At 45.3% G+C, this 72089-nt stretch overlaps 1 long non-coding RNA gene across 1 annotated transcript; it reads right to left on the minus strand.

Annotated features, from left to right (window-relative positions):
• Window positions 1–9653: 9653 nt before the first annotated feature.
• LOC130272581 (uncharacterized) lies at window positions 9654–36025 on the minus strand. The gene is made up of 3 exons (XR_008843626.1): window positions 35822–36025; window positions 10437–10623; window positions 9654–9859 (listed from the first exon to the last, which is right to left on the minus strand). It is a non-coding gene; the product is annotated as an uncharacterized LOC130272581 (long non-coding RNA).
• Window positions 36026–72089: the final 36064 nt, after the last annotated feature.

The following is a 72089-nucleotide window of genomic DNA, read 5'->3' on the forward strand; positions in this document are numbered from 1 at the left end:
ATTTGAAGGGCTTTCATATTAGAAATACCCCATAAATGACCCCATTATAAAAACTGTGCCCCTCAAAGTATTCAAAATGACATTCAAAAGATTTGTTAACCCTTTAGGTGTTTCACAGGAATAGCAGCAAATTGAAGGAGAAAATTCCAAATCTTCATTTTTTACACTGGCATGTTCTTGTAGACCCAGTTATTGAATTTTTACAAGGGGTAAAAGGAGAGAAATCTTCCTAAAATGTGTAACCCAATTTCTCTCGAGTGAGGAAATACCTCATATGTATATGTCAAGTGTTCGGTTGGGTGCAGTAGAGGGCACAGAAGGGAAGGAGCGACAGTGGGATTTTGGAGAGTGAGTTTTTCTGATGGTTTTTGGGGGGCATGTGACATTTAGGAAGCTCCTATGGTGCTAGAACAGCAAAAAAAAAAAAAAAAAACATGGCATACTATTTTGGAAACTGCACCCCTCAAGGCACGTAACAAGGGGTCCAGTAAGCCTTAACACCCCACAGGTGTTTGAGGACTTTTTGTTAAAGTTGGATGTGTAAATGATTTTTTTTTTCACTAAAATGTTAATTTTCCCTCAAATTTAAAATTTTACAAGGGATAATAGGACAAAATTCCCCCCAAAATTTGTAACCCCATCTCTTCTGAGCATGGAAATACCCCATGTGTGGACGTCAAGTGCTCTGTTGGCGTACTTCAATGCTCACAAGAGGAGTCACATTTGGCTTTTTAACTTAAGTACCACCTCACCAGGACGTACATTTACGTCCTTCGTCGTTAAGGGGTTAACGCACCAGGACGTACATTTACGTCCTAAGCATAACCGCGAGCATCGGAGCGATGCCCGGATCATGCGCGGCAGGTCCTGGCTGCTGACCCGACTGTAATGGCGGACATCCGCGATCCAGCGGATGTCCGCCATTAACCCCTCAGATGCCATGATCAATACAAATTACGGCATCTGCAGCATCGCGGTCACTAAAATGGATGATCGGATCGCCCGCAGCGCTGCCGTGGCGATCCGATCATCCAGCACGGCAGACAGAGGTCCCCTCACCTGGCTCCGCTGCCTTCCCGGCGTCTTCTGCTCTTATCTGCCTTCCCGCAGACCAGAGCAGAAGATGACCAATAACCCTGATCAGTGCTATGTCCTATACATAGCACTGAACAGTATTAGCAATCGAGTGATTGCTATAAATAGTCCCCTATGGGGACTTTTAAAGTGTAAAAATAAAAGTAAAAAAAGAAAGTAAAAAAGTGAATAACCCTGGGGACTTTTAAAGTGTAAAAATAAAAGTAAAAAAAAAATTAAGTAAAAAAGAAAGTGAAAAACCCCCTCCCCCAATAAAAACGTAAATTGTCCCATTTTCCCTATTTCACCCCCAAAAAGTGTTAAAAAAAATATTTTACATACATATTTGGTGTCGCCGCATGCGTAAATATCTGAACTATTAAAATAAAACATTAATGATACCGCACGGTGAACGGCGTGAACGTAAAAATAAAAAAAAGGCCAAAATAGATGATTTTTTATAACATTTTATTCCCAAAAAAATTTATTAAAAATGGATTAAAAGTTCTATATAAGCAAATATAGTATCAATAAAAAGTACAGATCACAGCGCAAAAAATTAACCTCCATACCGCCGCTTATACGGAAAAATGAAAAAGTTATAGGTCTTCAAAATAGGGGGATTTTAAACGTACTAATTTGGTTAAAAAGTTTGCGATTTTTTTTAAGCACAACAGTAATAGAAAAGTATGTTATCATGGGTATCATTTTAATCGTATTGACCCAAAGAATAAAGAACACGTCATTTTTACCGTAAATTGTACGGTGTGAAAACAAAACATTCCAAAATTAGCAAAATTGTGGTTTTCTTTTTAATTTCACCACACAAATAGTATTTCATCATGCTGTGTTACCGCTGAATAAATATTTTTCGTATTGCTTGGAACCTGCGCTGGATGTCTCTTCATTTCTACATTTTTTTTGGGTTGCGCCATACATTTTATAATAAAGTGAGTGATGGCATTACAACGGACAACTGGTTGCGCAAAAAACAAGCCCTCCTACTAGTCTTCGGATCAAAATATAAAAGAGTTATGATTTTTTGAAGGCGAGGAGGAAAAAACAAAAACGTAAAAATGTAATTGTCTGCGTCCTTAAGGCCCAAATGGGCTGCGTCCTTAAGGGGCTACACTAGCCTGTTAGTGTAAAAAAATTAAAAAATTTACACTAACATGCTGGTGTTGCCCCATACTTTTAATTTTCACAAGTTTTAAAAAGACCCCCAAAATTTGTAGCGCAATTTCTCTTGAGTACGGAAATACCCCATGTGTGGGCGTAAAATGCTCTGCGGGCACACAAGGCTCAGGAGTGAGAGCGCACTATGTAAATTTTAGGCCTAAATTGGTGATTTGCACAGGGGTGGCTGATTTTACAGCGGTTCTAACATAAACGGAAAAAAAGAAATACCCACATGTCACCCCATTTTGGAAACTACACCCCTCACAGAACAAAACAAGGGGTATAGTGAGCCTTAACACCCTACAGGTGTTTAATGAAAATTCTTTAAAGTTGGATGGAAAAAAAAAATCGCTAAAATGCTGGTGTTTCCCTAAATTTTTCATTTTCACAAGGGAAAATGGGAAAAAAGCCCCCCAAAATTTGTAACCCCCATATGTGGATGTAAAGTGCTCTGCTGATGCACTACAATGCTCAAAAGAGAAGGAGCACCATTGGGATTTTGAAAAGAAAATTTGTCCAGAATTGAAGGCCACGTGTGTTTACAAAGCCTCCCTAGTGCCAGAACAATGGATCCACATGTGACCCCATTTTGGAAACTACACCCCTCATGTAATGTAATAATGGGGACAGTGAGCATTTACGCCCCACAGGTGTCTGACAGATTTTTGGAACAGTGGTCCGTGAAAATGAAAAATGTACCGTATTTATCGGGGTATACCACGCACCGGCCTATAACACGCACCCTCATTTTACCAAGGATATTTGGGTAAAAAAAGTTTTTTACCCAAATATCCATGGTAAAATGAGGGTGCGTGTGTGCGCGTGTATACCCCGATATACCCCCAGGAAAGGCAGGGGGAGAGAGGCCGTCACTGCCCGCTTCTCTCCCCCTGCCTTTCTTGGGGTCTAGAGCCATGCTGCCGGCCCTTCTCTCCCCCTGGCTATCGGCGCCGCTGCCCGTTCTGTCCCCCTGACTATCGGTGCCGGTGCCCCATTGCCGGCACCGATAGCCAGGGGGAGAGAAGGGGCAGCGGCACCGATTGCCGGCGCCGCTGCCCCGTTGCCTCCCCCCATCCCCGGTGGCATAATTACCTGGTTCGGGTCCGCGCTGCTGCAGGCCTCCGGCGTGCGTCCCCGGCGTCGTTGCTATGCGCTGCGCGGCGCATGACGTCAGTGCGCCGCGCCGTGCATAGCAACGACGCAGGGGACGCACGCCGGAGGCCTGCAGCAGCACGGATCCGACCCAGGTAATTATGCCACCGGGGATGGGGGGAGGCAACGGGGCAGCGGCGCCGGCAATGGGTGCCGCTGCCCCTTCTGTCCCCCTGGCTGTCGGCGCCGCTTCTCTCCCCCTGGCTATCGGTGCCGGCCAGGGGGAGAGAAGGGCCGGCAGCAGCGCTCTAGACCCCAGGAAAGGCAGGGGGAGAGAAGCGGGCAGCGACGGCCTCTCTCCCCCTGCCTTTCCTGGGAGTGTATCGGCGTATAACACGCACACAGACTTTAGGCTAAAAATTTTAGCCTAAAAAGTGCGTGTCATACGCCGATAAATACGGTAATTTTTCAATTGCACAGCCCACTGTTCCAAAGATCTGTCAAACGCCAGTGGGGTGTAAATACTCATTGCACCCCTTATTACATTTTGTGAGGCGTGTAGTTTCCAAAATGGGGTCACATGGGGTCCACTGTTCTGGTACCACGAGGGGCTTTGTAAACAAAGCCCCCCGTGTCTCCAAAAGCTCAATGGCGCTCCTCCTCTTCTGAGCATTGTAGTTCGCCCGTAGAGCACTTGACATCCGCACATTAGGTATTTCCGTACTCAGAAGAAATGGGGTTACAAATTTTGGGGTCATTTTCTCCTATTACCCCTTGTAAAAATGTAACATTTAGGGAAAAAACTGCATTTAACACTGATGGGGGCAGTAATATTCGCAACTATACGCAGAAAAAACTCTGTATTTATGTAAAACACCAGCCGGTGAATACTATTGTTTGGACTTTGACAGTATGTAGCCACTTGACAGATTAACAGGTAAAAAATGGTACAATACTTGAATGTACCTATGCGGTATGCACTGATGAGGGCAATAATATGCGCAACTAAACACAGAAAAACGCTGTATTTTTGTAAAACACCAGCCGGTGAATACTATTGTTTGGACTTTGACAGTATGTAGCCACTTGACAGATTAACAGGTAAAAAATGGTACAATACTTGGATGTACCTATGCGGTATGCACTGATGAGGGCAATAATGTGCACAACAATACGCAGAAAAAATAAGTATTTTTTTAAAACACTAGCAGCTGATTACTTTTGCCAGGAGTCAGGATTTCCCCTGTATCTACACTTGTTACAGATACAGAATAGTAGACTGCTTTGATGTAGGCATATGTTATGCATGTAAGAGGGCAGACAAATGCACTACAGTCCGCTGAAAAAGAACGTATTTGTGAACAACAGCAGTACCCAACAGTGCAGCACCACAATAAAAAAAATACAGGGATTAAACCCTAAATTGCACTCTGTCACACAATTCTGAGCAGCAGATGATTTGTGGAGCAAATAAAATACTGAATTGCGCTGAAAAATGAGGTGGTAAGATGGTTGATAAAGTTCAGGCAGCTTGTTGATCTGTATGAGGCAGCTAACAGCTATCTGCCCCTCTCTGTTGCAATGCTCAAAAACGTAAATAGGAGGTTTAGCTATCAATGATCCTTCTCAGTGTGAACAGCAAAGCACTCTGCACTCCTGTCTTTCCTCAATGCTGATGTGACTAGCAGTTGCAGTGTAACGCTGTGGTATAAGCTAGTCAGACACACGCAGTCCAGTTCTCTCTATCTCTGAGTGCATAGACGAAAAGAAGAGAGTAAAGATGGCTGCCGATTATATAGGGCTTTGACATCACAGGGGTCAATGAATGCTGATAGGCTGCATCTCACATGTGATTCAGGGTCATCCCACCTACCTTCATTCCCGCCGCTGTTTCCCGCCTTCCCATATTCCCCTGCCCCATGTACTCACACGTGGATACGCCATTTTAGGTCTCCAATAGCCTGGAATGCTGTAAAATGAAGTTTAATGAAGCGATTTTCGCATTCGTTGCGAATCGAATTTTTCATGAAATTCGTAACTAATTCGGGTTCGTCAACTTCGATTCGCTCATCTCTAGTTACTATGAGGCGTTCCTCTGGTGAGATGCTCCATCTGTGGTGGGTGTCTTGCCGGCGGATCTTGTTTTGGATGCGTTGCAGGAGGTCATCAAAGGTTTCAACCGTAATCCGTAGGTAGCTGGAAAACTTGTCTGTGTGCTGGCAAAGCTCCAAGTACAAAGTGCTGTGCACCCCATGGGTCATCCGAGTGATGGGATGGATTCAATATCTCTGGTGGCGGCGGCAGCATCTCTCATCTTCGGATCTTCTTCTTTGGGCACGCCACTGCAGCACATCAAAACTGTATGAAAGGTGGGTAGGAAACATCGAACGTTAAAATACATTCACCCATTATCACCCGTTATTAAACATACGTTAAAGAATACATAACGTGTGTATATAACGGGTGAACCTCTATAGTGTGAAAGGAGCCTGACATGTGCTACAATACGCCTAAAAACTCTGTATTTTGGTAAAACACCAGCAGAAGATTACTTTTGTCTGTCCTTTCACAGTATGTAGGCCCTTGACAGATTAACAGGTACAAAATAGTACACTACTTAGATGTACGTTTGGGGTATGCACTGATGAGGGCACAAAAATGCGCTACAATGCGCCTAAAAACTCTGTAATTTTTTAAAACACCAGCCGGGAATTACCTTTGGCTGTCCTTTCACACTATGTAGGCCCTTGACAGATTAACAGGTACAAAATTGTACACTGCTTAGATGTACATATGCGGTATGCACTGATGAGGGCAGAAAAATGTGCTACAGTACGCAAAAAAACTGTATTTTTGTGAAACACCAGCCGGTGATTACTTTTGTCTGTCCTTTCACAGTATGTAGGCTCTTGACAGATTAACAGGTACAAAATAGTCCACCACTTAGATGTACGTATGCGGTATGCACTGATGAGGGCAGAAAAATGTGCTACAATACACCTAAAAACTCAGTATTTTTGTAAAACGCCAGCAGGAGATTACTTTTGTCTGTCCTTTCACAGTATGTAGCCCCTTGACAGATTAACAGGTACAAAATAGTACACTAGTTAGATGTACGTCTGCGGTATGCACTTATGAGGGCAGAAAAATGTGCTACAATGTGCCTAAAAACTCTGTAATATTTTTTAAAATACCAGCGGCCGATTACTTTTGGCTGTCCTTTCACAGTATATAGGCCCTTAACAAAGAAAAAATGTGTTTAATAGATCAATTTTTTTTTTACTTTATTAAAGAATTGAAACACATAATTCAAAGACATGGAACATGATAAGAACAATTATAATCATACATATTGTCTATATAGAGAAAATTACATGTATATAATATTTATGTCAAGTGGATTTCCTGAGTAAAAAACACATACACTTGAGGATGTTTTGCTTCTGCATATGGTATGCAGAAGCCAAAAGCTATAAACATAGAACACAATATATAAGGTGCACAGGTCAACAATGGACCTGATAAGATATGGAGATGCTAAAGTGCTATAGTGACTAATACTGTGCAACACTGGGCCTAATCTGAGTTACCGTATATACTCGAGTATAGGCCGAGTTTTTCAGCACGATTTTTCGTGCTGAAAACACCCCCCTCGGCTTATACTCGAGTGAACTCCCCCACCCGCAGTGGTCTTCAACCTGCGGACCTCCAGAGGTTTCAAAACTACAACTCCCAGCAAGCCCGGGCAGCCATCGGCTGTCCGGGCTTGCTGGGAGTTGTAGTTTTGAAACCTCCGGAGGTCCGCAGGTTGAAGACCACTGCGGCCTTCAACATCATCCAGCCCCCTCTCACCCCCTTTAGTTCTGAGTACTCACCTCCGCTCGGCGCTGGTCCGGTCCTGCAGGGCTGTCCGGTAAGGAGGTGGTCCGGTGAGGAGGTGGTCCGGGCTGCTATCTTCACCGGGGAGGCCTCTTCTAAGCGCTTCGGGCCCGGCCTCAGAATAGTCACGTTGCCTTGACAACGACGCAGATACGTCGTTGTTAAGGCAACGGCTCTATTCCGGGCCGGAAGCGCGGAGAAGAGGCGCCCCCGGTGAAGATAGCAGCCCGGACCACCTCCTCACCGGACCACCTCCTTACCGGACAGCCCTGCAGGACCGGACCAGCGCCGAGCGGAGGTGAGTACTCAGAACTAAAGGGGGTGAGAGGGGGCTGGATGATGTTGAAGGCCGCAGTGGTCTTCAACCTGCGGACCTCCGGAGGTTTCAAAACTACAACTCCCAGCAAGCCCGGACAGCCGATGGCTGCCCGGGCTTGCTGGGAGTTGTAGTTTTGAAACCTCTGGAGGTCCGCATGTTGAAGGCCGCAGTGGTCTTCAACCTGCGGACCTCCGGAGGTTTCAAAACTACAACTCCCAGCAAGCCCGGACAGCCGATGGCTGCCCGGGCTTGCTGGGAGTTGTAGTTTTGAAACCTCTGGAGGTCCGCAGGTTGAAGGCCGCAGTGGTCTTCAACCTGCGGACCTCCGGAGGTTTCAAAACTACAACTCCCAGCAAGCCCGGACAGACGATGGCTGCCCGGGCTTGCTGGGAGTTGTAGTTTTGAAACCTCTGGAGGTCCGCAGGTTGAAGACCACTGAGGGCGAATGATGAGAAGAGGATGATGAAGGGGGGGGGGGGTGTGGGGATGATGAAGGGGGGTGGGGATGATGAAGGGGGGGGTGTGGGATGATTACAAGGGGATGATAAGGGGATGTGTGGGATGATGACAAGGGGATGATGAAGGGGGGATGTGTGGGATGATGACAAGGGGATGATGAAGGGGGGATGTGTGGGATAAGGGGATGTGTGGGATGATGACAAGGGGATGATGAAGGGGGGATGTGTGGGATGATGACAAGGGGATGATGAAGGGGGGATGTGTGGGATGATGACAAGGGGATGATGAAGGGGGGATGTGTGGGATGATAAGGGGATGTGTGGGATGATGACAAGGGGATGATGAAGGGGGGATGTGTGGGATGATGACAAGGGGATGATGAGGATGTTAATGACGGGTCTGGATGATGACAGGGGGGGATGAGGTATTTCCCACCCTAGGCTTATACTCGAGTCAATAACTTTTCCTGGGATTTTGGGTTGAAATTAGGGGTCTCGGCTTATACTCGGGTCGGCTTATACTCGAGTATATACGGTACCAACGGTTGTACCAAGGAAAACATAGACCTGCATAAAGAAATGAAAAGGCAACATAAACAAACATATATCGGCATAGGAACTAAAATACAACCTGGTGTGTACAGCCTGGCCAGCCACCGGACCCAATGTTTTGCAATAAGCTTTGATGGGGGTGTGGCCAATGGAACAGACTGCTTTTTATTTATGGGGCATTTGAGCCAATCATATAGGGCTCCAAAAGTCAGCTGATAGCGGAATACAGATAAGGTGTACAGAAACGTCATTGTTATGCGCCAAATTGGCGCCTCGGCAAGCAGAGACACCTACAAAATACGTAATTTACTTGAAACAGTAGTCACATGACCAATGTTGGGGCGGAGTGAACAAGGGCCCTGTATTGTGCGTCTCAGCGCATGTCAAGCGTGATGACGCACCAGGAAGTGCTTGCGGTCACGTGATCAACTGCGGTGATGGAGGTAATGATTTGCATAAAGTGGAGTCTGTCAAAAGAATGGACCAATGTTGTTTCAAAATATCAGTTACCTGTGAGCTTCGGGAGTTGAAATCAAAGATGCATCGGACCTGATCCGTAGATCTTGATGGTTTATTCTTAGAGCATAACAAGGCAGTACAGTTCTGGGCTCTGGCTCGTCTGTAAGCATAATTGATGCAGCTATTACTGTAGCCCCTTTCCTTAAAGGAGAACTCCAGAATATAAAAATTGTTGCCCATACTGCCGGCAGTAAAAAAATTAAGATGTACATACCTTCCTCCGTTCCCCCCGGGGCCGGCTCCGGTCTCCACCGCGATCCACTTCCTGGTTGCCGGTGGTCGGAGAATCATACTGCGCTCAGCCAATTACCAGCCACAGCGAAGTCCGACTCGGCCGGGGATAGGCAGAGCGGCAGTGTGAGAACGCTTCAGGACACAAAATTCTTCACTATCGCTGGCCGAGTCGGGACTTTGCTGCGGCTGGTGATTGGCTGATTGCAGTAAGACTCTCTGACCACCGGCAACCAGGAAGAGGATCACGGCGGAGACCGGAGCCGGTTACCGGAGGCCCCGGGGCAGTGGAGGAAGGTATGTACATCTTAATTTTTTTACTGTTGGCAGTATGGGGAACAATTTTTATATTCTGGAGTTCTCCTTTAAGTCTCTGCTTCAGCTCTTGTGCTTCAAATCGTGTATCATCTGAACAAAGTCTTCTGGCTCGAAGAAACTGGCCATAAGTAATGTTTTTAATAAGGTGCAGTGGATGTGCAGAAGTTGCATGCAGGATGATGTTTGCTGCGGTACTTTTACGATACAAGTCGGTCTGAATATAGCCTCGGTCATCCACCTGAATTTGGATAAAGAAAATCGATTACTGTAGTGCTCACTTTGTATGTCAATTTTATGTTTAGCTCATTTTCATTAAGATGGTACATGAATGTGTCTAATTCCTCTCGGGTTCCCTGCCAGATGATTAAGATATTGTCGATGTAGCGCCCCCAGGACACAGGTTTGTCAAGGTGGGGCACTACATCAGACGAAAAGAGGGTCCTCTCCCACATACCTAAAAAGAGGTTGGCATATGAGGGCGCACAAGCCGCCCCCATAGCCGTATCTCGAAGCTGTAAGTAGGGAACTTCTTTGAAAATGAAGAAGTTGTGAGTGAGCACAAACGTTAATAGATCCAATAGAAATTAAATTAAATCAACATCCATGTTGCTGATTTCTAGAAAAAATCTTGTGGCCACTATCCCCTGTGTGTGGTGAATGGATGTATACAGAGACTCCACATCACAGGTAACCAGCAACATGTTGGGCTCCAAATGTATGCCTTTCAATTTATGGAGAACATCGTTAGAATCCTTGATGAAGGATGGCAACACTTCAACGAGAGGTTGTAGGTGGAAGTTGATGAATTTACATACCGGTTTTGTAAGAGAGTTGGACACAGACACAATTGGTCGTCCTGGTGGTGTCTTGCTGTTCTTGTGGATTTTAGGTAGCAAATATATAGTAGGTACAGTCGGATGTAGAATCATTAGGCCTTCAAGTTGTTTCTGAGTCAGCAAGCGCTTGTCTTTTGCAGAATCCAAGAGAGATAGTAATTCAGATCTGAAAGACATGAGGGGATTAAACGTTATACGTTTATAGCAGGTGTTGTCATGAAGTTGTCTCATCATCTCTTTTTCGTACATAACTGTGGGCCATAGCACAACATTCCCGCCTTTGTCTGCCGGTGTGAGGTGAGATTTCCGAACCCATACAAAAACCGAACCGCTCCTCCTATCTGCTCTTTTGCTCCTCCCCCTCGCTCTCCGAAGTTTTCCGAAGCTATAGCGGGGAGGAGCAAGGGCAGAGGCCGAGATCGCAGGTCTGCAGGAGATAATTAAGCCACGCCTCTTAGGTTCAGAAATCTCACTTCACACCCCCCGCTCTACATTACACAAGAAGACACAGCAGGGGGAATTAAGCCACGCCCCTTAAGTTCGGAAATCTCACTTCACACCCCACACTTCATTACACAAGAAGCAGGGGGAGAGTGAGGACGTCCACAGCTCGGTACACAGCTCCTCCCCTCCCCCGCACACAGCTCCATCCCCTCACCCTGCTCTGTCTGCACAGGACCTCATCTACCACGGGGAGGTTGCAAGTTTGCACTGGGAAAACACAGAGCAGGGAGGGGAGAGAGGACGTCCATGCACAGCTCCTCACCTCCATAATGACTGCTATGTATGAAGAAGGACAGACTGTACTGCACGGGCTGGGGAGGATTTCTGTGTGTGAAGGAGACATAGACTGCAGGGGAATAAATATACTGGGGGTGATTTCTATGTGCGAAGGAGACATAGACTGCAGGGGAATAAATATCATACTGGGGGTGAATTGTATGTGTGAGGGGGGGGGGGACTCCTGAATGACACATGAACTACAACCCCCAGGAGACTACTTAGATACAATAGAGGTGTTGGTGAACTACAACTCCCAGGAGACTAGAGAGATACAATAGAGGTGTTGGTGAACTACAACCCCCAGGAGACTACTGAGATACAATATAGGTGTTGGTGAACTACAACTCCCAGGAGACTACAGAGATACAATAGAGGTGTTGGTGAACTACAACCCCCAGGAGACTACTGAGATACAATAGAGGTGTTGGTGAACTACAACTCCCAGAAGACTACTGAGATACCATAGAGGTGTTGGTGAACTACAACCCCCAGGAGACTACTGAGATACAATAGATGTGTTGGTGAACTACAACCCCAGGAGACTACTAAGATACAATAGAGCTCTTTCTGAGTGTTGCTGTGTAAGAGTGGGCTTGAAAGAGGAGTTTCAAAAACAGGAGTTTGAAAGCAGGAGGGTGAGATCGCTGAGAGTGTTAATTTCTGAACCCACAAGGTCTACAAAAAATTTGAAGTGTAATTTTGACTGTCTGTTTTTGCCTATACATTTGTGAAATCCCCATAACTAGATGGCCTCTATGTTGGAAAATGCAGTCCGGTGTACATCCTGAGCGATGTATGCAATCCTTGAGCAGCAGTTCGAGGGTGCATACTGCTGTGTGAGATGTGAGCGAGTTGTTCATTTGGAAGCCCAGATCCTGGATCTAGAGGAACAGCTTGCAACATTGAGACACATTGACAACCCGGAGAGGAGTCTCCTGCTCACTGAGCAGGTACTCTCTGGGGTAGAGGTGGGGGAGAATAGTGGGATGGAGGTGCAGGACAGTCAGGCAGTTAGCTGGGTTACAGTTAGAAAGCGGGGTAGGGGAAAAAGTGTCAGGGAGGCTAGTCCCGAACTGGCACACCCCAACAAGTTTGCCCACTTGGCAGATGAGGGGGATGGCATTACAGAACTGAAGCAGGATACTGCCTCTGACCACCAGGGGGGTGTCTGCTCCATTAAGGAGGGAGGGAGGCATGCAGGGAAGGCCAGAAAGTTATTAGTGGTGGGGGATTCAATTATTAGGGGGACAGACAGGGCGATCTGTCACAAAGACCGGGATCGCCGAACAGTGTGTTGTCTGCCTGGTGCTCGAGTTTGGCACATAGCGGATCGGGTTGACAGGTTGCTGAGCGGGGCTGGAGAGGACCCAGCAGTCATGGTACATATTAGCACCAATGACAAAGTAAGAGGTAGGTGGAGTGTCCTTAAAAATGATTTCAGGGTCTTAGGCCGCAAGCTTAAGGCAAGGACCTCCAAGGTAGTATTTTCTGAAATAATGCCAGTACCACGAGCCACACCAGAGAGGCAGCAGGAGATTAGGGAGGTAAACAAGTGGCTCAGAAGCTGGTGTAGGAAGGAGGGGTTTGGGTACATGGAGAACTGGGCCGACTTCACTGTCGGCTACTGGCTCTACCGGCTCTCTCTTCTCTTTTTCCTTCTTCTTTCTTCTTTTTTCTTTTTTCTCTACCATAGGGATGGGCTGCACCTCAATGGGGAGGGTGCAGCTGTGCTTGGAGCAAAGATGGCTAGAAGGATGGAGGAGTGTTTAAACTAGGGACTTTGGGGGGAGGGAACCTACAGCAAAGAGGGGGAAGATAGTGTCGATGGAGAGGGGGAACTAAATAATGTACCTGGGGGTGGAGCGGAGGGAGGGGTTAGAATAGTTAATAGGAATAGGCTTCATAGGAAAATAAAACTTACACTCTTGAATCCTATTAGCCCCAATAACATAAAGGATGGAAATGTAAAGTGTATGTTCACAAATGCCAGAAGCCTAGCAAATAAAATTGGGGAGCTTGAGGCCTTGATACTGGAGGAACATATTGATATAGTTGGGGTCACTGAGACATGGCTGGACTCCTCGCATGACTGGGCTGTGAATCTGCATCGTTCACATTGTTTCGCAAAGATAGAATGACCAGAAAAGGTGGTGGAGTCTGCCTGTATGTTAGAAGTGGTATGAAAGTCAGTGTGAACGATGCCATAGTGTGTGATGATTCTGAGGATGTGGAATCACTCTGGGTAGAATTACAAAAGAAGGGAAATACTGAAAAAATAATATTTGGTGTAATCTACAGACCCCCTAATATCACTGAAGAGATAGAAGGTCAGCTGCATAAACAAATAGAGAGGGCCGCCCGGGCAGGTACAGTGGTAATAATGGGAGATTTTAACTATCCAGATATAGATTGGGGTCCGGGGTTGGCTAAAACTACAAAGGGGCGACAATTCCTTAATTTATTGCAGGATTTGTGGAGGACCCAACAAGAAGTGATGCCTTGTTGGATCTGATCATTTCCAACAATGCAGAGCTGGTTGTTAATGTAACTCTGCGGGAAAACCTTGGTAATAGCGACCACAATATAGTTACTTTTGACTTAAAATGTAGAAAACAAAGACAGGCGGGGAAGGCAAAAACATATAACTTTAAAAAGGCAAACTTCCCTGGGCTGAGAGCTGCACTACAGGACATAGACTGGGGGAGGTGTTCTTAAATACTGATACAGAAGGTAAATGGGACATCTTTAAATCAACTCTAAATAACTATACAGCTAAATATATACCAAAGGGGAACAAATATAAACAATTAAAACTAAAACCTACATGGCTGACAAATGATGTTAAAAGAGCAATAAACAACAACAAAAATAGCTTTCAAAAAATACAAATCTGACGGGTCACCTATAACATTTAAACAGTACAAGGAGCTTAATAAAATCTGTAAAAATTTAATAAAAACAGCAAAAATTCTAAATGAGAGACAGGTGGCCAAAGAAAGCAAAACTAATTCTAAATAATTTTTTTAGATATATAAATGCAAAAAAAAAATAAGGACAGAGCATGTTAATAATGATAATGGGGAGGTTGTCACAGGCGATATAGAGAAAGCAGAGCTACTGAATGGGTTCTTTAGTTCTGTATATACTAAGGAAGAAGGAGCTGACATTGGACAGGTCAGTGCTGGTAACACATCATGTAATGTACTGAACTGGCTTAATGTAGAAATGGTACAAGGTAAGTGTTACGCCTAGCGCTCCGGGTCCCCGCTCCTCCCCGGAGCGCTTACGGCGTCTCTCTCTCCGCAGCGCCCCGGACGGTCCCGCTGACCGGGAGCGCTGCACTGTCATGGCCATCGGGGATGCGATTCGCACAGCGGGACGCGCCCGCTCGCGAATCGCATCCCAGGTCACTTACCCGTTCCCATCCCCTGCTGTCATGTGCTGGCGCGCGCGGCTCCGCTCTCTAGGACGCGCGCGCGCCAGCTCCCTGAGACTTAAAGGGCCAGTGCACCAATGATTGGTGCCTGGCCCAATTAGCTTAATTGGCTTCCACCTGCTCCCAGACTATATCTGATCTCTGCCCCTGCACTCCCCTGCCGGATCTTGTTGCCTTAGAGCCTAGTGAAAGCGTTACTGTGTTTGTCCATACTGTGTACTTGACCTCTTGCTATTACCTTATTGACTACGATCCTTGCTGCCTGCCCCGACCTTCTGCTACGTCCGACCTTGCTTCTGTCTACTCCCTTGTACCGTGCCTATCTTCAGCAGTCAGAGAGGTTTAGCCGTTGCTAGTGGATACGACCTGGTCACTACCGCCGCAGCAAGACCATCCCGCTTTGCGGCGGGCTCTGGTGAACACCAGTAGTGACTTAGAACCGGTCCACTAGCACGGTCCACGCCTATCCCTCTCTGGCACAGAGGATCCACCTCCTGCCAGCCGGCACCGTGACAGTAGATCCGGCCATGGATCCCGCTGAGGTTCCCCTGCCTTATATCTCTGATCTCACCACGGTGGTCGCCCAGCAATCCCGACAGATCGCCCATCTAAACCACCAGCTGTCGGAAGTGTCCACCATGGTGCAGCAACTTCAGTCGCAACTTCTGCCTCTGCTACAGCAGCAACCATCTCCTCCGCCAGCTCCTGCACCCCTTCCGCAGCGAGTGGCCACTCCTAGCCTCCGCTTGTCCTTGCCGGACAAATTTAATGGGGACTCTAAGTTTTGCCGTGGCTTTCTTTCGCAATGTTCCCTGCACTTGGAGATGATGTCGGACCAGTTTCCTACTGAAAGGTCTAAGGTGGCTTTCGTAGTCAGCCTTCTGTCTGGAAAAGCCCTGTCATGGGCCACACCGCTCTGGGACCGCAATGACCCCGTCACTGCCTCTGTACAATCCTTCTTCTCGGAAATTCGAAGTGTCTTTGAGGAACCTGCCCGAGCCTCTTCTGCTGAGACTGCCCTGCTGAACCTGGTCCAGGGTAATTCTTCCGTTGGCGAGTACGCCATACAATTCCGTACTCTTGCTTCTGAACTATCCTGGAATAATGAGGCCCTCTGCGCGACCTTTAAAAAAGGCCTATCCAGCAACATTAAAGATGTTCTGGCCGCACGAGAAACTCCTGCTAACCTGCATGAACTCATTCATCTAGCCACTCGCATTGACATGCGTTTTTCTGAGAGGCATCAAGAGCTCCGCCAGGAAAAAGACTTAGATCTCTGCACACCTCTCCCACAGTCTCCATTGCAATCTGCGCCTAGGCCTCCCGCCGAGGAGGCCATGCAAGTGGATCGGTCTCGCCTGACCCTGGAAGAGAGGAATCGCCGTAGGGAAGAGAATCTTTGTCTGTACTGTGCCAGTACCGAACATTTTTTGGTGGATTGCCCTATCCGTCCTCCACGTCTGGGAAACGCACGCTCGCACCCAGCTCTCGTGGGTGTGGCGTCTCTTGATGCTAAGTCGGCTTCTCCACGTCTCACGGTGCCTGTACGGATTTCTCCTTCAGCCAACTCTTCCCTCTCAGCCGTGGCCTGCCTGGACTCTGGTGCCTCTGGGAATTTTATTCGGGAGTCCTTGGTGAATAAATTCCGCATCCCGGTGACCCGTCTCGTCAAGCCACTCCACATTTCCGCGGTCAACGGAGTCAGGTTGGATTGCACCGTGCGTTACCGCACCGGGCCCCTCCTAATGTGCATCGGACCTCATCACGAAAAAATTGAGTTTTTGGTCCTCTCCAATTGCACTTCCGAAATTCTCCTTGGACTACCCTGGCTTCAACACCATTCCCCAACCCTGGATTGGTCCACAGGGGAGATCAAGAGCTGGGGTACCTCTTGTTTCAAGGACTGCCTTAAACCGGTTCCCAGTACTCCCTGCCGTGACCCTGTGTGTTCCCCTGTATCCGGTCTCCCTAAAGTCTTTATGGACTCTGCCTGTCATAAGAAGTGCCTCTCCCCCCCTCCCAGTCCAGTCAGGCAAGCCTCGGTGCCTCCTCATGGCCCCCGTCCTGGTGTCACACTGCCCCGTGCCAGGCCTCGCCCTCTGCCCTCCCTCCCCATTCCCACTCCTGCTGTACTGCCTGCCGTTGAGGAATCCCTCCATTCTTTCCCGGTGTCCTCATCCCAGGGGAGGCAGTTACCGGACAAAGAGAAGGGGAGACCTAAGGGGGGGGGTACTGTTACGCCTAGCGCTCCGGGTCCCCGCTCCTCCCCGGAGCGCTTACGGCGTCTCTCTCTCCGCAGCGCCCCGGACGGTCCCGCTGACCGGGAGCGCTGCACTGTCATGGCCGTCGGGGATGCGATTCGCACAGCGGGACGCGCCCGCTCGCGAATCGCATCCCAGGTCACTTACCCGTTCCCATCCCCTGCTGTCATGTGCTGGCGCGCGCGGCTCCGCTCTCTAGGACGCGCGCGCGCCAGCTCCCTGAGACTTAAAGGGCCAGTGCACCAATGATTGGTGCCTGGCCCAATTAGCTTAATTGGCTTCCACCTGCTCCCAGACTATATCTGATCTCTGCCCCTGCACTCCCCTGCCGGATCTTGTTGCCTTAGAGCCTAGTGAAAGCGTTACTGTGTTTGTCCATACTGTGTACTTGACCTCCTGCTATTACCTTATTGACTACGATCCTTGCTGCCTGCCCCGACCTTCTGCTACGTCCGACCTTGCTTCTGTCTACTCCCTTGTACCGTGCCTATCTTCAGCAGTCAGAGAGGTTTAGCCGTTGCTAGTGGATACGACCTGGTCACTACCGCCGCAGCAAGACCATCCCGCTTTGCGGCGGGCTCTGGTGAACACCAGTAGTGACTTAGAACCGGTCCACTAGCACGGTCCACGCCTATCCCTCTCTGGCACAGAGGATCCACCTCCTGCCAGCCGGCACCGTGACAGTAAGTTAAGTAATATTAAATGTAAGCAAATCTCCAGGGCCAGATGGATTGCTCCCAAGAGTTCTTAGAGAACTAAGTTCAGTAATATCTGTACCCCTGTTCATGATATTTAGAGATTCACTGGTGTCTGGTATTGTGGCAAGGGACTGGCGCAAGGCGAATGTGGTGCCAATCTTCAAAAAGGGCTCTAGGTCTTCCCCAGGAACTATAGACCGGTAAGTTTAACGTGCATTGTGGGTAAATTGTTTGAAGGACTTATAAGGGATTACATACAGGAATACATAGGGGATAATAGTATTATAAGTGATAGCCAGCATGGGTTTACTAAGGATAGAAGTTGTCAAACCAATCTAATTTGCTTTTATGAAGATGTGAGTAGAAGTCTTGACAGAGGAATGGCTGTGGATATAGTGTTTCTGGATTTTGCTAAAGCGTTTGATACTGTCCCTCATAGACATCTGACAGGTAAGTTAAGGTCTTTGGGTTTGGAAACTTTAGTTTCTAACTGGATTGAACACTGGCTCATGGATCGTACCCAGAGAGTGGTGGTCAATGATTCGTACTCTGATTGGTCCCCGGTTATTAGTGGTGTACCCCAAGGTTCAGTACTTGGCCCGCTGTTGTTTAATTTATTTATCAATGATATAGAGGTTGGCATTAACAGCTCTGTTTCTATCTTTGCAGATGACACCAAGCTTTGTAGCACGGTACAGTCTATAGAGGATGTGTATAGGTTACAAGATGACTTGGATAGACTAAGTGTCTGGGCATCCACTTGGCAAATGAGGTTCAATGTGGATAAATGTAAAGTTATGCTATGCATCTGGGTACTAATAACATGCATGTGTCATATGTCTTAGGGGGGATTAAACTGGCAGAGTCACTGGTAGAGAAAGATCTGGGTGTACTTGTAGATCATAGACTACAGAATAGCATGCAATGTCAGGCTGCTGCTTCCAAGGCCGGCAGGATATTGTCATGTTTAAAAAGAGGCATGGACTCGAGGGACAGGGACATAATACTCCCCCTTTATAAAGCACTGGTACGGCCTCATCTGGAATATGCTGTTCAGTTTTGGGCACCAGTACATAAAAGGGACACTGTGGAGCTGGAAAGGGTACAGAGACGCGTGACTAAACTAATATGGGACATGGAACCTCTTAGTTATGAGGAGCGATTAAAGGAGTTACAATTGTTTAGTCTTGAGAAGAGACGTTTAAGGGGGGATATGATAAATGTATATAAGTATATTAATGGCCTATACAAAAAATATGGAGAAAAACTGTTCCAGGTTAAACCCCCCCAAAGGACGAGGGGCAATCCCTCCGTCTGGAGAAGAAAAGCTTTAGTCTCAAGGGGCGACACGCCTTCTTTACCATAAGAACTGTGAACTTATGGAACAGTCTACCTCAGGAACTGGTCACAGCAGGAAAATGTTACAGCTTTAAAACAGGGTTAGATACATTCCTGGAACAAAATAACATTAATGCTTATGAAGAAATATAAAATCCCATCCCTTCCCCAATATCGCGCCACACCCCTACCCTTCAATTCCCTGGTTGAACTTGATGGACGTATGTCTTTTTTCAACCGTACTAAGTATGTAACTATGTAACTCCTCAGGCATGTCCCCTATCCCCTTTGTTATTTGTGTTATGTATAGAACCGCTAGCATCCTTGATATGTAAGTGTCCGGATTTTATAGGTGTTAATGTAGGTCATAAGGAATACAAAATCTCCCTTTTTGCGGACGACATATTGTTGACATCTCACGCCTACATACCCCACATTGTATAAACATAATTTCCCCAGATTCTTTTCAGAAATTTAATCCCTACTAGGTAAATGGTCTCCTCTCCCTCTATCCCTTATAGGTAGGATAACAGCAATAAAAAATGTCTATACTACCCAAATTCCTATACCTATTGTTAACTTTTAGGGTTTAGGAGATTTCAATCATCTTTACTTAAATTTGTATACAAGGGGGGTAGATATAGGGTAGCGCTATCAGTCATTACTACAAAAAAGGAACATGGAGGATTCGCTATGCCAGGTGTTTTTTTAATGTTACTATGAAGTGCATCTTAGAAGGCTTCCTTCTTGGACACAATTTTTAGCCTACAATAAATGGACAGATATTGAGAAGCAATGGATAACCCCCATCCATCCATGTTCCTTGATTTGGTCCTTGTCCTTCCCTCTCAATTCCGAAAAACGTGAGAGATCCACACTCACCATTTGGAGGAAGATTTGGAGGAAGATCTGAGAAATCCATTAACCTCTTAAGGACCCAGGACGTACGGGGACGTCCCCGCACCCTGGGCCTTAAGGACCCAGGACGTCCCCGTACGTCCTGGCGTTTTCCGGTCTCTGCCGCTCGCCGGGCAGAGATCGGAACTGGATGCCTGCTGAAATCCTTCAGCAGGCATCCAGGGCAAACGCCGAGGGGGGCCATGTAGGCCCCCCATGTCGGCGATCGCCGCAAATCGCAAGGGAAATCGCCCTTGCGATCTGCGGCGATACCGGGCTGATCGGGTCTCTGGGACCCGACCGCCCGGTAATTTCGCATGATCCCGGCTGTCACAGACAGCCAGGACCATGCTGAAGTATCGGAGCGAGGTGGCAAGCCGGCCACCTCCTCCGATCCCCTGCGATCTGTCGGTTAGTGAACCGACCAATCGCAGGAGGGGGGGCGGTTACTTCCTCCCGTCCTGCCCGGCCCCTGAAAGTCCGGAGAGGACGGGAGGAAGACCGGAGGACGCGGCGGGGGACGGGGGAGTGCTGGGGACCGGCCCCGGTACTTACCTCGTCCCTGAAGACCCGGATCCCGGCGAGGAAGATGGCGGCGGCGGCGACAGGTGAGTAGATCTTCAGCCGCGGTCGGGCCCTTTACAGCAATGCACGTCGCCGTAAAGCGACATGCATTGCTATAATAGGACCCTGTAAACTACAACTCCCAGCATGCCCAGACAGCCCTTGGCGTCTGGGCATGCTGGGAGTTGCAGTTTTGCAACATCTGGAGGTCCACAGTTTTTGGACCACTGTGCCCTTCCAGATGTTGCAAAACTACACATCCTCAGCATGCCCTTACTGTCCAGGCATGCTGGGAGTTGTAGTTCTGTAACATCTGGCCCTTCAGATGTTGCAGAACTACAACTCCCAGCATGCCTGGACAGTTTTGGCATACTGGGAGTTGTAGTTTTGCAACATCTGGAAGGGCACAGATTGGGAACCACTGTATTAGTGGTCTGCAAACTAGTCCTCCAGATGTTGCAAAACTACAACTCCAAGCATGCTGGGAGTTGTAGTTCGGCAACATCTGGCTCTAAAGATGTTGCCGAACTACTACTCCCAGCATGCCTGAGAATGTTTGGGAGTTGTGGTTTTGCAACAGCTGGAGGCACACTGGTTGGGAAACATTGTTTCCTAACTCAGTGTTTCCCAACCCGTGTGCCTCCAGCTGTTGCAAAACCACAACTCCCAAACATTCTCAGGCATGCTGGGAGTAGTAGTTTTGCAACAGCTGGAGGTCCCCCCCCTGTGAATGTACAGGGTACACTCACATGGGCAGGCGGCTTACAGTGAGTATCGGGCTGCAAGTTTGCAATGCAGCAAATTTTGCGCGGCAGCTCAAACTCGCTGTAACCCCCCCGCCCGTGCGACTGTACCCTAAAAACACTACACTACACTAACACAAAATAAAATAAAAAGTAAAAAACACTACATATACACATACCCCTACACAGCCCCCTCCCTCCCCAATAAAAATGAAAAACACCTGGTACGCCACTCTTTCCAAAATGGAGCCTCCAGCTGTTGCAAAACAACAACTCCCAGTATTGCCGGACAGCCGTTGACTGTCCAGGCATGCTGGGAGTTTTGCAACAGCTGGAGGCACCCTGTTTGGGAATCACTGGCGTAGAATACCCCTATGTCCACCCCTATGCAAATCCCTAATTCAGGCCTCAAATGCGCATGGTGCTCTCACTTCGGAGCCCTGTCGTATTTCAAGGCAACAGTTTAGGGTCACATATGGGGTATCGCCGTACTCGGGAGAAATTGACTAACAAATCTTGGGGGGCTTTTTCTCCTTTCACCCCTTATGAAAAGGTGAAGTTGGGGTCTACACCAGCATGTTAGTGTAAAAAAAATAAACTTTTTACACTAACATGCTGGTGTTGCCCTATACTTTTCATTTTGACAAGAGGTAAAGGGGAAAAAAGCCCCCCAAAATTTGTAACGCAATTTCTCCCGAGTACGGAGATACCCCATATGTAGGCGCAAAGTGCTCTGGGGGCGCACAACAAGGCCCAGAAGGGAGAGTGCGCCATGTACATTTGAGGTGATTTGCACAGGGGTGGCTGATTGTTACAGCGGTTTTGACAAATGCAAAAAAAAAAAAACCCCACATGTGACCCCATTTCGGAAACTACACCCCTCACGTAGTGTAATAAGGGGTGCAGTGAGAATTTACCCCCCACAGGTGTCTGACGGATCTTTGGAACAGTGGGCTGTGCAAATAAAAAATGTTGTACAGCCCACTGTTCCAAAGATATGACAGACACCAGTGGGGGGTAAATGCTCACTTTACGCCTTCTTACGTTCCTCAAGGGGTCTAGTTTCCAAAATGGTATGCCATGTGGGGGTTATTTTGCTGTCCTGGCACCATAGGGGCTTCCTAAATGCGACATGCCCCCCGAGCAAAATTTGCTCTCAAAAAGCCAAATATGACTCCTTCTCTTCTGAGCATTGTAGTTCGCCCGTAGTGCACTTCAGGTCAACTTTTGGGGTACCTCCATACTCAGAAGAGATGTGGTTACAAATTTTGGGGGGTATTTTCTGCTATTAACCCTTGCAAAAATGTGAAATTTGGGGGGGAAACACACCTTTTAGTGATTTTTTTTTATTTTTTTTTTACGTATGCAAAAGTCGTGAAACCCCTGTGGGGTATTAAGGCTCACTTTATTTCTTGTTACGTTCCCCGAGGGGTCTAGTTTCCAAAATGGTATGCCATGTGTTTTTTTTTTGCTGTCCTGGCACCATAGGGGCTTCCTAAATGCGACATGCCCCCGAGCAAAATTTGCTCTCAAAAAGCCAAATATGACTCCTTCTCTTCTGAGCATTGTAGTTCACCCATAGTACACCTCAGGTCAACTTATGGGGTACCTCCATACTCAGAAGAGATGGGGTTACAATGTTTGGGGGGTATTTTCTGCTATTAACCCTTGCAAAAATGTGAAATTTGGGGGGAAACACACATTTTAGTGAAATTTTTTTTAAATTTTTTTACATATGCAAAAGTCGTGAAACACCTGTGGGGTATTAAGGCTCACTTTATTCCTTGTTACGTACCTCAAGGGGTCTAGTTTCCAAAATGGTATGCCATGTGGGGGATTTTTGCTGTTCTGGCACCATAGGGGCTTCCTAAATGCAACATGCCCCCCAAAAACCATTTCAAAAAAACGTACTCTCCAAAATCCCCTTGTCGCTCCTTCGCTTCTGAGCCCTCTACTGCGCCCGCCGAACACTTTACATAGACATATGAGGTATGTGCTTACTCGAGAGAAATTGGGCTACAAATATAAGTATACATTTTCTCCTTTTTCCCCTTGTAAAAATTCAAAAATTGGGTCTACAAGAACATGCAAGTGTAAAAAATGGAGATTGTGAATTTTCTCCTTCACTTTGCTGTTATTCCTGTGAAACACCTAAAGGGTTAAAACGCGGACTGAATGTCATTTTGAATACTTTGGGGGGTGCAGTTTTTATAATGGGGTCATTTGTGGGGTATTTCTAAAATGAAGACCCTTCAAATCCACTTCAAACCTGAACTGGTCCATGAAAAATTGTGAGTTTGGAAATTTTGTGAAAAATTGGAAAATTGCTGCTGAACTTTGAAGCCCTCTGATGTCTTCCAAAAGTAAAAACATGTCAATTTTATGATGCAAATATAAAGTAGACATATTGTATATGTGAATAAAAAAAAAAATTATTCGGAATATCCATTTTCCTTACAAGCAGAGAGCTTCAAAGTTAGAAAAATGCAAAATTTTCAAATTTTTCATAAAATTTGGGGATTTTTCACCAAGAAAGGATGCAAGTTACCACAAAATTTTACCACTATGTTAAAGTAGAATATGTCACGAAAAAACAATCTCGGAATCAGAATGATAACTAAAAGCATCCCAGAGTTATTAATGTTTAAAGTGACAGTGGTCAGATGTGCAAAAAATGGCCGGGTCCTGAGGTGTAAAATGGCTGGGTCCTTAAGGGGTTAAAGAAGATATCCCATGCAGCAAAGTAAAAAAAAAAAAATACATAGCCATTCCATGGTATATTCACCTACCACACATCTAACATGTTTGTGATTTTTTTTCGGCCCCCATTTATCTGCTATTCAGCTCATAAATTCCAGTTAATTCCTTGTTATGGTGGCTATGCCTGTGATCTCAAAGACTACATTTCCCTGCATGCACTGCTCTCATTTCCTGCTCTCAGCTGCCTGAGCAGAGAGCTTGTTACCACCCCTAACTTATGTTAGTCACTCCCACAGCTCTGCTAGCTCACTCCCACATAACACTGAGCTCCAATCATAGCCCTATACAGCAGGGTGGTCACGAGGAAACAAAATGTAATCTCAGTGCTCAGATAGAGGGACCCTGGAGTTGAAGCTGCAGTTTTACACTGTAAAATCACTCCCTCCCCCTCCCCTCTGCTTCTCTCAGTGAAACAGCTTTACACTGGCACAATCACCTCCCCCCTGCTCTGCACTCCTCTCCTCCTCAGCCCTAGCCCCATAAATCCCTCTCTCCCCAGTTCTCAGTGTGACAGCTCTACTCTCGCAGCTCCCTCCCCTCCATTCTCCGTGTGACAGCTCTACACTGGCAGCTCCCTCACCTCCCCCCTCTCCTCCGTTCTCAGTGTAAAAAGATTAGCAAGGAGAGGGGAGAGAATCAGCCTGTTTGCTGGGGCTGCTATGATCTGAATCAGCCGGCATATAGGCAGTGCTGCTCAGCCAATCACTGCAGAACAGAGGGAGGACAGTGTGAATATTCATCAGATGGGAGGGGCTAAGGCCGATCACAGGGGTTTTCTGGGTAATTGTCACGGCCCCAGGATGCTGCTGATAACAGCCTGAATAGGGGGTTGCAAGTCATGAAAACCTGGACCAGCTGAACTTCCTGTCAGACAGAAGAATGCAGAAGAAGCTTGTTTCCAAGCAGTATTGGTAATGGTAGTGATTTACAAACCTATATAACTTTACCTTCTGCTCTTAAAGCTGAACAATTTTTTACTGTGAGACATGTCCTTTAACTGAAATCATCTATATCACCTTTTTATTTAACCCCTCTATACCAAATAGTAGTAGTCCAGCAGGGATTTCTCCCTGGGTAGATGCAAACATTTTCCGAGAGACTTTTACAATACAGTAGTGGTTAACTTGGGACTACTAACTCCGGATATTCCCTTTCCCCACCCTACTCCATTCGAGATCATAAGTAAGAGTGGGGTTTCGACTAGAGGCCTGATCTCAGAAATTTATAGTTTTCTTAACTCAACTACTGACACCTCTAGTATCAGGAAGGAAGGAAAATGACCTTGGCCACAGGCGCTCAGGATCCCAGTAGAAGCAGTTACAATGAGGTCACAAAATGGTGAACTTTCAGCAACTTTATTTGATGTACAGCATTAAAGAAATGACGCGTTTCGGGGTGAAACTACCCCTTCTTCAGAATAACAATGGTACATACACAGCATAAAACATGAGGGGTTTATATACAAATGATGATTAACACACAAAATGGAGGATGGTGCAAAGGTGAAAGGTCATTGCATTATGTAGCAGTAAAGTTATAATAAAAACACATGAAGTATCAGACATAGGGATTGAGGGGGGGAGGAACTGTCAGGGTCCGGATGAGTATACTGTGAGGATACTGGTGGTGGATCCTCTGTGTCAGTGGGGTGATGACGTGGGCCATACCAGGGGAACGTAGTCTAAGGGGTTACTGGTTTTCACCAGAGCCCGCCGCAAAGCGGGATGGACTTGCAGCGGCAGGTAACCCCCAGGTCGTTCCACCCGATAGCGACTCAACTCCAACTGACAGCTGAGACAGGCGCGGTACAAGGGATTAGGCAAGAGCAAGGTCGGACGTAGCAGAAGGTCAGGGCAGGCAACAAGGATCGTAGTCAGGGGCAACGGCAGAGGGTCTGGAACACTGGCTTGGGACATACACAGGAAACGCTTTCACTGGCACTGAGGCAACAAGATCCGGTAATGCTGGGAAGGGGAAGTGGGTTTTTATAATGAGGGCACAGGTGTGAGTGCTGATTGGGCCAGGCACCAATCAGTGGTGCGCTGGCCCTTTAAATCGCAGAGAGCCGGCGCGCGTGCGTCGGGCTAAGCCGTCGGAGGACAGGACAGGTGAGGGGATTGGGATGCGAGCCGCGAGCGGGCGCGTCCCGCTACACGGGTCGCATCCCCGCCGGTAACACTGATGCAGCGCTCCCGGTCAGCGAATCTGACCGGGGCGCTGCATGAAGGTGAACGCCGCGAGCGCTCCGGGGAGGAGCAGGGACCCTGAGCGCTCGGCGTAACAGTACCCCCCTTGGGTCTCCCCCTCTTTTTTGGAGCCCAAGAACCTGCGAATGAGCTCCTTGTCGAGGATATTATCCTCGGGTTCCCAAGACCTCTCTTCGGGGCCACAATTCTCCCAATCTACAAGAATTTTTTTTTTTACCTCTGACCATTTTGGACGCAAGGATTTCCTTAGCAGTGAAGACATCAGAGGAGCCAGAGACAGGAGCTGGAGCGACAACTTTGGGGGAGAAGCGGTTAAAAATGAGAGGTTTGAGAAGTGAAACATAGGAATATGGAGAGAAGAGGGAAGAAGAAGTTTGTAGGAGACAGGATTGATTTGACTCTTGATTTTAAATGGTCCAAGGTAACGTGGTCCCAGCTTATAGCTGGGTACACGGAAGCAGATATACTTGGCAGAGAGCCACACTTTGTCCCCAGGAGCGAAGACAGGAGGAGTTCTTCTCTTCTTATCGGCATGTCTCTTCATACGAGACGAGGCCAGTAGGAGCGACTTTTGAGTCTCCTTCCAGATGACAGAGAAGTCCCGGGTAACTTCATCAACAGCATGCAATCCAGAAGAAGTGGGAATGGGGAGGGGGGGGGGCAGAGGGTGACGGCCGTACACCACAAAGAACGGGGATTTGGCGGAGGATTCAGAGTTTTTGAAATTGTACGAGAATTCAGCCCAGGGAAGAAGGTCGACCCAATCGTCTTGGCGGGAGGAGACAAAATGTCGCAAATAATCACCAAGAATCTCTCTATTTGCCCATTGGATTGGGGGTGATAGGAGGACGAGAAATTTAATTTGATTTTTAATTGATTACAGAGAGCTCTCCCAAATTTTGATACAAATTGAACGTCTCTATCTGAGACGATATGCGTGGGTAGCCCGTGAAGGCGAAAAATATGCATAAAAAATTGCTATGCCAATTGTGGCGCAGAAGGAAGACCTGGAAGCGGAATGAAATGTGCCATTTTGGAGAAACGATCGACGACCACCCAGATGACGGTGTTGCCATGGGATACAGGCAGATCCGTAATAAAATCCATGGCAATTTGGGACCACGGCTGCTCAGGAACAGGTAAAGGATGGAGGAGTCCAGCAGGCTTCTGGCGAGGGGTCTTGTCCCAGGTGCAAACTGTACAGGCCCATATAAAATCAGTGACATCACCCTCCAGCGAAGGCCACCAATATAAACAAGAAATAAGCTGGACGAACTTCTTGACGCCAGCATGGCCAGCGAGGTGAGAGGAATGTCCCCATTTGAGGATCCTGAGGTGCTGGCGTGGAGGGACAAAGGTCTTTCCAGGAGGAGTTTGTCCAATAGAAGCTGGAGCAGAGGAGACCAGGCACTCAGGAGGTACAACATGTTGTAGAGGGACTTCAGATTCGGTGGCCTCAGAGGAACGAGAAAGGGCGTCAGCCCTGACGTTTTTGTCAGCAGGACGAAAGTGAATCTCGAAGTTAAAGCGGGCAAAAAACAACGACCACCTAGCCTGGCGAGGGTTCAGATGCTGGGCAGACTGGAGATAGGAGAGATTCTTGTGGTCAGTGTAAATTACAATAGGGTGTTTGGAACCCTCCAGTAGATGCCTCCATTCTTCGAGTGCTAACTTGATGGCTAGAAGTTCACGATCACCAATGGAGTAACTTTTTTCCGCCGGAGAGAAGGTTTTAGAAAAGAAACCACAAGTAATATTACGTCCGGTAGAGTTTTTTTTGGAGAAATACGGCTCCGGCTCCGACTGAGGAGGCATCTACTTCCAGCAAGAAAGGTTTCGATGGATCAGGTCTGGACAGCACTGGAGCAGAAGCGAAGGCAGTTTTGAGGAGATTGAAGGCCTCATCCGCTTGAGGAGGCCAGGATTTAGGGTTGGCATTCTTCCTGGTCAGGGCCACAATAGGGGCCACAATGGTGGAAAAATGGGGAATAAACTGTCGGTAGTAGTTGGCAAATCCCAAGAAGCGTTGGATAGCACGGAGTCCAGAAAGGGCATGGCCAATCTAAAACCGCTGACAGTTTGTCTGGGTCCATTTGAAGTCCCTGGCCAGAGACTAGGTAACCTAGGAAGGGAAGAGATTGACATACAAAGAGACATTTCTCCATTTTGGCATACAGTTGATTTTTGTGGAGTCTCTGGAGCACTAGGCGGACATGACGACGGTGTTCCTCTAGACTAGAGGAGAAAATCAAGATGTCGTCCAGGTAAACCACAACACAGGTATATAACAAGTCCCGAAATATTTCATTAACGAAGTCCTGGAAGTCTGCAGGGGCGTTGCAGAGCCCAAAGGGCATAACAAGATATTCGAAATGTTCGTCTCTGGTATTGAATGCGGTTTTCCACTCATCCCCTTTCCTGATGCGAATAAGATTATATGCACCTCTTAAGTCCAATTTAGTGAAGATGTTGGCGCCACGAAGACGGTCAAAGAGTTCAGAGATTAAAGGCAGGGGATAGCGGTTTTTGATGGTGATTTTATTTAAACCGCGGTAGTCAATACATAGCCGTAGGGAACCGTCTTTTTTAGAAACAAAGAAGAAAGGGGATGAGGACTTACGAATGAATCCCCTCTTTAGATTTTCCTGGATGTAGTCAGACATAGCTTGAGTCTCTGGGGCGGACAGAGGGTAGATCCTGCCCCGGGGTGGAGTAGTACCAGGAAGGAGGTCAATAGGGCAGTCATAAGGCCAACATCGGCAAAGTCCTGGTAGGCCTTGGGAAGACCTGGTATAGGTGGAGCCACAGGGGTTTGACTAATGGGAGCAGACGTGAGGCATTGTTTGAGACAAGATGAACCCCAACTCTTGATCTCCCCGGTGGTCCAGTCAAGGGTAGGAGAATGACGTTGGAGCCATGGCAGTTCGAGGAGGATTTCAGAGGTGCAGTTGGGTAGGACAAGAAATTCAATTTTTTCGTGATGCAGTCCAATGCACATTAGCAGGGGTTCTGTGCGGTAACGCACAGTGCAGTCCAATTTTTCTCCGTTGACTGAAGAGATGTAGAGTGGTCTGACGAGACTGGTCACTGGGATGTTGAACCTATTAACAAAAGAGGCCAAAATAAAATTTCCTGCAGAACCGGAGTCCAAGAAGGCCACAGCTGAGAAGGAGGAGTTAGCAGAAGGAGAAATCCGCACAGGCACAGTGAGACGTGGAGAGGCAGAATTCACACCTAGAGCTGTCTCACCTTTGTGAGGAATCGGAGTGCGTTTCTCCTGATGCGGAGGGCGGATAGAACAGTCTTTTAGGAAGTGTTCGGTACTAGCACAGTACAGGCATAGATTCTCATTACGGCCGCGAGTCCTCTCTTGTAGGGTCAGGTGGGACCGGTCCACTTGCATAACCTCCTCGGCAGAAGGCACAGGAACAGATTGCAGTGGACTTGAGAAGAGAAGAGCCGGGGAGAGAAATCGCCTGGTGCGAACAAGGTCCTTCTCCTCAATTTTCCGCTAAAGTTGGACAGGAAAATTTAAAATTAGATTTTTTTCACTAAAATGCTGATGTTACCCCAAATTTTTCATTTTCACAAGGGATAATTGGAGAAAGAGCCCCTTAAAATGTGTAACCTCATTTCTTCTGAGTATGGAAATACCCCATATGTGGATGTAAAGTGCTCTGCGGGCGAACTACAATGCTCAGAAGAGAAGGAGCGACATTCGGCGTTTGGTGAGAGAACGTGGTTGGAATAGAAGTTAAGGGCCATGTGCGTTTACAAAGCCCCCCGTGGTGCCTAAACAGGGGACCCCCCCCACATGTGACCCCATTTTGGAAACTACACCCCTCACAGAATTTAATAAGGGGTGCAGTGAGCATTTACACCCCACTGGCGTTTGATAGATCTTTGGAACAGTGGGCTGTGCAAATGAAAAATTAAATTTTTCATTTTCATGGACCACTGTTCCAAAAATCTGTCAGACACCTGTGGGGTGTAAATGCTCACTATACCCCTTGTTACATTCTGTGAGGGGTGTAGTTTCCAAAATTTGGTCACATCTGGGTATTTATTCTTTTGCGGTTATGTCAGAACCGCTGTAAAATCAGCCACCCCTGTACAAATCACCAATTTAGACCTCAAATGTACATAGTGCGCTCTCACTCCTGAGCCTTGTTGTGCGTCCGCAGAACATTTTACGCCCACATATGGGGTATTTCCGTATTCAGGAGAAATTGCGTTACAAATATTGGGGGTCTTTTTTTTTTTTACCGCTCGTGAAAATTTTAAGTATTGGGCAACACCAGCTTGTTAACATCTTTTTACACTGACATGCTGGTGTAGACCCCGACTTTACCTTTTCATAAGGGGTAAAAGGAGAAAAAAGCCCCCCCAAAATTTGTAACGCAATTTCTCCCGAGTACGGAGATACCCCATATGTGGCCCTAAACTGTTTCCTTGAAATACTATAGGGCTCCATAGTGAGAGAGCGCCATGCGCATTTGAGGCCTGAATTGGGGATTTGAATCCGCCACAAAAATTCCCCACGGCAGTGTTTCCCAAACAGGGTGTCTCCAGCTGTTTCAAAACCCCCAGCATGCCTGGGCAGTCAGTGGCTTTCCGGCAATACTGGGAGCTGTTGTTTTTTAACAGCTGGAGGCTCTGTTTTTAAACAGCGGGAAACTCACTGTAAACCTCCGCCAGTGTGAATGTACCCTAAAAACACTATACTATACTAACACAAAATAAAGAGTAAAACACTACATACTTGGCATGCTGGGAGTTGTAGTTTTGCAACATCCGGAGGACTAAAGTTTAGAGACCACTGTATAGTGGTCTCAAACTGTAGCCCTCCAGATGTTGCTAGGCAACTCACCGGCTTCCGTAGGATCCAGGTAGCCCTGATCGCCCTTATTTTCCGGGTCACCATAGACCCATATGACCCGGAATTGTGCAAATCGCCGGTCTGAAGACCCCCCTGGGTATTTGCGCGGGGTGCCTGCTGATCGATATCAGCAGTCACCCTGGTCCAGTCCCCGCCTGTCACGCGGGGGGGGGGGGAACAGAATTCCCACGGACGTACCAGTACGTCATGGGTCCTTAAGACCCAGGGTCCCATGACGTAGCGGTACGTCATGGGTCCTTAAGGAGTTAACGGGGTGCTCCCCTGGAAAACATTTTTTTTAAATCAACTGTTACCAGAAAGTTAAACAGATTTGTAAATTAAAAGGATATGGATACCGCTCTCACCAGCGCTGGACACCTCTCACACCTGTGCAGCGGACTGCCGGCACCGCCTCCGGCAACTCCTTATGCTAGAAAAGAACTCCGTCCGGCACCAAAGTATGGGGTAAAAGGCTTGTCTTTATTTATTCCACAGCAGGATACATACAGATCAAGATGTCTGACACGTTTCGCCCTTTACAGGGCTTAATCGTAGACTAATACATCTTGTAACAAACATGATTAAAATACTGAGCGACCCGGTCACATGACCTACCGCATCATCACATTAAAATAACATGGAAGAACTGGATACCTGGATAACACATGGATCACACTCTATTGGGATAGCCTGAGGTGATTAACTACACACTAGTTCACACATTCCTATTTAGCCGTTATTTTTGTGTGTGAATCTTATTCTAAAGTTATACGGATTTAACCGCAAACCTCATTCATTTGATAATCCCTAATAGTGTTGAGCGGCATAGGCCATATTCGAATTCGCGAATATTCGCGAATATATGGACGAATATTCGTCATATATTCGCGAATATTCGCATATTCGTTATATTCTCGTTTTATTTTCGTATATCAGAATTTTCGCGTATGTGAAAATTAACATATGTGAATATTAGCATATACATAATTAGCACACGCGAAAATTCGCATATGCGAAAATTAACATATGCTAAATATTCGCATATACGAATTTTCGCGCGCCAGTCTCACACAGTAGTATTAGAGCCTTCTTTACACCACACAAGCTGGAAGCAGAGAGGGATGATCACTGTGATGTGTACTGTGAAGAAAAAAAATTAAAAAAAATAAACGAATATTCGTAATTACGAATATATAGCGCTATATTCGCGAAATTCGCGAATAATATTCGAATTGCGAATATTCGCGAGCAACACTAATCCCTAATACTATCTACATACTAATGTGTAACGATAGGACCATGTGTATATCTATATCAATTGGAGACCATAGGAAACCAAAATAACTAATACTAACTTGCTTGAGATCTAGTTTAACGGCTACAAGGTATTTTGAGATAGCGCCAAAATTATTATTATTTTCTATTATTATTTTGGATATTAAAACCAATTGTGATTTTTATAGTAAGTTATACATATATCCATTGTACATGATAATATGGACAAATGTGTATAGTGCATGGCACATGTAAATTAATATTATTTCTTATCTGTGAGTATTTGTTGGTTGAGGGATACTGATAACATATGTTTATAATTATATAGTTACTAGTATATTTTATAATTTTAACAACATACTCAAATAGAGAAGATAGAAGAAAGATATAAAAAAAATAGAGATGATGATACAAGAATACCTTATTTTGTTACGCCCTATAGTGTACAATTTAATCAAATAAAAAGCATAATTAATAGATATGTCCCGGTACTAGAAACAGATCCCATACTGAAAAATGTAGTACAAGATGGTATTACGTCAGTATCACGCAGCGGCCCCACCTTGGGATCTTCATTGTCACCCAGTTTGTTTTCAAGCCAATCTAACCCCAGGAAAAACAGGGGGACTTGGCTGGAAACAACAGGGTGTTGGAGGTGTGGACACACTAGATGCATTACCTGTAACTTCATAGAACAAACAAATAAAATAATTTCATGTTGTACAGGTAAAGAATATAAAATTAAAGACTACATTAATTGCAACTCAAAATCGATTGTATATGTTGCCACATGTACTGCCTGCAAGATTCAATACACAGGTTGTACAGGGAATACCTTAAAAACAAGATTCCATAAACATGTGGCCGATATTAAAAATAATGTATCCAGTGTGTCCATGCTTTCCAAACACTTTAGAGAAGTACATGCAGGGGACAATAACTTTCTGAGGGTTACAGGAGTGGAAAAAATCCAATTAGGAGCAAGGGGAGGAGACTTAAGGAGGCGGTTATATAATCGTGAAACATTTTGGATGTTTCTATTAGCAACCAGGCACCCGCAAGGTCTAAATAAGAGACTAGATTTGATAATTACCTGTCGCTGAAATATATCGCCCCACCTTATGGTGTTTCACATCAAATTGGTTATATATATAAAAAATTGGTTTGCATTTGTTTAGTTTTTGCAGTTGAAAATTAAATAAAACAAAATAAAATAATAATATAAAACAAATTAAAATTTACCAACAATAATGCTATTTATAAAGTAATATAAAAGGAAAAATTATGTTATAAATTATATTAAAATAGAAATAATAATAACAATAAAAATAAAATAATAAAAATAGCAAATCGTCAAAAAAAGATAATAATTATAGTAAATAACAAACAGTAAAATACAAATAAAAATATTAATATTAAAAATAACAAATACAATAATAAAATTATAAAATATACTAGTAACTATATAATTATAAACATATGTTATCATAGCAAATATTGTGGAAAAAATTCAGTATCCCTCGACCAAACAAATACTCACATATAGGAAATAATATTAATTTACATGTGCCATGCACTATACACATTTGTCCATATTATCATGTACAATGGATATATGTATAACTTACTATAAAAATCACTATTGGTTTTAATATCCAAAATAATAATAGAAAATAATAATAATTTTGGCGCTATCTCAAAATACCTTGTAGCCGTTAAACTAGATCTCAAGCAAGTTAGTATTAGTTATTTTGGTTTCCTATGGTCTCCAATTGATATAGACATACACATGGTCCTATCGTTACGCATTAGTATGTAGATAGTATTAGGGATTATCAAATGAATGAGGTTTGCGGTTAAATCCGTATAACTTTAAAATAAGATTCACACACAAAAATAACGGCTAAATAGGAATGTTTGAACTAGTGTGTAGCTAATCACCTCAGGCTATCCCAATAGAGTGTGATCCATGTGTTATCCAGGTATCCAGTTCTTCCATGTTATTTTAATGTGATGATGCGGTAGGTCATGTGACCGGATCGCTCAGTATTTTAATCATGTTTGCTACAAGATGTATTAGTCTACGATTAAGCCCTGTAAAGTGCGAAATGCGTCAGACATCTTGATCTGTATGTATCCTGCTGTGGAATAAATAAAGACAAGCCTTTAACCCCATACTTTGGTGCCGGATGGAGTTCTTTTCTAGATTTGTAAATTACTTCTATTTAAAATCTTAACCCTTCCAGTACTTATCAGCTGCTATATCTCACAGGAAGTTCTTTTTTTGTTTTTGTTTTCCTTTCTGTCTGACCACAATGCTCTCTGCTGACACCTCTGTCCATTTTAGGAACTGTCTGGAGTAGGATAGGTTTGCTACAGAAGATGATAAGTACTGGAAGGATTAAGATTTTTAAATAAAAGTAATATACAAACCAGTTGATTTAAAAAAATAATATGTTTTCTAGTGAAGTACCCATTTAACCCCTTAACGACCACGGACGTATATTTACGTCCTGTGGCCACTCCCGATCTGTGAAGCGCGTTCAGAAGCTGGGCCTGGCACCTAGCAATGGCCGAGACCCGTGGCTAATAGCTGATCGCTATTAACCCTTTAGACGCGGCGTTCAAAGTTGATCGCTGCGTCTAAAGTGAATAAATAAAAATATGTGGTATTGCCACGTGCGGAAATGTCCTAGTTTTAAAAATATATCGTTAATTAAACTGCACGGTCAATGTCGTACGTGCAAAAAAAATTCCAACGTCCAAAATAGAGCATTTTTGGTCACTTTTATATCATGAAAAAATGAATAAAAAGCGATCAATAAGTCCAATCAATACAAAAATGGTAAAATGGTACAGCTAAAAACTTCAGATTTTAAGGCAAAACAAAACGCATCGTATTATGCTTTTAAACTGCTTTACTAATCTCAGCAGCATATAAGTAATGGAAGTATCATAGAAATTTTTTATATGAATAAAATGTAAATAAGCATCAGGATACTAGGATGCAACCTAGAATGATGATCATGGCATAGGCCAATCAGGTGACAGTACAGATGATATCAATAACTACCATATAGATTACTTCCTTCTTCTTTGCTGCTCAGCAAACAGTGAAGTTATGTAAAATTTTTCTCTCTCATATTGTATTGCTATATCAACTTATATATATTTATTCAATTGATTTCATAATTTATTTCATAATTTATTTCATATTGTATTATTCATTGATTTATTAATGATTTTATTTCCTCTTTTATTTAATTTATTCAAATTTCTTAATCTATATATTATCTATTCTCTAGTTTTATTGTATTTCATTATATATATTTAAATTTTATCCCCTTTTCTCATCCTTGAATTCCGTTTTCTGTCAAAATTTCCTATATTTTCTGGTTATTTTCATTTTTTCTTATTACCCATTATAGTCTTTTATTCTAGTTCTTCCATTTATCAATATTCTCCTTTTATTCCGATCACTTCCTTATCCCATTCATATCGATTCTTTGTTTGTTTTTCTTACCTTCGTCTTGCGCATTTTCTTCTTGTTTAACTGCGTCATCACCGCCATCTTCAGCCTGAGCTCCGTCTTCCTCTTCCCCTGCTTCAACTGTTCCTTTGATCTCGCGTCTCGAGCGCTCCGCTTGTTATTGCGAGATCTCCTGACAGTGAGGTCGTCTCCTGTCAAGCGCTCCCGGGCTTTTGACATTCTCCTCACAGCTGTCAAAGCCCGGAGGACGCTCTCTCCTGTATTCCGCCATAGTGTATCCTAATTCATTGTTAACATTTGGTCTCCTGTCAAAAACACTCTGTATTTCTTCTCCTCCACTGCCGCCCGGTGGCTATTTTAGCATATTTTACTACATATTTCCCTATGTGAATTTCATGTACTAATATATTGATTTTAATTAACTCAATTCCTATTTATTTATTAATTTATTATTCTAGTTATTTAAGTAATCAATTAATTCATGATTTATTTATTTAACCCCCATTTCTTAGTCTTATTTAAATTTATTTCATATTAAATTCATTATTTATTATTACATTATTATTCCATATTTAATTAACTGTATATTTAATTAATTATATACTTAATTATTTTATTCACCTCATAATTGATATTTTATTATTCATATTTATCATGTATATTTTATTACTACCTGATTATCCTTAATTAAATTATATACAGTATATATATATATATATATATATATATATATATATATATATCTTCTCTACTATTTCTCATCTCCATAATATATATTTATAATGTCTCAGGACAACATGCAGAATACCGCAGACAAAGTAAATCCAGACACTTTGCAGTCTTTAGTGGACGCTTCAGTGTCCAAATCATTACAGAATACAGTTTCCACTCTGCAAGAATCTTTTGAGAAATCATTAGCTAATGTTATGACTCGCTCTGGAAATATAACTCCTGGGGTTCTACCTCCTATTACCCCTTCCGACCATTATTGGTCTCCTGCCGAGTCGGTATCTCATTTGGCAAAAGGCAAAAGTTAAGTCAAAAAAGCACCCTACCTCAATTGAAGAACCATATCCCTCTAAAGGTGTACAACACACTTCAGGGACTCGCCATGAGACTAATACCGCTCATGTCTCAGGTTCCAAACAAGAACCATCTAATAGTGGTTCAAAGAAAACACTTTCCTCACCCTCCACCAGAGAGGAAGTCCAGCCGGTCAAGGCTACTACATCTACATTTAGAACGAAGCCAGACTCCTACCGAATTCATTCTTCTGAGGAATTGGACGATTCCAACATTCAAGATGTTAAGGAGATTTTATATTGTTTGGAGGACAGTGACTCAGAACCCTGCTTTGCAGGAAGACACTTCAGTGACACATCCTGGGGATTCATACTTTGATCCCGCTTTAATTTGCCACCCACGCTCAGGCGAGTGGCTTCCAAATTCTAGGATTGCCGAATTCTTAGCTTTAAGAGCTAATAAACCTTTAGATCGGCCATCCCGTAGCAAACTGAAGGCAGAATTCCCTCACCCCTCTTAATTCCTCGGCTACCGCCTCATAATTCCTCGGCTACTCTGGAGTTGGACCCACTCCTGGCGAAATTCCTGTTTAAAACTGGAAAAAATCCGAAGAAAGGAGTAGACCGTAGTTTCAAGTTCTGTCAGGACAAATTAATGGACCTTCTGGGTCCCCTTTCTAAAATTATGGACATGGCTGATGAGGCATCCGATTCCAATTCTACCGTTGACACCGAAATCCTTAAGGGGTGGATTCAACGAGCAATATGTCTATTCGGCAACGCCAATGCCACTCTCTCCATTGAGAATAAAAGGTCTATTCTCATGAAAATTGACCCACAATTGACTAATCTGGCTACTGCCAAACCAGTCAACCCCACAAATGGCATGCTTTTTGGTGAAGATTTCATCAGAGAACTCTCTTTTCTTCACTTAATAAAGCTCAAGTATCCATGAAGAAAGTGTTCTCAAACAGAATTTTTGGGAGGGCCGGAAAAGGTCGGGGACGATTTTCCGGCCGGTCGTCCTAGCATAGAGCTTATAGAGGCCCCTATTTCAACCCATCAACACAATTTGCAGCTCCATCCTCTGCTCCCTCCCCATTTTTCCCTTACAGGTCCAGACCATGGTGCTCCAGAGGCCAAAGAGGCTATCCTCGCTCCAGACCTCCCACAGGTAAATCTACCCCTGTATTCTTCCCTACATATTCCATTAGGGGGAAGACTCCTTCATTTTTTCCACAGTTGGACTAGGATTAGGTCCGACTCTTGGATACTAAATACAGTCATGGGGTACCAAATAGAATTTGTCATCCCTCCTGTCCAAACTCACTTACCTTATCCAATCCAATTTTCCCTATTGGCCAAAAAACTCATAGACCAAGAAGTCCAAGAACTGGCTTCCAAACGAGCAATTATTCCTGTAACCCCACATTCCAAGGGTTTCCTAAGCAACCTTTTTCTGGTAAAAAAGAAAGGCAGAGGTCACAGACCTGTGATCAATTTAAGACTTTTAAACAACCTGGTTATTTATCGTCACTTCAAGATGGAGGGCATCCATCTTCTAAGAGACATTCTTCTGAAAAACGATTGGTTAGTGAAGATAGATCTGAAAGACGCTTATTTGACAATACCAATCCATCTGTCTTCTCAACATTTTCTTCAATTTCTCTGAAACGAGCAGACATGGCAATTTACTTGTCTCCCGTTCGGCCTCTCATCAGCCCCGTCATGCTTCACAAAACTACTCAAACCAGTAGTTGCCTCTCTCAGAAGCCGCGGAGTTCGTCTTATTATCTATCTAGACGACATTCTCCTTATGGCCCAATCAAAAGAGTTATTTTTGCTCCATATGAATTGGACATTACACCTCTTAACTCATCTAGGGTTTCTCATAAATCACAAGAAATCCATCTTAGTTCCAACTCAAAATCTGGAATTTTTGGGTTTCATGAGAGACACTCAACTGACCACTTTGAGTCTCCCTTCAAGGAGATTGGAAGTTAGTCGGAAAGAAATCCGACAGATTCTCCGCAAATACATTATATCTCTGAGGACAATAGCTCGAATTGTGGGTCTCCTTTCAGCATTCATTCAAGCCATTTTTCCTGCTCCTCTTCACTAGAGAGCTCTACAACGCCTGAAAGTTCGCCACTTGAGACAAGGCCTCGGTTACTCAGACGAAGTTCCTCTCTCCTCAGAAGCCAAAGAGGAACTTCTTTGGTGGCTCACTCACATAGAGTCTTGGAATGAAAAAGCAATTTTCCATCCGAATCCAGACATTGTCATCGAATCGGATGCGAGTCCTTCCAGATGGGGCGCTCGTTGCGGTTCCCTTTCTACAGGAGGCAAATGGTCTCCTTCAGAGTCCCTCCTTCACATCAATTGTCTGGAACTTCTAGCAGGATTCTTTGCCTTAAAAAGTTTTGCAAAGAATTCCTCCCATTGCTGTATTCTTCTACGTATGGACAACATTTCCGCTGTCCAATACATCAATCATTTGGGAGGCACAACTTCAAAAGTTCTTGCAGATTTTGTCAAAGAATTCTGGCATTTTTGTTTAGACAAGAATATTACCTTGAAAGCGGAATACCTTCCCGGAATTTCCAATTCAGTAGCGGATTGGTATTCTCGTTATTTGACAGATTCCAGCGATTGGAAAATTCATCTTCCAATGTTCCAATCGAGCAATTCTCTTTGGGGTCCTTTACACTTAGACCTCTTTGCATCCCGTCTCAACACTCAATTACCTCTATTTTACAGTTGGCGCCCAGACCCAGAAGCTTTGGGTGTAGACGCCTTCCTGCAATTCTGACCCCAGAAGACTCTTCACGCCTTTCCTCCCTTCAATCTCATTCCTCGGGTTCTCATCACACCTCTATGGCCGACCCAGTTTGGTTTCCCCAAATTCTTCATCTTCTGATAGATTTTCCCCGTCTTCTACCTTCATTTCAGAATCTTCTTCTGGATCCTAAGGGGAACTTCCACCCAGGGGCGTACCTAGAGCATTTGGCACCGGGGGCGGACCCTTTGTTTGGCACCCCCCCCCCCCCCCACACACACACACATACACACACGCACCCCCCTTAATTACACCCCCAGGGGCGGACTGACAACACTCGGGGCCCCCGGACCAAAAAAAAAAGGCAAGGGCCCCTGCTAGGCTCTGCAGCTCGTCAATCTTCTGCCATGCTCCTATTCCACCCAAATCCCACACACAGTAAATTAAAATTTATATATGTAAGAAACACTTTAACGTAGGTAAGGAGTAAATATATACCACCACACAATAACTGGATAATACCACCATACTGTACTGAATAAAACCACTATATTCAGACCAGTATACTATAAAGAATCTGTATACAATATAAGTGATTATATACAGGACCATATGGCAGTAGATATCAGCTGCACACAGGATGTGTATACCATATAAGTGATTACAGTTACATTTTGGGACTCACAATTACGTCTTTTCTGATCAGCGGCGTCCTCTTTCCTTTTCTTCATGTGGATCTCTTAACATCTGCAGGAAAAACATGTCAGACTCCGCATATATTCAGTGCCCTTCTCTACACAATCTTTCCATCTATAGGCCCACAAACTGTAATAATGCCCTCCTTGGTGTCCTGCACAGTAAAAGGGCAGGTAGGTAGGTAGCCAGGTAACCCCCTATTTCCCATATATATATGCAGAGTTACACCCCCCCTCTTTCCCATAGGTATATGCAGAGTTACACCCCCCCTCTCTTTCCCATAGGTATATGCAGAGCTACGCTACACCCCCCCTTTCCCATAGGTATATGCAGAGTTACACCCCCCTCTTTCCCATAGGTATATGCAGAGCTACACCCCCCACCCCCTCTTTCCCATAGGTATATGCCGAGCTACCCCCCTCTTTCCCATAGGTATATGCAGAGTTACACCCCCCCTCTTTCCCATAGGTATATGCTGAGCTACACCCCCCCTCTTTCCCATAGGTATATGCAGGGTTACCCCCCTCTTTCCCATAGGTATATGTGGAGCTACACCCCCCCCTTCCCCATAGGTATATGCAGAGCTTCACCCCCCCCTCTTTCCCATAGGTATATGCAGAGCTACACCCCACCCTCTTTCCCATAGGTATATGCAGAGCTACACCCCACCCTTCCCCATAGGTATATGCAGAGCACCCCCCTCTCCCCCTTCCCTATAGGTATATGCAGAGCTTCACCCCCCCTCTTTCCCATAGGTATATGCAGAGTTACACTCCCCCCCTCTTTCCCATAGGTATATGCAGAGCTACACCCCCCTCATTCCCATAGGTATATGCAGGGTTACCCCCCCTCTTTCCCATAGGTAAATGCAGAGCTACCCCCCTCTTTCCCATATGTATATGTGGAGCTACACCCCCCTTTCCCTATAGGTATATGCAGAGCTACACCCCCCCTCTTTCCCATAGGTATATGCAGAGCTACACCCTCTCCCCCCTTCCCTATAGGTATATGCAGAGCACCCCCTCCAACCTTCCCTAGAAGTATATGCAGAGCACCCTCCCCTTCCCTATAGGTATAGGCAGGGTTAAAAAAAAAAAAAAAAAAAGGATGCTCACCTGATATCCCACGCAGCGATCTCCTCAGCAGGGACCCGCGTCTTCTCCCCTCCAAAATACAGGCGCCGATGAGTGACGTCACCGGCGCCTGTACTGCGTGCTGCGTGGGGACGGAGGTCACGTCTCCTCTGTGTAAGCTGCAGATGTGGCTCACACAGAGGGGACGCCTTCTCCTGTATGTGCGTGTATGATGACAATTTTAAAGGGGTACTCCAGTGGAAAACTTTTTATTTATTTTTTTTAAATCAACTGGTGCCAGAAAGTTAAACAGATTTGTAAATTACTTCTATTAAAAAATCTTAATCCTTCCAGTACTTATTAGCTGCTGAATACTACAGAGGAAATTCTTTTCTTTTTGGAACACAGTTCTCTCTGCTGACATCATGACCACAGTGCTATCTGCTGACATCTCTGACCATTTTAGGAACTGTCCAGAGCAGCATATGTTTGCTATGGGGATTTTCTCCTACTCTGGACAGTTCTTAAAATGGACAGAAGCAAATCTGTTTTTCACCGGAGTACCCATTTAACCCCTTAAGGACATGCGCCGTAAATGTACAGCGCTGCTAAGAAGTACTTAGCACACAGCGCCGTACATTTACTGCGCAGCTTTCCTGGATCACCGCGTCTGACACTGTGATCGGAATGGGATGACTGGTGATATCTATCAGCAGCCATCCCGGTATATCGCCCAGGGGGGTCCTGAGACCACCGCCCCCCCCCCCCCGTGTCGGCGATCGCGGCAAATCGCCGGTCAATTCAGACCTGCGATTTTCTGCTAATCCGGGTCAATCGGGTCTCTGATGACCCGGTGGCCGGGAAAAAAAGGGTGAATGGGGCTGTCCGAGACAGCCCCATTCACCCATACCCAGCAGGAGTGAGATGGCATGGGTGCCATCTCACGATCACGTAATTGATCGATCGGAACGACCGACCAATCACGGACCTACTGGGCGGTGATCGGGACGGCGATCGGAGCGGAGATCAGCGCCGGCAGGGTCTCCTACCTTGCCCTGGTCCGGCGGGCGTCCCCTCAGGATCGGTGGCGGCGACAGGAGCAGCAGGATCGGTCCCGGCGGCAGGATACAGCTGGAGGGGAGGCCTGTTCACCTCCTACTTTTGCTTAGCAACAACTCGCAGCATGCAAAGCCAAAGGGCATGCTGGGAGTTGTAGTTTTGCAACAGCTGGAGTTCCAACTACAACTCCCAGCATGCCCTTTGGTAGTCTGTGCATGCTGGGGGTTGTAGTTTTGCAACAGCTGGAGGCACATTTTTTCTATGAAAATGTGTGCATTCACTGTTGCATAACTACAACTCCCAGCATGCACAGACTACCAAAGGGCATGCTGGGAGTTGTAGGAGTGTGCCTCCAGCTGTTGCAAAACTACAACTCTCAGCATGCCCTTCGACTGTCAGTGCATGCTGATTGTTGCAGTTTTGCAACAGCTGGAGACACATTGGTTGTGAAACTGGGTTTGTTACCTAACTCAGTGTTTCACAACCAGTGTGCCTCCAGCTGTTGCAAAAATACAACTCCCAGAGAGACTGTACATGCAGGAAGTTGTAGTTTTACAACAGCTGGAGGCACACTGGTTGCGAAACCCTGATTTAAGTAACAAACGCTCAGTGTTTCGCAACCAATGTGCCTCCAGCTGTTGCATAACTACAACTCCCAGCATGTATGGTCTGTCAGTGCATGCTGGAAGTTGTAGTTTTGCAACACATTGACGTTTGCCCCCCCCCCCCCCCCATGTGAATGTACATGGTACATTCACACAGGTGGGTTTACAGCAAGTTTTCTGCTGCAAGTTTGAGATGGGACAAATTTTCCGCCACAGCTCAAACTCCCAGCTCAAACTCACTGTAAACCCAACCGTGTGAAGGTATCCTAAAAACACTACACTACACCTACACAAAATAAAAAGTAAAACACTAAATATACACATACCCCTACACAGTCCCCCCCCCCCCCCCCCCCAATAAAAAAAAACCTAAAAATGTCTTGTACGGCACTGTTTCCAAAACAGAGCCTCCAGCTGTTGAAAAACAACAACTCCCAGTATTGCCGGACAGCCACTGACTGTCCAGGCATGCTGGGAGTTTTGCAACAGCTGGAGACACCCTGTTTGGGAAACACTGCTGTGAGGTATTTTTGTGGCAGATTCAAATCCCCAATTTAGACCTCAAATGCGCATGGCACTCTCTCACTTCGGAGCCCTATCATATTTCAAGGAAACAGTTTAGGGCTACATATAGGGTATCTCCGTACTCAGGAGAAATTGCGTTACAAATTTTGGGGGGCTTTTTCTCCTTTTACCCCTTATGAAAAGGTAAAGTTGGGGTGTACACCAGCATGTTAGTGTAAACAAAATAAATTTTTACACTGACATGCTGGTGTTGCCCCATACTTTTAATTTTCAAAAGCGGTAAAAAGAAAAAAAAAAGACCCCCAAAATTTGTAATTAAATTTCTCCTGAATACGGAAATACCCCATATGTGGGCGTAAAATGTTCTGCGGATGCACAACAAGGCTCAGGAGTGAGAGAGCACTATGTACATTTGAGCTCTAAATTGGTGATTTGCATAGGGGTGGCTGATTTTACAGCGGTTCTGACATAAACGCAAAACAATAAATACCCAGATGTGACTACATTTTGAAAATTACACCCCTCACGGAATGTAACAAGGGGTATAGTGAGCCTTAACACCCCACACGTGTTTGACAAATTTTCGTAAAATTTGGATGTGAAAATGAAAAAAAAAGAGTTTTTTTTCACTAAAATGCTGGTGTTACCCTACATTTTATATATAGAAATAGACATAGACTGGGAATTGCACTTAAAAAGTTCTTTATCTCCAAATTCATCCATGTACAAAACAGTAGAGAGATATACAGAACATAATCACCCGGTGCTCAATAGACTGCTCAGAAGTAATTCCACTTGGTGTCTTCAGAACCTTCCATCCCAGACTTGCTGCTTGCTGGACGGTGTGTTCCTGGCCATGTGGACGCTAACTACCCTAGTTACCCTACATTTTTCATTTTCACAAGGGAGAATAGGAAAAAAAGCCCCCCAAAATGTGTAGCCCCATTTCTTCTGAGAAAGAACACACCCCATATGTGGATGTAAAGTGCTCTGCGGGTGCACTACAATGCTCAAAAGAGAAGGAATGCCATTGGAATTTTGGAGAATGTGTCTGAAATTGAAGGTCATGTGTGTTTACAAAGCCCCCATAGTGCCAGAAGTGCCCAGATGTGACCCCATTTTGGAAACTACACCGCACACGTAATGTAATTAGGGGTACAGTGAGCGTTTACACCCCACAGGTGTCTGACAGATTTTTGGAACAGTGGTCCGTGAAAATGAAAAATTTTATTTTTCATTTGCACAGCCCACTGTTGCAAAGATCTGTCAAATGCCAGTGGGGTTTAAATGTTCACTGCACCCCATATTAAATTCTGTGAGGGGTATAGTTTCCAAAATGGGGTCACATGTGGGGGAGGGTCCACTGTTCTGGCACCATGGCGGGCTTTGTAAACGCAAATGGCCCCCGACTTCTATTCCAACCATATCCTCTCACCAAACGCTCAATGGTGCTCCTTCTCTTCTGAGAATTGTAGTTTGCCCGCAGAGCACTTTATGGGGCATTTCCATACTCAGAAGAAATGGGGTTACACATTTTGGGAGGCTTTTTCTCCAATTACCCCTTGTGAAAATGAAAAATTTGGGTTAACATCAGCATTTTAGTGAAAAAACATCTAATTTTAAATTTTCCTGTCCAACTTTAGCGGAAATTTGTCAAACACCTGTGGGGTTTTAAGGCTCATTGTACGCCTTTTTACATTCCTTGAGGGGTGTAGTTTCCAAAATAGTATGCCATGTGTTTTTTCCCCCGCTGTTCTGGCACCATAGGGGCTTCCCCAAAAACCATTTCAGCAAAATTTTCTTTCCAACAGCCAAATGTGACTTCTTCTCTTCTGAGCATTGTAGTGCACAAGCAGTGCACTTGATGTCCACACATGGGGTTTCTCCATACTCGGAAGAGATGGGGTTACAAATTTTGGGGAGCATTTTTTTTTGCAAAAATGTAATATTTGGGGGAAAACTAGCATTTTAGTGAACAAAAAAAATTATTTTACACATTCGACTTTAACGAAAAGTCGTCAAACACCTGTGAGGTTTTAAGGCCACTGGACCCCTTGTTATGTTCCTTGAGGGGTGTAGTTTCTAAAATAGTATGCCATGTTGTTGTTTTTTTTGCTGTTCTGGCACCATAGGGGCTTCCCAAATGTGACATGCCCCCCAAAAATCATTTCAGAAATACTTACTCTCTATTGTCGCTCCTTCCCTTCTGAGCCTTGTAGTGCACCCACAGAGCACTTGACATCCACCTATGAGGTATTTCCTTACTCAAGAGAAATTGGGTTACAAATGTTGGGGGGATTTTCTCCTTTTACCCCTTGTAAAATTTCAAAAACTGGGTTTACAAGAACATGAGAGTGTAAAAAATGAAGATTTGAATTTTCTCCTTTATTTTGCTGCAATTCCTATGAAACACCTAAAGGGTTAACACACTTTCTGAATGTCATTTTGAATACTTTGGTGGGTGCACTTTTTATAATGGGGTCATGTATGGGGTATTTCTAATATGCAGACCCCTCAAGTTCACTACAAAACTGAACTGGTCCCTGAAAAATTCTGATTTTGAAAATTTTGTGAAAAATTGGAAAATTGCTGCTGAACTTTGAAGCCCTCTGATGTCTTCCAAAAGTAAAAACATAGTTACATAGTTAGTATGGTTGAAAAAAGACATACGTCCATCAAGTACAACCAGGGAATAACATGTCAACCTTATGATTCAAATATAAAGTTGACGTATTGTATTTGTGAATCAATATATAATTTATTTGGAATATACATTTTCCTTACAAGCAGAGAGTTTCAAAGTTAGAAAAATGCTAAATTTTCTAATTTTTCATGAAATTTGGGGATTTTTCACCAAGAAAAGATACAAGTAACAACGAAAAATTTACCACTATGTTAAAGTAGAATATGTCACGAAAAAAAAGTCTCGGAATCAGAATAATCGGTAAAAGCATCCCAAAGTTATTCATGCATAAAGTGATAGTGGTCAGAATTGCGAAAAAGGGCTCAGTCCTTAAGGGGTTAAACGTAAAAATTTTTTCCTGCATGTAGTTATGATTTTTCCCAGAAGTACACCAAAATCAAACCTATATAATTAGGATAACATTTTAATCGTATGCACCTACAGAATAAAGAGAAGCTGTCATTTTTACCGAAAAATGTACTATGTAGAAACAGAAGCCCTCAAAAGTTACAAAATTGTGTTTTTTCTTCAATTTTGTCACACAATGATATTTTTTCCCCGTTTCACGTAGATTGTTGTGTAAAATCATTGATGTCATTACAAAGTAGTGGTGCAAAAAATAAGCCATAATGTGGATTTTTAGGTGCAAATTTGAAACAGTTTGGATTTTTTTAAAGGTAAGGAGGAAAAAGGAAAGTGCAAAAACGGAAAAACCCCGGGTTGTTAAGGGGTTAAAGACAAGAGCATTTTTTGCAAATCTGACCAATGTCACTTTAGGCAATAATAACTCTGGCATGCTCTTACTTATGGATTTGATTCCAAGATTGTTTTCTCGTGAAATATTCTACTTTATGTTAATGGTAAATGTTGCACTTTTCTAACTTTGATGCTCTCTGCTTGTAAGGAAAAACGGAAATGGCAAATAAATTATATATTGATTAACGTATACAAAAGCTCTGGTAAAGTGAAACCTGAGCTGTGATTGGTTCTTGTGGGAAAATCACTTTATTTTTTCTCTCACACTGTTTGATAAATCTGGGCCAATATGTCTATTTTATGTTTGCATCATAAAAATGACATATTTTAACTTTTTGAAGACATTAGAGGGCTTCAAAATTTAGCAGCAATTTTCCAATTTTTCTCAAAAATTAAAAAATCTGAATTTTTCAGGAACCAGTTCAGTTTTAAAGTGAATTTGAGGGTCTTCATGTTAGAAATCCCCCATAATGGACCCCATTATGAAAACTACACCCCTCAAAGTATTCAAAATGACATTCAGAAAATGTGTTATCCCTTTAGGTGTTTCACAGGAATAGCAGCAAACTGAAAGAGAAAATTCAAAATCAAAATTTTTTACACTCATATGTTCTTTTAGCCCCATTTTTTTATTTTTTGCAAGGGGTAAATGGAGAAAAAGCCCCCCACAATTTGTAACCCAATTTCTCTTGAGTAAGGGAATACCTCCTATGTGGATGTAAAGTGGCACTTGGCACATATTTGGGAAACTACACCCCTCAAGGAACATAACAAGGGGTATAGTAAGCCTTAAAGGGGTATTCCGCCCCTAGACATCTTATCCCCTATCCAAAAGATAGGGGATAAGATGTCAGATCGCCGCGGTCCCGCTGCTGGGGAGCCTTGGGATCCCCGCTGCGGCACCGCGCTATCATTACAGCACAGAGCGAGTTCGCTCTGTGCGGAATGACGGGCGATACGGGGGACGGAGCAGCGTGACGTCATGGCGCCGCCCCTCGTGACATCACGGCCCGTCCCCTTAATGCAAGTCTATGGGAGGGGGCGTGACGACCGCCACGCCCCCTCCCATAGACTTGTATTGAAAGGGGCGGATCGTGACGTCACGAGGGGCGGGGCCGTGACGTAACGATGCTCCGGCCCCTGTACCGCCCATCATTACGTGCAGAGCGAACTCGCTCTGTGCTGTAATGATAGCGTGGTGCCGCAGCGGGGATTCCAGGGCTCCCCAGCAGCGGGACCGCGGCGATCTGACATCTTATCCCCTATCCTTTGGATAGGGGATAAGATGTCTAGGGACGGAATACCCCTTTAACACATTACAGGTAATTGACGAACTTTCGTTAAAGTGGGACGTGAAAATGACATTTTTTACTAAATGACATTTTTTTCACTAAAATGCTGGTGTTACCCCAAATTATTTATTTTCACAAGGGGTAATAGGAGAAAATGACCCCCAAAATTTGTAACTCCATTTCTCTCAAGTAAGGAAATACCTCATATGTATATGTAAAGTGTACTGTGGCTGCACTAGAGGGCTCAGAAGGGAAGGAGCGACATTGGGCTTTTGAAGAGTGGATTTAGTTGAAATGGTTTTTGGGGGTCATGTCGTATTTAGGAAGCCCCCATGGTGCCAAAACAGCAACAAAATAAATATAGAAAAAACAACACATGGCACACTATTTGGGAAACTACACCCCTCAAGGAATGTAAAAAAGGGTACAGTGAGCCTTTACACCCCACAGGTGTTTGAAGAATTTTCGCTAAAGTTAGACTTCAAAATAAAAAATTGTATTTATTTCTTTTTTTTTTACAAAAATGCTGGTTTTACCCCAATTTTTTAATTTTCACAAGGAGTAATAGGAGAAAAAGCCCCCATAAATTTGCAACACCATTTATTCTAAGTATGGAAATATCCCATACAGTCATGGCCATTAATGTTGGCACCCCTGAAATTTTTCAAGAAAATTAAGTATTTCACACAGAAAAGGATTGCAGTAACACATGTTTTGCTATACACATGTTTATTCCCTTTGTGTGTATTGGAACTAAACCAAAAAAGTGATGGGAAAAAAGCAAATTGGACATAATGTCACACCAAACTCGAAAAACGGGCTGGGCAAAATTATTGGCACCCATAACTTAATATTTGGTTGCACACCCTTTGGAAAAAATAACTGAAATCAGTTGCTTCCTATAACCATCAATAAGCTTCTTACACCTCTCAGCCAGAATGTTGGACCACTCTTCCTTTGCAAACTGCTCCAGGTCTCTCTTATTGTAAGGGCGCCTTTTCCCAACAGCAATTTTAAGATCTCTCCACAGGTGTTCAATGGGATTTAGATCTTAACTCATTGCTGGCCACTTTAGATCTCTTCAGTGCTTTGTTGCTATCCATTTCTGGGTGCTTTTTGACATATGTTTGGGATCATTGTCCTGCTGGAAGACCCAAGCTCTCGGACACAAACCCAGCTTTCTGACACTGGGCTGTTCAGTGCGACCCAAAATCCATTTGGAATTCTCAGATTTCATGATGCCTTGTACACATTCAAGGCACCCAGTGCCACAGGCAGCGAAACAACCCCAAGACATCATGGAACCTCCACCATATTTCACTGTAGGTACTGTGTTCTTTTCTTTGTAACCTCATTCCGTTTTCGGTAAACAGTAGAATTTCATCTGTTCACAAGACGTTTTCCCATAAGGATTTTGGCTTACGCAAGTTCATTTTGGCAAAATGTAGTCTTGCTTTTTTATGTTTTTATGTGTCAGCAGTGGGGTCCTCCTGGGTCTCCTGCCATAGCATTTCATTTAATTTAAATGTCGATAGTTCGCGGGGGCGTGGCTTGGCGGTTGAGATGAGCGGTCGCACGCTGTGAGTGCTCCCGCTTAGAACCTGCATTTAACTTATCCTGAGGTGAATCCTGGAGTCCCTGACCCCACAGACTCGGCTGAGGACCCGCATTATGGCCTCTAAACAAGACCCGACGAGAAACAAGGATCGACCGGCCGTGGAAAAGCTCCGGGACTATGCCCGCGCAGACAGGCAAGATGGCGCCTCTCAGGCCGGGGCGCGTGTTCCACCAGCGGCTGCGGAGGGAGGAGAGGCTTCACATCGTGAAGAGGGCGCTGATTCTACTGACCTTACCCTTTGGGAGGTGAGCGATACCCTCCTGATGGCGATCCAGACATGCCGCACTTCTCTCACCGGCAAGCTTGAAGAGGTCAGGGTGGACGTGGGCCTCCTACGGCAGGACTTTCAGACCTTGAGGGAGCGGGTGACTGAGACCGAGACACGCATCTCCACCCTGGAAGACACGGTACAGCCTCTACCCTCTTCACTCCGCGAGGTCCGGGAGCAACTGGATTTGGCCCGTCAGAAGAATGACGACCTCGAGAACCGGCTGCGCCGGAATAACATTAGAGTGATCGGTCTCCCTGAGCGGGCGGAGGGTCAGAACCCAGGGGTCTATGTGGAGTCCTGGATCAAAGAGCTCTTTCCGGATGCCCCCTTCTCAGCTGCTTACGCCGTGGAGAGAGCACACTGAGTACCATCTAAGCCACCGATCCCTGGTGCGCCTCCTCGTCCCCTATTGGCGAGGTTTCTCAACTGCAATGATCGGGACTTGATCCTCCGCTCTGCCCGGCGGCTGCCGGAGATCGTAGTGCAGAACGCAAAGGTATCCATTTTCCCGGACTTCTCCTCTGATCTTCAACGCAAGAGGGCCTCGTTTACTTCTATCAAGGCGCGGCTGAGAGAGAGAGGGGTACCATACTCCATGGCATACCCTGCTCGGTTGAGGATCGTGGATGGTGACCGGGCGGTTTTCTTTACTTCTCCGCAGGATGCGGATGACTGGCTACGGCGCCAACGTTGATCCGGATCCTGTAGGTGACCCAGGATTACGTGGTGAGATGGAGATGCTGGTACAGGACCTCCTGCCGTGACCTTTACCCTCCCTCCCCTTGCCTCTATCCCCCTGTATGGCCCCGGTCTCCTGGACCCCTTTGCGGAGCTCAAGGTACTGTGATTCCCCGGGAGGTTTTTTTTTCCCCGTTTCCCCCCCCCCCCTTCCCCTCTCCTCCCCGGGAGCCTGGTCTCCCCAGGCCCTCCATTCTACCCATGCACCTGATGTCTCCCTGATGCTCCCAGGCCTTACCTCTCCCTTCCCTCGCACCCATCCTGTTGCTTACTTTGGACTGCTGTGTGCCCTGATTCGGGACTGTTCCTCCGGGACTGCACGAGGGCCCTACCCTGACCCTCTGAAGGGATTTATTCCGCCCCTCTCCAGTCTCCCTGCCACGTCACCCTGTCCCTTTTCCCTGGGTCGGTTCATTTATTTTTTTTATTTTTTTTTTATTTTTTTTATTTTTTTGGAGTCTCAGACTTGGAGGACATCGGCCGCTGGATTACTCTTACACGATCTCTATCTGGTCTCCTTCCCCCCTCCCTGATGTGCCAGTTTCCCCCCCCCTTTCCCTCCCCCCCCCCTAACCGACCCCCCCCCCCCCATAGTGCCTGAGACCTTTTGTTCCTCGATTACCTGGACTGTCCCTTGCTGTGGGACTCCTGTTTGCTGGGATTATTATTTTTTTTTTCTTTTTTTTTTTTTATTCTTTTTTTTTTTTTTTCCATTTGTGGGGGGGTCGGGGTGGCGGGTGGACAATCTCCTGAGTTGGGGATGGGATTTACTGTTGATCATATATGTTTTATCATTTTCTATTTCCTCTCTCTTTCTCCTGCTTCCCCTATCCTTCTCTCCTTCGCAAGACCCTCCCTCCACCCCCTGTTTTCCCCCTCCCGTCCCCCATCTCTCTCTCTTTTTTTTTTTTTTTTTCTTCCCTGTACTTCCTTCCTCTCTCTCCCTGCTTTCTCCTTTTTTCCCTTTTTTCTCTTCCTCTTTTTCCCTTCCCCCCCTCCCCCTGTTTTTATTTTCCTGTATTTTCCTCCACTTCTTCTCTCGGGTCCCAGTTGGACTCATATTCTCCTAATGATTGATGAACATACTCAGGGTTCTCCACTGTTAGCATGTATGAGCAGGTTCTCCCCACTAGATGGAGCTGTTGCTCCACTGATGCTTATGCAACACTGGTATAGTTATGTTTACTGTTTGATTTATTTACTGGTCCCCTACTTAGTTTGGGGTTTCATTTTGCCTCCAAGATACCTACCCGCGAGGTCGCCTATTAGTTGGGTTTTTTGTCTTACCACTTCAGTACCATGGCCTATATATGGTCCCGCGCATCCCTGTCAGTGTTTCTCACCCTGGCTGGGGCATGTATGTCTTCTCTGTCTTTACCTCTCCCCCTGCTGTTTTACGTGTTGTCTCTTCTTATGGCTGATATTAAGATAATGTCATGGAATGTTAGAGGAGCACGCACCCCGCGCAAACGCACTATGATATTCTCCCATATTAGAAAGTATCAGCCTCATATTGTGGCACTGCAGGAGACGCATCTTACTCCAGATAAAGCTGGACAGTTTTCTAAACCCTGGGTCCAATGGTCCTTGCACTCCTATCACACGTCCTTCTCAAGGGGGGTTTCCCTACTGGTTAGTCGGAGAGTAAGGTGGGACCCAGTTACAGTACGTAAGGATTCACAGGGTCGTTTTATCTTTGTATACGCATTTTTAAATAATGTGCCTTTTGTCTTCTTATTCATATACAACCCTCCCCCTGCCTCTATGGATATACTCCATAGGGCGGTTACCTTCGCAGCTAGTTATCCCTCTGCCCGTGTCCTCTGTATGGGGGACTTCAACATGGTACCGAATCCGTCCCTAGATCGCCATAGCCCCAGGGGGGTCCCGGTGGGAGTTGGGGGTGGCCCTTTATCGCTGTTTTTGGAGGAGGTTGGATGGGTAGACATTTTTAGGGCCAGGTACCCTCAGGCTAGGCAATACTCTTGTCACACTCTGGGCAGAAATGCGCTGTCCAGGATTGACCTTGCATGTGGCAACTCGCTCCTTCTTCCCCAGGTTTCAGCGGTTTCCTATGAGCCGCGGGCTATATCAGACCATTCCCCCTAATGCTTGATGTATCCATGGTAGATCCTGGTTCACCGCGGAGGTGGAAAATCCACCCTTTCTGGCTGGAACAGATAGGCTCCTGCGACCGTATTCCGGACCAGCTTCGAGTCTTTCTTGAGGCCAATTCCCCTGGGAGTTCCCCCATCTTGGTGTGGGAGACATTGAAGGGGAATATTTGAGGGGATGCTTGCGCTCCACTATCTCCTTTCTCAAAAAGTCAGCGTCTAGGCGGGAGGAGGAGCTGGCTGGACGATGTGCGGAGCTGGAGGCCCGATACGTTGCGGACTCATCCGAGGCTAATAAGGTTGAATGGCTGAGTGCGGGGCGGCAATATATGCTGCACCTCTCAGAGAAGGCCAATAGAAAGCTGTTTTTCACAAAACAATTCTACTTTGAACATGGCAATCAATCTAGTAAGCTGTTAGCACATATAGTCAGGCAGAACTCTTCTGCCCCTGCGATTCTTAAGATAGTGGCCTCGGATGGGTCCGAGCTGTTGGGGGTTGCGGACATTGCGCGTTGCTTTGCCACATACTACTCTAATCTTTATTCTTCACAGGTGCAGTATGGTGCTGAGGAGCTGGACACCTACCTGGACGGTATTGACTTTCCGGTACTATCGGATAGTGATCGGATGATGTTGGAGGCCCCCCTCTCCTTACTGGAGATTCAGGATGCCATGGGGGACATGACTAAGGGTAAATCTCCGGGCCCAGATGGCCTTCCACTGGAGGTTTACTTGCGGTATTCCGACATGCTCCTTCCATCCCTGCTTGCAATGTTTGAACGGGCATTTGAGGATGGTATTCTACCTGCCTCTATGTATGAGGCAACCATAGTTGTCATCCTAAAACCTGATAAAAATCCTGTGGAGTGCGGTTCTTACAGACCCATTTCGCTGCTGAATCTGGATTATAAGGTGCTTACGAAAGTTTTAGCTAACCGATTGAACAAGGTAATCCTATCCATAATTCACCCAGATCAATCCGGCTTCATGCCAGGCAAATCCACATCCGATAATATCCGTAGGGTAAAGGCGGCTGTCCAGGTGGGGAACGCTCTGGGGGGAGATTGGGCTTTGGCGTCGCTGGACGCCGCCAAGGCCTTTGATTCCGTGGAATGGGGTTATTTGCAGGCTACCCTTGTTAAATTTGGTTTTGGTCCTAACTTTAGAAAATGGGTGTCCCTCCTGTACAGATGCCCGCAGGCCCAGATCCTGGTGAATGGTGTGTGTTCTTCCCCGTTTGCTCTCGGCCGGGGCACGCGTCAGGGGTGTCCCTTGTCCCCGCTTCTGTTTGCGGTGGCAGTGGAGCCCCTCGCCCTCCGCATTCGGCAGGATCCTGGCTTCCGAGGTATGTCTACGGGGGGCCGGGAGGAGCGCATAGGCCTCTATGCCGATGATATGGTGTTATTCCTCTCTGACCCTACATTGATGCTTCCTTATGTTATGGCACTCATGGACCGTTTTGGGTATTTCTCTGGTCTACTCATCAACTGGACTAAGTCTGCAGTGATGCCGCTTCTGTCTAGGGATTGACCCCGGTAATGAATGGCCTCCCGGTGGTTTCCTCATTTAAGTATTTGGGGGTTCACATTCACAGAGATCCTTTGCTTGACCTGTCCGCCAACATACTCACTCTACTTCCTTATGTTAAAGCGAAGTTCCGGGTGTGGGCCACGCTCCCATTATCGGTCGCTGGCCGTATCAATCTTATTAAACTCATTGTCTTACCTAAGTGCCTTTATGCGCTGGAGCATGCCTCAGTGCCTGTACCTAGACACTTCTTTGATTCTCTTCACTCCCTTCTTTCAACATTTATTTGGGGCCCCAATAGACCTAAAATTCGGCTAACCACGTTACAACGCCCCAAGTTGGCGGCGGGAATGTCACTCCCTGATTTTTATTTATATTATTTGGCCGGTCAACTTCGGTATATCAGGCACTGGATCTCTGGGGATGTGGTGCCAGATTCCGAACAGTCCTTAGCTAGGTCTGTCCCGATAATGACCCTTAGGATGCTGCTAGATAGCCCTGTCCTTGGAGGTAGAGCTTACCTCCAACTTCATAAGCTGGCCATAAAGGTATGGCGGGCTGTTAAGGGAATATATGGATATACTGACATCGCTGAGGATACCCCTTTATGGCATAATCCTCAACTTCCTCAAGTGAGCGATGCTCTGGACCCAGTCTTCTGGCAGAACGCGGGAGTGCTTACTTTGGGGCATGTTTATCGTGACAATGTGCTCTGTTCATTTGATCAGTTGCAATCCAGTCATGCTCTTCCCAGAAACAGTTTTTTTAAATACCTCCAGCTCCGACACGCCCTGAATGCCCAGTTCCCAATGGGGAGCCCATTGATATCAGCGTTTCCCCTCATTGGGGTTCTGAAGTCACAGGGTCCCAGGGGGCTGGTGTCCATCCTGTACACGCACCTTATTCAGGCCAAGAACTCCCGCACTCCAGTACCGGCGGTCCGGCATTGGGAATCCCATATCCCTAATTTGACTAAAGATGAATGGGAGGACATTTTTTCCTCCCACATGTTAGTGTCCCCGGCAGCGAATAATAAATTGATCCAATTGAACATTATACACTATAGTTATATCACTCCTTTAAGGCTCCATAGAATGGGTCGTTCAGACTCCGATGCTTGTCATCGCTGTAGCGCTGCCAGGGCAGACTTTTGGCATTTGATATGGGCCTGCCCCTATATCGCAGCTTTCTGGCATGCAGTGCTCACTTTTTTAGCTACTCTGGCTCAACCTTCCCTATCTTTTGATCCTTTGATCTGCCTTTTTGGTATCTTAGATGAAGAGATATGGACACATCACGTACGTACGTTTTTGCGGGAAACTTTGTTCTTGGCCAGGAAGGCTATTGCTCTTAAATGGATGGACCCCGGCTCTCCTACCCTGACTCAATGGAAGGCTATGGTAAATGCTACATTGCCTTTCTCACACATAGTGTACAAAAATAGGAAGTGCCCGGGTAAATTTTATTCTGTGTGGGGTGGTTGGTGTTACTCTCCCTTGACTCAATGCTCATACTCTGTGACCTCCTCTTGGACAATGTAAGATACATTGATGCTATGCTTGCTGTCTGTTGTCTCTACTAACCTTTGTTTCTCTTTCTGTGTACGTTTGTAGATTCTTTTTCTCTTCCTTGGATGCGTGGGTTGCCTTTCGGGGTTATCTATCATGGGTTATTTGATGGTACCACTAACTACTGATAGTATTGGTGCTCCTCGCGGGATGGTATACGATTGCTAATTTTGGCGAATGTTCGCCTTCTTGTTCTATTTTGTTTTCAGTTTACCTACCTCAGTTGGGTAGTGTTTTATGACTTCGATGTATACCATGTGATGTAACCTAGAGTATCCTGTCGCTTGCATTCTGTATTTTGATGTATGGTCTCATGACCCTTTTCTATGTACTGTAGATATGCTTCGTGTTCACTTTAATGGGCCTGTGGTCTAAAGTTATTTACTTTTCAATAAAACAAATAAAATAAAAAAATGTCGATAGTTCGCGCTGACATGATGCTCCCTGAGCCTGGAGGACAGCTTGAATATCTTTGGAACTTGTTTTGGGCTGCTTAGCCACCATCCAAACTATCCTGCATTGACACCTTTCATCAATTTTTCTCTTCCATCCATGCCCAGGGAGATTAGCTACAGCGACATGGGTTGCAAACTTCTTGATAAAGTTGTGCACTGTGGACAAAGGCAAATCTAGATCTATGGAAATGGACTTGTAACCTTAAGATTGTTGATATTTTTCCCCAATTTTGGTTCTCAAGTCCTCAGACAGTTCTCTTCTCCTCTTTCTGTTGTCCATGCTTAGTGTGGCACACAAAGACACACAATGCAAAGACTAAGCAACTTCCCTTCTTTTTATCTGTTTCAGGTGTGAATTTTATATTGCCCACACCTGTTACTTGCCCAAGGTGAGTGTTATGCCGAGCGCTCCGGGTCCCTGCTCCTCCCCGGAGCGCTCGCGGCGTTCGTCTCTGTGCAGCGCCCCGGTCAGACCCGCTGACCGGGAGCACTGCACTGGTGTCACCGGCGGGGATGCGATCCGCGTAGCGGGAGGCGCCCGCCCGCGGGTCGCATCCCAATCTCCTCATCTGCCCCGTCCTCTGGATGTTCAGTCCCTGCGCGCGTGGCCCCACTCTCTAGGGCGCACGCGCCGGCTCTCTGAGATTTAAAGGCCCAGTGCACCATTAATTGGTGCCTGGCCCAATCAGTACCTGCACCTGTGCCTTGTATATAAAAACCCACTTCCCCTTCCTGTCCTTGCCGGATCTTGTTGCCTTGTGCCCTGTGAAAGCGTTTAGTGTGTTCCCAAGCCTGTGTACCCAGACCTCCTGCTGTTGCCCCTGACTACGACTCTTGCTGCCTGCCCTGATCTTCTGCTACGTCCGACCTTGCTCTTGCCTTGTCCCTGTGTACTGCGCCTGTCTCAGCTGTCAGCTGGGGTTGAGTCGCTATCGGGTGGAACGACCTGGGGGTCATCTGCCGCTGCAAGTCCATCCCGCTTTGCGGCGGGCTCTGGTGAAAACCAGTAACCCCTTAGACTCCGTTCCCCTGGTACGGCCCACGCCATCCCCCCACTGACACAGAGGATCCACCACCAGTGTCCTCCGCTGCATACCAGTCCGGATCCTGACAGTGAGTTTAAAGGAGCATGTCCAATTTTTAGTTTTTCCTCCCTTTTTTGGTTTAGTTCCAATACACACAAAGAGAATAAACATGTGTATAGCAAAACATGTGTTACTGCAATCCTTTTCTGTGAGAAATACTTAATTTTCTTGAAAAATTTAGGGGTGCCAACATTTACGGCCATGACTGTATGTGGATTTAAAGTGCTCTGCGGGCGCACTACAGAGCTCAGAAGAGAAGAAGCGCCATTGGGCTTTTGGAGAGACAATTAGGTTGGAATGGAAGTTGGGAGCCATGCATGTTTACAAAGCCCCCGTGCTGTCAGAAAAGTGGACCCCCCAGGTGACCCCATTTTGGAAACTACACCCCTCACGGAATGTAATAATGGGTGCAGTGAGCATTTACACCCCACTGGCCAATTTTTCATTTTCACGGACCACTGTTTTTCACTAAAATGCCCCCCAAAATTTGTAACCCCATTTCTTCTGAGTATGGAAATACCCCATGCGTGAACATCAAGTGCTCTGCAGGCCAACTACAATTCCCAGAAGAGAAGTAGTGCCATTGAGCTGTAATGGAGCTGGATGTGGATCCTCTACCTATGTGGCTGATGACCCGGACCGTATCGGGGAGCAGAGTCTAAGTTGCCGCTGGTCTTCACCAGAGCCTGCCGCAAGGCAGGATGGGCTGCAGCAGGCGACACCCCTGACACGGCTCAACCACACAGGTAACTGGGCAAGGCGAGGTACCGAAGGAGGAGGCTGTAGCGTAGTCAACATAGCAGAAGGTCAAGGCAGGCGGCAAAGGCTTGTAGTCAAAAAACGTAGCAGGAAGGTCTGGATACACGGGTATGGCAAAACAGGCAATAGGGAACGCTTTCTATCTGTCACAATACTGGTGGACACTGCTGGAGACCAATGGCAGAGACTAGGCCAAAATGCAGGAGACTTGCACAGGAGTAGCAATAAGATAAGCAAAAATCCAGGCGAGGTATCAGGAGGAAACTTGATAATCCGTCAGCTGGTACACAAGGTTAGCAGGGTAAACCGCAAGTGGAGGAACACACCCGAGAGCAAGTTCCAGGCTAGAGGACTGTACAGGCAGGAACACAGACACAATACTCAAGCACTGAGCAACAGGCCTGAGGGGTTTATATATCAGACAGGAAGTAAGATGGCACCCAGCTGAGACACAATCCACCATCTTGACTGAGGGAAAACTTAAGGGAAAACCAGTCCAAACTAAACAGGCATAGCAGAGCTATTCCTGACATTACTCCCACCTCAACAGTGGCCTCTGGACGTGACCTGCGACGGCCTCCCTGGATGTCTTTGATGAAACTGTTTGATCAGTCGGGAAGAATTAATATTACTCACAGGTTCCCAAGAATTTTCTTCAGGCCCATAACCTTGCCACTTAACGAGGTACTGTAGTTGGTTCCTGAAATTTCTAGAGTCCAAGATATCTTCTACAATAAACTGTTCTTGCCCATCTACCTCCACTGCATCAAGAGGAGAAGGAATACGTTCCGGAAAAGGGTTGAGCACAACAGGTTTTAACAGAGACACATGAAAAACAGGATGAATCTTCATGGATCTTATAGGGCCCAATAAACTTCTGTCTCAGTTTTGGAGAAGGCACCTTAAGTTTCAAATTTCTGATGGAGAGCCATACTTTATTTCCTACCTTAAACATTGGTGCTGGCCTACCAAATTTATCTGCCGCCTTCTTGTAATTTTCTTGAGCCTTCTCTAATGTTTTGATTAGTTTCAAATTTTGTTGTTAGAGATCCTTTCCGCAACTGCCGGCATAGGTGAAACAGCAGGGAATTTGGGTAGAATATTTGGGTGATATCCCAAATTCGCAAAAAAAGGAGTTTGCTTAGTGGAGGCATTTTGGGAGTTATTATAGGAAAACTCAGCCACCGGGAGCAGATCGACCCAATCATCTTGTAAATGACAGATATAGCATCGCAAGTACTGTTCCAGGGTCTGATTTGTGCGCTCAGTTTGTCCATTAGATTGTGGGTGAAAGGCGGTTGATAAGTTAACCTCAATATCAAGTGCTGAACAAAAACTCCGCCAAAATTTTGATGTAAACTGTACCCCACAATCCGAGATAACTTCATCAGGAACTCCATGAAAACGAAATACATTCTGAACTTCAAGGTCAGCAGTGTCTTTAGCGGAAGGTACTGTAAGTAGAAAAAGAAAACAAAGGTGCGCTCCTAGTGTAGAGGTCTCAGATAAGCGGGTGCCCCCAAACAATATGTAGTAAGCTTACCAGAGGTTGTTGTGCTACGGGCACAACGCCGTGGATTGCATGTAGAATCGCAATGAAGACAGAGGTCAGCTAGTCGTAGCGTCCTTCTCAAGTGGCTCTAGGTCACTTCAGTGTTGGATAGGCATCAAGTGGATATAGATCCGGAAAACAGGACTTTACCAGGCGCTTCTCCTCAAAGGAATGACAGCCCAAACCACACTTGCTGGATTCAGGGACAGTCAAATTTATTAAGTGCAACAAAGTTTCGAGTCCGAGCAGGACTCTTAGTCAGGCATAATGATTTAAGACATAGACAATGTTTATATAAGGCCCTGAGGTAATCACTACCGGGTCAAAGGGTCATGACATTACACAACAGTAAAAAACAGCAGGGCTAGGCAAACTTAAAATAATCACATAAAAACTGTGATAAAAATGCCTAAAAGATAGGCATCTATCTATAATACAATAGAATACAGTACAGTAACATTGTATGCAATATGTGTGACTTGTCAACATAGTAGTGGTTTATGAATGAAACCCAGAATGAGGCTGGTGAGTAACTGTCAGGCTGATGTGTGTGGATATCAGCGCTGTGCAATGCGGACATCGGAGCTCTGTTAACCAGAACGCCCGTGTCTCTACAGCGCACGAAACAGGAAAGCTGTCAAACTTTACAGCTCGCTCCTGTAATGAAAGCGGGGAGGGCAGATCGGGGCTAGAGTGGTCAGTGTTTTTATGTGTCTCCAGCGCTGCAAAGTGCCTTATAATGTATATCTAGTGCTGCAGAATGACATGTATCTTTCAGGGGGTAATTAATAACCCAAACTAAAGGGACTGTATTCATGTAAATATAGAATTACTTGTAAAATAATTCTTGTAACTGTAAGTATTACACTCCCTTGATAAAAGTAATTTTTCTTAATAGTTAATAACAGCTGTTTGTCACCAAGGATATGGACAGCAGGATTGGAGGTTTTCTTCAGTGCACATTGTGCCACATGTATACACCTCTGGAGCAGCAGCTTCAGGGTGAATACCGCTGTGACAAATGTGAGCATTTTGCCCACCTGGAAGCTCGTGTTAGAGATCTAGAGGAGCAAAATGCAACATTGAGGGCGATTGACAATCTTACAGAGCAAGCAGTTACTGGGGTAGAAATGGAGGTTGGAGAAACTAGCCAGGAGGCCCAAGTAGGGAGCTGGGTTAATGTAGTTAGAGGGACTGGAAAGGGGGCAAGAAAAAGGAAGGTCACTTCTGCTTCTGATCTTCCAAGTAAAATTGCCAAGTTGGGCAATGATGCGAGGGCCTCAGTATCAGAGATGGCAACCCTAGTGGATACTGGTCTCCCTAACAGCCGGGGGAACAGCTCAACTAGTAGTGTGGGGGATGGTAATGCAAGTAGGCCAAGACAGTTAGTTGTGGTAGGGGATTCTATAATCAGGAAGACGGATAGAATAATTTGTCGCCAAGACCACCTCAACCGAATGGTTTGCTGTCTTCCTGGTGCCAGGGTTCAGCATGTGGTGGAAAGGGTGGACAAATTACTAGGGGGGGCTGGGGATGACCCAGCTGTCGTGGTCCATGTGGGAACCAACGACAGAATACATGGTAGGTGGAGGTCCTTGAAGAACAATTCCAAGGAACTAGGTGCCAAGCTGAAGGGAAGGACCTCTAAGGTTGTGTTCTCTGGAATACTTCCTGTGCCATGCGCATCGCAGGAAAGACAGCGGGAGCTTAGGGAGTTAAATGCATGGCTTAAGTCGTGGTGTAAAGGGGAAGGGTTTGGGTTTTAGAGCACTGGGCTGACTGTTCATTGGGGTACAAACTCTATTCTACGGATAATTTGCACCTGAATGGAAGGGGGTCCACTGTGCTGGGGGAGAGAATCCTGGAAGGGGTGGCAGAGTATTTAAACTAGGTGAGTGGGGGGAGGATAATAAAGCAAAGAAAGCAGACAGTGGGATGGATAGGTTAGAGAGGGGTCAGGACATACTGGTGGGTGGAGAGGAGTCCTGTGGTGGGAGGTTAAGAGCAGTGGATAAGGAGATCCATGGGTTACAAACCAGCCGTAAAAATAAATGTAGCCCGAAAAATTGTAACCCCAATAATTCAAAAAATTCCATTAGCCCCAATAACTCAATAACTACAATAAGCCCCATTAGCTCAAAAAATCCCATTAGCCCCAATAACTTAAATAACAACGTCAGACCCAATAACGCAAAAAATCCCATTAGCCCCAATAACTTAAATAACAACGTTAGACCCAATAACGCAAAAAATCCCATTAGCCCCAATAACTTAAATAATAACGTTAGACCCAATAACTCAAAAAATCCCATTAGCCCCAATAACTTAAATAGTACAATTAGCCTTTATAACTCAAATAATAACATCAACCCCAATAACTCTGAAAATCCCATTAGTGAGACTATATGTGTAAAACTTAATGGAAATGTAAAGTGTATGTTCACAAATGCCAGAAGCCTAGCAAATAAAATGGGGGAGCTTGAGGCCTTGATACTGGAGGAACATATTGATATAGTTGGGGTCACTGAGACATGGCTGGACTCCTCACATGACTGGGCTGTTAATCTGCAGGGGTTTACATTGTTTCGCAAGGATAGAATGAACAGAAAAGGTGGTGGAGTCTGTCTGTATGTAAGAAGTGGTATGAAAGTCAGTGTGAACGATGCCATAGTGTGTGATGATTTTGAGGATGTGGAATCATTGTGGGTAGAATTACAAAAGGAGGGAAATATTGAAAAAATAGTATTTGGTGTAATCTACAGACCCCCTAATATCACTGAAGAGATAGAAGGTCAGCTGTATAAACAAATAGAGAGGGCCGCCCGGGCAGGTACAGTGGTAATAATGGGAGATTTTAACTATCCAGATATAGATTGGGGCCAGGGGCTGGCTAAAACTACAAAGGGGAGAAAATTCCTAAATTTATTGCAGGATAATTTTATGGGCCAGTTTGTGGAGGACCCAACAAGAAGTGATGCCTTGTTGGATCTGATCATTTCCAACAACGCAGAGCTGGTTGGTAATGTAACTGTGCGGGAAAACCTTGGTAATAGCGACCACAATATAGTTACTTTTGACTTAAAATGTAGAAAACAAAGACAGACGGGGAAGGCAAAAACATATAACTTTAAAAAGGCAAATTTCCCTGGGCTGAGATCTGCACTACAGGACATAGACTGGGGGGAGGTGTTCTCAAATACTGATACAGAAGGTAAATGGGACATCTTTAAATCAACTCTAAATAACTATACAGCTAAATATATACCACAGGGGAACAAATATAAACGATTAAAACTAAATCCTACATGGCTGACAAATGATGTTAAAAGAGCAGTAAGAGTAATAAAAACAGCAAAAATTCAAAATGAGAGACAGGTGGCCAAAGAAAGCAAAACTAATCCTAAATATTTTTTTAGATATATAAATACAAAAAACCAAGGACAGAGCATGTAGGACCCCTTAATAATGATAATGCGGAGGTTGTCACGGGCGATCAAGAGAAGGCGGAGCTACTGAATGGGTTCTTTAGTTCTGTATACACTATGGAAAAAGGAGCTGACATTGGTCGGATCAGTGCTGGTAACACATCATGTAATGTACTGAACTGGCTTAATGTAGAGATGGTACAAGGTAAGTTAAGTAAAGTAAATGTAAGCAAATCTCCAGGGCCGGATGGACTACACCCAAGAGTTCTTAGAGAGGTAAGTTCAGTAATATCTGTACCCTTGTTCATGATATTTAGAGATTCTCTGGTATCTGGTGCCAAGGGACTGGCGCAAGGCCAATGTGGTACCAATATTCAAGAAGGGCTCTAGGTCTTCGCCAGGCAATTATAGACCGGTAAGTCTAACGTGCATTGTGGGTAAATTGTTTGAAGGACTTATAAGGGATTACATACAGGAATACATAGGGGATAATAGTATTATAAGTGATAGCCAGCATGGGTTTACTAAGGATAGAAGTTGTCAAACCAATCTAATTTGCTTTTATGAAGAGGTGAGTAGAAGCCTTGACAGAGGAATGGCTGTGGATGTAGTGTTTCTGGATTTTGCCAAAGCGTTTGATACTGTCCCTCACAGACGTCTGACAGGTAAGTTAAGGTCTTTGGGTTTGGAAACTTTAGTTTGTAACTGGAATGAACACTGGCTCATGGATCGTACCCAGAGAGTGGTGGTCAATGATTCGTACTCTGATTGGTCCCCAGTAATTAGTGGTGTACCCCAAGGTTCAGTACTGGGCCCGCTGTTGTTTAATTTATTTATCAATGATATAGAGGATGGCATTAACAGCTCTGTTTCTATCTTTGCAGATGACACCAAGCTTTGTAGCACAGTACAGTCTATAGAGGATGTGCATAAGTTACAAGATGACTTGGATAGACTAAGTGTCTGGGCATCCACTTGGCAAATTAGGTTCAATGTGGATAATTGTAAAGTTATGCATCTGGGTACTAATAACATGCATGCATCGTATGTCTTAGGGGGGATTAAACTGGCAGAGTCACTGGTAGAGAAGGATCTGGGTGTACTTGTAGATCACAGACTACAGAATAGCATGCATGTCAGGCTGCTGCTTCCAAAGCCGGCAGGATATTGTCATGTATAAAAAGAGGCATGGACTCAAGGGACAGGGACATAATACTCCCCCTTTATAAAGCATTGGTACGGCCTCACCTGGAATATGCTGTTCAGTTTTGGTCGCCTGTTCATAAAAGGGACACTGCAGAGTTGGAAAGGGTGCAGAGATGCGCGACTAAACTAATATGGGGCATGGAACATCTTAGCTATGAGGAGCGATTAAAGGAGTTACAATTGTTTAGTCTTGAGAAGAGACGTTTAAGGGGGGATATGATAAACGTATATAAGTATATAAATGGCCCATACAAAAAATATGGAGAAAAACTGTTCCAGGTTAAACCCCCCCAAAGGACGAGGGGGCACTCCCTCCGTCTGGAGAAGAAAAGGTTTAGTCTAAAGGGGCGACACGCCTTCTTTACCGTGAGGACTGTGAATTTATGTAACGGTCTACCTCAGGAACTGGTCACAGCAGGAACCATTAACAGCTTTAAAACAGGGTTAGATACATTCCTGGAACAAAATAACATTAATGCTTATGCAGAATTATAAAACTACATCCCTTCCCCTTATCCCCTTACACCCTTCCCTTCAATTCCCTGGTTGGACTTGATGGACGTATGTCTTTTTTCAACCATACTATGTAACTATGTAAATATAAAAATGGCTAAAGTGGTAATATTTAGCTCTGTGGAAGATAATGCAGCCCTATAGGTGAGTATAGGTACTGCAGCCATGTGGCTCTATTGGATTGGGCACCGTTGTTACACAGAGACAGTGACCAGAATATTAGAAGCAATATGAGGTACATATACATAATATATAAAAAAAATATGAGTAAAACATGAATACTAATAGCTAGCCATACAAAAGGTGAGGGGGTGAATTATGGGGAGTTTAGAGGGAATATTATCCTTATACCTGGCCCTGAATACTTAAAAGGAAAGAAGAGGGGAGGGGAAGGGGGGTTGGTATTTATTTAAGGGGGGGGGTTGGTGTGTGGGGGAAAGGTAAAACCCCCATGGTATAAGACCCCATGGGGTGGTCTTTATAAAACAGTTTCGACCATCTCGTTAAGGCCCTTTGGTGAGACTGTAGCAAGTTTAAACATCCAGAAAATTTCCTTTTTCTTTAATGATTCGAACCTATTTGGTATGTGTTCAGGAATGTGGTCGATGGGGATGACGGTAATAAGATTTTTTCCTTCTGGGTGGTTGTTAGTGCAGTGTCTGGAAACACCGTGCAGGAGAAATTTATTTCTTATATTCTGTCTATGTTTATTTAGACGATTTCGTAGGGGTTGGATTGTGCGCCAAAGATATTGTAGTCCACAGATGCATTCCAATAGATAAATTACATAGGATGACTGGCAGGTGAGTCTAAATTTCATATGAAATTTTTCACCGGTGCTATTAGACTGATACTCCGTTACTCCATTTTTTATTTCATTGCAGCATATGCATCGTGTATTCTTACATCTACATGATCCGGCTGGAAGGCCGCAATTTTTGTTTTGAGTTTTATGTTGTTTGATAATACTGGGGGCCAAGATGTTCTTGAGAGAGGGGGCCCAGCGGTAGGTGATCCTTGGTTGGTGTGGCAATTCTTCTTTTAGGAGATCGTCATTCTGAAGGATATGCCAATGCTTATGTAGGATTTGCTTTATTTCCTTTGCATGGTCACAGAAAGTGGTGATGAAATTTATGTTTTGGGTGCTCCCTTTCTCTATATCTGATGGAGCTCCTACCTTGATCTTATACCATGGGGGTTTTACCTTTCCCCCACACACCAACCCCCCCCCCTCCCCTCTTCTTTCCTTTTAAGTACTCAGGGCCATGTATAAGGATAATATTCCCTCTAAACTCCCCATAATTCACCCACTCACCTTTTGTATGGCTATTTATTAGTATTCATGTTTTACTCATGTTTTTGTTATGTATTATATATTATGTATATGTACCTCATATTGCTTCTAATATTCTGGTCACTGTCTCTGTGTAACAACGGTGCCCAATCCAATAGAGCCACATGGCTGCAGTACCTATACTCACCTATAGGGCTGCATTATCTTCCACAAAGCTAAATATTACCCCTTTAGCCATTTTTACATTTATAATTATTTTTACTAGTAATTCTATATTTACATGAATACAGTCCCTTTAGTTTGGGTTATTAATTACCCCCTGAAAGATACATGTCATTCTGCAGCACTAGATATACATTATAAGGCACTTTGCAGCGCTGGAGACACATAAAAACACTGACCACTCTAGCCCCGATCTGCCCTCCCCGCTTTCATTACAGGAGCGAGCTGTAAAGTTTGACAGCTCTCCTGTTTCGTGCGCTGTAGAGACACGGGCGTTCTGGTTAACAGAGCTCCGATGTCTGCATTGCACAGCGCTGATATCCACACACATCAGCCTGACAGTTACTTACCAGCCTCATTCTGGGTTTCATTCATAAACCACTACTATGTTGACAAGTCACACATATTGCATACAATGTTACTGTACTGTATTCTATTGTATTATAGATAGATGCCTATCTTTTAGGCATTTTTATCACAGTTTTTATGTGATTATTTTAAGTTTGCCTAGCCCTGCTGTTTTTTACTGTTATGTAATGTCATGACCCTTTGACCCGGTAGTGATTACCTCAGGGCCTTATAAAACATTGTCTATGTCTGAAATCATTATGCCTGACTAAGAGTCCTGCTCGGACTCGAAACTTTGTTGCACCTAATAAATTTGACTGTCCCTGAATCCAACAAGTGTGGTTCGGGCTGTCATTCCTTTGAGGAGAAGCGCCTGGTAAAGTCCTGTTTTCCGGATCTATATCCACTTGATGCCTTTAGCGAAAGGTAGACCGGTACATGGAATGAAGTGTGCAGCCTTGGTGAGCCGGTCAACTACTACCAGAGTTGTATTTTTTCCTTTAGATAAAGTCCATGGAAATGGAACCCCAGGGACGAGAGGGGATCTGCAAAGGCTGTAACAAACCCAAGGGTGAAGGACGTGGAGTCTTGCATCTAGCACAAACGTCACATGAAAATACATATTTTCTTATGTCCTGTTGATAATTGGGCCACCAAAAGAAACTATATAGGAATTCCAGTGTCTTCTGCACTCCCTTGTGCCCAGCAATCTTAGAATCATGGGCAAGTTTTAGAATTTTCAATCTTACTGTTTCAGGTACCGTATATACTCGAGTATAAGCCGACCCGAATATAAGCCAAGGCCCCTAATTTCACCCCAAAAACCAAAGAAAAGTTATTGACTCGACTATAAGCCTAGGGTGGGAAATACATCATCCCCCCTGTCATCATCCAGACCCCCGTCATTAACACCCTCATCATCATCACCCTGTCATCATCACCTGTCATCATCCCCCCTTCATCAGTACCCTGTCATCATCCCCCCTTCATCATTACCCTGTCATCATCCCCCCTTCATCATCCCCCCCTTCATCATTACCCTTTCATCATCCCCCCCTTCATCATTACCCTGTCATCATCCCCCCTTCATCATTACCCTGTCATCATCCCACACCACCCCCTTCATCATCACTGCTTGTTAATGTCTGACTTAACAGTGGTGTTCAACCTGCGGACCTCCAGATGTTCCAAAACTACAACTCCCAGCATGCCTGGACAGTCATTGGCTGTCATACAAAACTAAAAGGAGGGGGGGGGCTGGGTGATGACGAAGGCCCGGGCAGTGGTCTTCAACCTGCGAGCCTCCAGATGTTTCAAAACTACAACTCCCAGCATGCCCGGACAGCCGATGGCTGTCCGGGCATGCTGAGAGTTGTAGTTTTGAAACATCTGGAGGTCCGCAGGTTGAAGACCACTGAGGGCGGACAGTTATCTCGAGTATAAGCCGGGGGGGTGTTTTCAGCACGAAAAATCGTGCTGAAAAACTCGGCTTATACTCGAGTATATACGGTATATATAGCTGCTGCCCGTGGGTCCATGTCTTGTTCTTAAGCGTTAAATGCACCTCATCAGGTGGTTGAGACAGCAAGGAATCTGTGTTATAGGCCTCTTTTATCTCTTCCAGCATGTCCTTATTATGGATTACTCCCACGAAGTTAGACTCAGAAACAATAGTTTTGGGTGGAATAATAGAAGTAGAATCATGGGAAAAAATTCTAGATAGAGCATCCGCTTTGCCATTTCGGGAACCAGGCCAGTATGACATTACAAAGTTGAATTGGTTGAGAAAGAGACTCCAACGAGCCTGGTGAGGAGATAGACACTTGGCAGATCTAACAAATTCCAAGTTACGGTGATCAGTTAGAACAATTATTTGCTGTGAGGTTCCTTGAAGATGATGCCTCCATTCCTTGAAAGCTGCAAGAATGGCCAACAGTTCTTTATTCCCCACATCATAGTTCTTCTCACCGGTGATAAACGTCGGGAGAAAAAGGCACAGGGATGCAATAAACCCTTGTTTCCTGTTCTCTGCGACAGAATAGCCCCTATAGCACAGTCTGAAGCATCTACTTCCACAATGAAGGCACATTCTGGGTCGGGATGAATTAACACTGGGGCTGTAGTGAACTTAGACTTTAGGAGACAAAAGAATTCTTGTGCTTGAGAAGACCAGGCAAAGGCATTTATTTTCTTAGTCAACTGTGTAATAGGAGCAATGATCTCCAAGAAATACCTAATAAAACGTATATAGAAATTGGCAAAACCTATGAAACGTTGAACATCTTTTATGTTTTTGGGGGTAGGCCAGTCTACTATTGCTTTAATCTTGCTAGAGTCCATGTGTAAACCACGGGGTGAAATTATATAACCCAGAAATTGGATTTCAGTCTGATGAAATTCACATTTTTCTATTTTAATGTAGAGTTGGTTCTCCCTTAAACGGTCCAGAATCAGTTTCACATGTCTCTGATGTTCTTCCATAGAGTTGGAGAAAATTAAGATATCATCCAAATAGATAACTACAAACTGATCCAAAAGGTCTCTGAAGATATCATTGACGAGATGTTGGAAGGTAGCAGGGGCGTTGCAAAGACCAAATAGCATAACAAGATATTCAAAATGTCCATAACGTGACCTAAATGCTGTCTTCCATTCATCTCCGGATCTTATGCAGACCAAGTTATAAGCGCTAAGGTCTAACTTGGTGAACACCTTTGCATGTGGCACTCTCTCCAAGAGCTCCGGAATCAATGGTAGAGGGTAGCGGTTCTTGATTGTAACTTTGTAATCAATGCAAGGTCTTAGAGAACCGTCCTTCTTTTTGACAAAGAATATGGGAGCCCCTGCAGGTGAGGAGGATGGGCGGATGAACCCCTTAGCTAGATTTTCTTCTATGTAGTCCTTGAGGGCTTTTAGTTCAGGGTCTGCCAAAGGGTAAATGTGTCCAAAGGGTATAGGGGCACCAGGAAGCAATTCTATGGGGCAGTCATAAGATTGATGTGGAGGAAGCTTGTCTGCACTTTGCTTCTCGCACACGTCCGCATAATCCTTATATACAGAGGGTAATTCTACCATTTTATTATCTTCAACTGGTTCTTTAGAATCTTGTTCAGAGTGCTCTGTCGAAAGACCATTCTCCCCAGGGAAACTTATTTCTTTAGTTTCCCAGTTTATGACAGGATTCTGTGCTTGCAACCATGGTAGGCCTAAAATAACAGGAAAATGTGGAGACGAGATCAACAGGAATGAGAGGACTTCACGGTGCTGGGGTGTTATAATGATCTCAAGTGGTTCCGTCTCTTGATCCACAGGCCCAGAGCTCAGTGTAGATCCATCTACGGTTTCCATTACCACGGGTGAGAGCTTTTTGTTAAATCTGACCCCATGCTTTTGGGCAAAAGAAAGGTCCATGAAATTGCCACTAGCCCCAGGGTCCACCACTGAGAATTAGTCAGAAACTTAATAGGAAGAAGGCAGTAGGAATCTTTATTTTCTTTCTTAATAGGAGGGGTGTTACGTACCGGCAGGACTGGTAGTGGATCCTCTGGACCTGAAAGGTGATGAAGCGGGTTGTACCAGAGGACCGGTTCTAAGTGGTTACTGGTTTTCACCAGAGCCCGCCGCAAGGCGGGATGGTCTTGCTGCAGCGGTAACCACCAGATCGTATCCTCCAGTAGCAACTCAACCTCTCAGGCAGCTGATATGGCGTGGTACACAGGGAGCAGGCAGGAGCGTAGTCGGACGTAGCAGAGGTCAGGGCAGGCGGCAAGGGTTCACAGGCGAGTAGGCGGTAGCAACGGGTTCAGCAAACAGGCAAGGCAATACACACTATAGGAACGCTTTCTCAGAGGCACTAGGGCACAAAGATCCGGCAAGGGCATGATGGTGGCAGGAGACTTTTATTAGGGAAGGCAGGAGAAGTGAGGAACCAGCGCACCAATTACCGGTGCGCTGGCCCTTTAAATTTACTGAAGGCAGCGCACGCGCACCCTAGAGAGTGGGGCCGCGTGCGCTGAGAGGCAGAGAAGGACGGCGCAAGGAGCGGGGAGCCAGGTGAGTGGAGCTTGGACGCGGCGCGTGAACGGGGGCCAGCCGCCACAGCAGCCGCGTCCCAGACACAAGGGAACCCGGGCTCCCGGTCAAAGGGTTCCGGGGACCGGAGCGCACGCCTTAACAGTACCCCCCCTTAGGTCTCCCCCTCTTCTTGGTGCCCAGAAAAGAGAGAATGAGACTGCGGTCCAAGATATTCTCATCAGGCTCCCAAGACCTCTCCTCAGGGCCGCAACCCTCCCAATCCACCAGAAAAAAATTTTTCCCCTGAAAGATCTTGGTCTCCAAGATCTCCTTAACAGAAAAAATATCGGAGGTACCGGCAACAGGGGTGGGAGAAAAAAGCTTGGGAGAGAAACGGTGAAAGACAGCAGGTTTAAGAAGGGAGACATGGAAAGAGTTATGGATTCGGAGGGAGGGAGGAAGATGGAGCTGGTAGGAGACCTGATTAATCCGACTCTTGATTTTGTAGGGTCCCAAGTAGCGAGGACCCAACTTGTAGCTAGGAACCTTGAATCGGATATATTTCGAGGAGAGCCAAACCTTGTCACTTGGGCGGAATTCCGGAGGGGCTCTGCGTCTCTTGTCGGCTTGGACCTTCATACGAGCAGATGCCCTGAGGAGAGCCGTTTGGGTATCATGCCAGATGGTGGAAAAGTCCTGCACTACATTGTCAACAGCAGGTACAGAAGAAGGAGAGGAAGACTGCGGCAGAGGTGGAAGAGGATGTTGGCCAAAAACTACAAAAAAAGGAGATTTGTTAGTAGCAGAGGATTGTTTGTAATTGTAAGAAAATTCCACCCAGGGAAGGAGGTCCATCCAATTGTCATGACGGGAGGATACAAAGTGGCGCAGATAGTCGCCCAAAATTTGATTTACCCGTTCTACTTGGCCGTTGGACTGAGGGTGGTAGGAAGAAGAGAAGTCCAATTTGATCCCAAATTGCCCACAAAGGGCCCTCCAGAACTTGGAGACAAATTGTACCCCACGATCCAAGACAATATGTTCGGGGAGGCCATGGAGACGGAAGATGTGTTGAAAGAATAGTTTGGCTAACATGGGTG

This window comes from Hyla sarda, chromosome 5 (genome assembly GCF_029499605.1).
Source record: "Hyla sarda isolate aHylSar1 chromosome 5, aHylSar1.hap1, whole genome shotgun sequence".
In the NCBI taxonomy this organism is placed as follows: Eukaryota; Metazoa; Chordata; class Amphibia; order Anura; family Hylidae; genus Hyla; species Hyla sarda.